This window comes from Canis lupus, chromosome 1 (genome assembly GCF_003254725.2).
Source record: "Canis lupus dingo isolate Sandy chromosome 1, ASM325472v2, whole genome shotgun sequence".
In the NCBI taxonomy this organism is placed as follows: Eukaryota; Metazoa; Chordata; class Mammalia; order Carnivora; family Canidae; genus Canis; species Canis lupus.
The window spans coordinates 107,795,375-107,851,317 of NC_064243.1; the positions used below are offsets into that span (position 1 = coordinate 107,795,375).

At 55.0% G+C, this 55,943-nt stretch overlaps 2 protein-coding genes across 3 annotated transcripts; one reads left to right on the forward strand and one right to left on the reverse strand.

Moving 5' to 3' along the window:
* Nucleotides 1–21,566: 21,566 nt before the first annotated feature.
* On the forward strand, nt 21,567–42,377 carry LMTK3 (lemur tyrosine kinase 3). Its single transcript, XM_025421845.3, has 16 exons — nt 21,567–21,665; nt 23,602–23,714; nt 24,624–24,757; nt 25,012–25,162; nt 25,684–25,760; nt 26,234–26,352; nt 30,224–30,311; nt 30,610–30,758; nt 31,226–31,310; nt 31,390–31,511; nt 31,672–31,821; nt 32,417–34,941; nt 37,584–37,999; nt 39,128–39,263; nt 39,657–39,794; nt 42,213–42,377. Exons 2-16 carry the CDS (start codon nt 23,639–23,641, stop codon nt 42,227–42,229), a joined length of 4,383 nt encoding a protein of 1,460 aa, XP_025277630.3. The 5' UTR covers nt 21,567–21,665; nt 23,602–23,638; the 3' UTR covers nt 42,230–42,377.
* A 4,004-nt stretch (nt 42,378–46,381) lies between these two features.
* CYTH2 (cytohesin 2) lies at nt 46,382–54,604 on the reverse strand. Of its 2 annotated transcripts, XM_025424430.3 has the most exons (13): nt 54,391–54,582; nt 53,855–53,948; nt 53,409–53,556; nt 53,253–53,319; nt 52,131–52,249; nt 50,900–50,980; nt 50,293–50,405; nt 50,058–50,206; nt 49,542–49,654; nt 47,279–47,357; nt 46,993–47,064; nt 46,740–46,894; nt 46,382–46,648 (listed from the first exon to the last, which is right to left on the reverse strand). In XM_025424430.3, exons 1-13 carry the CDS (start codon nt 54,391–54,393, stop codon nt 46,561–46,563), a joined length of 1,281 nt encoding a protein of 426 aa, XP_025280215.2. In that variant the 5' UTR covers nt 54,394–54,582; the 3' UTR covers nt 46,382–46,560. The 2 variants fall into 2 exon arrangements, with proteins under 2 accessions (XP_025280215.2, XP_025280214.2); XM_025424429.3 differs by lacking the exon at nt 53,855–53,948 and having other exon boundaries at nt 47,279–47,355; nt 49,543–49,654; nt 54,391–54,604.
* Between the last annotated feature and the right edge of the window lie 1,339 nt (nt 54,605–55,943).

Genomic DNA, 55,943 nt, shown 5'->3' on the forward strand with positions numbered 1-55,943 from the left:
GGTTTGAGGGGGGAGCTGGTGGTCTATACAGTGCCTCTGTGTCAGTTAGAAAAAGAACCTTCTTCCTTGAGTGAATTTGTTAAAGTATTTGTGTATCATCACATTGCCTTCATCGTGGCATGTGGCTGCCCTGCAGGGAGTCTTCCAGATAAACACGTAAAGATTGTGCCACGGAGGAAAGTAGGCAGGGTGAAGTATGAGGAGACGGGGACTCGGCCTTGAGTTAAATTGCAATTTTTTTAAAAAAGTAACCTCCACACCCAACGTGGGGTTCAAATTCATGACCCCGAGATCAAGCGTGGCGTGCTCCACTGACTGAGCCAGCCAGGCGCCCCTGAATTGCAATTTTAACCTGAGGTGGTGACAATCTGAGCAAGCTGTTGAAGAGGGTGAGGGAAGGAAGGGCAGAAGGGTTGGCAGGAGCAAAAAAGCTAAAGGTAGGAGGTGAGACCCTGCCTGCCAATGGGCAGAATGGAAGGACGGCAAGAGCTGGATGCGATCCCAGTTTTCCTCTGGGACCCAGGACTGCTCCTCAGGCTCCCTCCCAGCCCAGGGAAACTGACACGCCTTGCACAATGCACAAACACAACCCTAGGGATACTCTAGTCATACCAAGAGATCTAGTCATAGTTTTATTGTATTTGTCAAACACTTACGTAGCACTCACTCAGTGCCCCACACGCTGCCCAGAGAGCTGCACAGCTGCTCACTTAATCCTCATGATGACCTTAGATGGCCTGCACCATTATCATCATCCCCATTTTTGACAGATGAAGGAACTGAGGCATGGAAAGCTAATGTGACTTGTCCAGCATGGATTTGAACCCAGCGTCAGCTTGGCTAGAAGAAGAAAAGATTGCATGGGTGTGTGTGTGTGTGTGTGTGTGTGTGTGTGTTTAATTTTAATTTTTTAAAGATTTATTTATTTATTCATGGGAGACACAGAGAGAGAGGCAGAGACATAGGCAGAAAGAGAAGCAGGCTCCCTGTGGGGAGCCCAATGCGGGACTCGATCCCAGGACCCTGGGATCACAACCTGAGCCAAAGGCAGAGGCTCAACCACTGAGCCACCTTTTGTTTAATTTTTAAAACATGTACATTACTTTTTAAAGTCATCCGTATCCCCAACGTGGGGCTCGAACTCACAACCCGGGAGATTAAGCATCACATGCTCCGCCGGCTGAATCAGCCAGGCGCCCCTCAAAGAAAAAAAGGTTTGCACATTGCCTGGCCCACAATAAATGCTTAATTAACAGTGGCTTGGGGTCACCAATTGTCATCCTAGCTGCCCATCAGAATCCCTTTGGGGGGCTTTTTAAAGCCAATCCCTAGGTCAAGGAAGTCGGAACCTCCGGGGGTGGGGGGATGTCCAGGTGTAACAGCCTGTCTCTGTTGCTTGATGGTCCCTGGAGGAGGGATTGTGTCCACTTGCTTCACTACCAGGGACTCCTACTGAGGGGTTGGAGATTCTACTGGGAATAGCGGGTGGAAGCCAAGATGGGGCTCAACATCCCACAGCACACAACGGGGCTCACAACAGAGCCATCCAGTCACAAATGTCAGCAGGGCCCAGGTGAGAAGACCTCCTGAAGACATATCTTCCAATTTTTGGGAAACACGGAGGCAGGTGGGTAGTCCAAGCTAAGGGAATCCACAGAGAAAGGGATGAATCCAGAAGATGGGGCATTCCACTCAGGACACTGCACCAGGCTCTTCAGCTCCTCAGATGGGGAGCAGCTAAAGGGAAGGGCCGCATGAGTTATGCATTTCTCAAGACTGTCTGAATTAAGACTTTTGCATTTCACACCATGTAAACTTCACCCCATTTAAAAAGCTACAACTGTGAACAAACACTGAGCGGAGTGAATGATATACTTGCTGAAGGGTTGGGGTGAAATGCGCTGCTTTCTGCAACTCACTTAAATGAATCAAAAGATTAGATGCATACTGTGATGTTGTAGTTTCTAATAAGAAATATGCGTGAGGCGCCTGGCTGGCCTGGTGGGAAGAGCGTGTGACTCTTGATCTCCCAGTCGTGAGTTTGAGTCCTGCGTTAGGTGTGGAAATCGCTTAAAAATAAAATCTTAGGGGGATCCCTGAGTGGCGCAGCGGTTTAGCGCCTGCCTTTGGCCCAGGGCGCGATCCTGGAGACCCGGATCGAGTCCCACGTTGGGCTCCCGGTGCATGGAGCCTGCTTCTCCCTCCGCCTGTGTCTCTGCCTCTCTCTCTCTCACTGTGTGTGCCTATCATAAATAAATAAAAATTAAAAAAAAAATCTTAGGGACGCCTGGGTGGCTCAGCCTTGTTCCCGGGGTCCTGGGATCAAGTCCAGTACCAAATTCCCAGCAGGGAGCCTCCTCCCTCTGCCTATGTCTCTGTGTCTCTCTATGTATCTCTCATGAATAAATAAATAAAATATTTTTTAAAAAAATTTAAAAGGGACGCCTGGGTGGTTTAGCGGTTTATTTATTTTTTTATTTTTATTTTTTTAAAGGGTTGGGAATTCTTTTTCTCTCTTTTTTAAATTTTTATTTATTTATGATAGTCATACACAGAGAGAGAGAGAGAGAGGCAGAGACATAGGCAGAGGGAGAAGCAGGCTCCATGCACCAGGAGCCCGACATGGGATTCGATCCCGGGTCTCCAGGATCGCGCCCTGGGCTAAAGGCAGGTGCTAAACCGCTGCGCCACCCAAGGCTCCCAGTTTTGTGGTTTAGCACCTACCTTCGGCCCTGAGCTTGATCCTGGAGACCCGGAATCAAGTCCCACATCTGACTCCCTGCGTGGAGCCTGCTTCTCCCTCTGCCTGTGTCTCTGCCTCTCTCTTTGTGTCTCTCATGAATAAACAAATAAAACCTTTTTAAAAATTTAAAAATAAGAAATGAATAAAGCAAACAAAAGACTAAAGATATGGAGCAATCATGGCTTCACAGGGGTACACATAGGTCAAAACTTACCAAATTGTGCACTTTCAAACATGTATAGTTTATCATTTATTGTCTCAGTAAAGCTGTAAATCAATAAATAAAAACCATTCAATGACCTGTGTACTTTAAAAATTGAGCCAGGTACTTTTTTCTTTTTAAGCATCACACTGCTACAAACTTCAAAGTTGCTAAGAGACTAGATCTTTATTGTACCTACCATGAAAAAGAAATGATAATAATGTGACATGATAGAGGTGTTAGATAAAGATGAAGCAAATCAATGCACAGGTACACCTTCAACTTACACAATGTTAGATGTCAATTGTATCTCAATTTAACAAATGGATGGACAGATGGACCATAAAGCAAACAGAGTGAAACATTCTACACTGAATCTAAGGGTTGAGTGGTGTGGGGCACTCAGTGTCTAATCCTTTTGATTTTTCTGCACATTTGAAATATTTTATATTAAAATATGGGTGAGGAGCGCCTGGGCGGTTCAGTCTTATGCATCTGCCTTTGGCTCAGGTCATGATCTCAGGGTCCTGGGATAGAGCCCCCATCAGGCTCCCTGCTCAGCAGAGTCTGCTTCTCTCTCTTCCTCCGGCTCTTTCCCAGCTACTCTCTGTCTCACTCTCTCTCCCTCTCTGTCAAATAAATAAATAAAAATCTTTTAAAAATAATAATAAAATAAAATGTGGGTGAAGGGCACCTGGCTAGATCAGTTGGTAGAGCAGGTGACTCTTGATCTTGGGGTTGTGGGTTCGAGCCTCACATTGGGTGTAAAGATTATTTAAAAACCCCAAATCTTTAAAAATCAATATATAAAAAATAAGATGTGGGATAAAGAAGATAAAGGAAAACTTTCTCTACTTACAGCACGCTGACACACCAGAGGTGTGGGCTATCCTCTCCTCCCCTTGTACCCACCAATTCCCCGTCTCTCTGGAGGGACACCAGCTGGGTGTCCAACACTTCAATTCTGACACTAACCACCTGGAGTCCCCACAGACACCACAGATCAAGGGCTCAGTCCCTCCCCTCGAGACTGGCCCCCCACTTCAGATGCCACTCCCAGGTCCCCAGGTCTGTCACCTGTAGCCCAACCAGCTACAAACCGAAGCTTCCCTCCCCTGTCTCCTTAGGTTCGATAACTTGCTATGGCCTCTCACAGACCTCAGGGAAACCCTTTTCTTGTATGTATCCGTTCATCGCAAAGGATTTTATAAAGGATCCAGATGAACAGCCAGATGAAGAGGAACATGGGGCGAGGTCCAGAGGGTCCAGGTGCAGCGGGAAGCCTAAGCCAAAGCCTTTACTGGGATTTATTCAGGGAAGGCAAGACAGGGCAGGCTGAACAGTTTAGGATTGGCTAAATTCTTCCAATTCTGGTGGGCTTTGGGATACAGGAGCGGTCTCTAGTCACCTGGTGCCTGGTTCTGGCTGATCTTAGGCAGGGGAAATAGTGGATCAGTGTGACGGTTGGCTAAAGAGGGTGTTTTGGGGGCTATGGGCTCAGGGTTGGTGGGTTTGCATCTGGAAGATATGCTAGTAGACAGGTTGTTGTCTTTAAGGGTCAGCAAGCCTGGGTGGGGGGATCTGTAAGGCACCCCAAAATGTCAACACAAGATACAAAAACATATTTAAGTGATTAATATGCTTATAAATGTGTTATCTTGCATGGCAAAAGGGACTTTGCAGGTGTGGTTAAACTAAGGATCTCGAGATAGAGATTATCCTGGATTATCCGGGGGGGGTCAATATAATCACAAGGGTCCTTGTAAGAGGGAGGCACAGGCAGACTTGACACACACAGAAGAGGAGGGGGTGGTGTGGTGAAGACAGAAACAGAGATTGTCCTAGAAGCTGCAAGAGTCAAGGAAATGGATTCTTCCCCAGAGCCTGCAGTGGGAACCCGCCCACCTCCACTTAACACCCTAAGACTCATTTCAGACGTCCAGCCTCCAGAACTCTAAGAGAATAAATGTGTGTTGTTTTAAGTCACTTAGTTTGTGGCAATTTGTTGCAGCAGCTGTAGGAAACTAATACAGTTGGTCTATTTCAGGGTTGAATGAGAAGGAGGAAACCAGCGATAGGGACATGCCTGGGATGGGACAAGCCACAGTTAATTGTGACGCTCCAAGCCTCTGGCATCAGGAACCCTGTCCCCTCACCTATTTTTTGCTCCTCTTCAGTAAAATCAAGGGACTATGGTTCTGGAACCTAGAGACACAGTTCCAGTCTTGTCTCAGATTCCCAAAACTCCACTCAGTGTCTCTCACTGCATAGAGTCCCTGGCAGGATGGAGGAACAGGGCATCAGTGACCTATATCCCCATCCTCAGACCTGCAGGTGGGAATCCCAAGACAAGACCAGGTCACCCTTAACACACCAGGGGCTCGCCAGAGGGGGGACAGAGGCATTTAGTCTATCAGACCAGGGCTGTCCCAACTTGATTTCCAGAAAAATGGGGTGCAGGTTGCATCCTTAGAGTTCACACCTTAGGGACACATGGGTGGCTCAACGGTTGAGCATCTGCCTTTGGCTCAAGGTGTGATCCCGGGGTCCTGGGATCGAGTCCCACATCAGGCTCCCTGCAGGGAGCCTGCTTCTCCCTCTGCCTCTGTCTCTGTCTCTCTGTGTCTCTCATGACTAAATACATAAAATTAAAAAAAAAAAAAAGAAATCACACCTTATTTTCGTGTTCATGCAAACACAGCCTCAAAATGGAACACCTGACAATTGTGGAGGAGGAAGAGAGCTCAGTGGTCATGGAGGGCCATGTGGCAGGGTCTGTTAACATTTAAATATGTGCTCTCTTCCTTCAGAATGGCAACTTTTCTGGATCTCTCCCAGAGAAGCATGGGCACAGAACCCCAGGCAGGACTTTCAGGGATGCTCATCACTGTGTTCTTATCATGGCAGAAGATTGGAAATGATCCAGACGCTATCAGTAAGAAAATAATTAAATAAGCCAGGACTTTGTGAGTGTGGCATGGCATGTGATTCAAATCGCAAAGCAGGTGCTGGTGATAGAATCAGCCCTGGGAGGCGTGTGAACAAAAGCAAGTGAGGGTACAATTCATACAGCACAATGTCCGATGATGTGGGAAACACAGGCAGAAGGGAATTTATGAAATTTCCTTACTACCCATAGCCCATTGGCAAGTCCTTGAAACAGGCAGAGTGATCTTCCTCTAGGAACTCGATGTTCATACTTTGCTAAGGGCAAAAGTCTATCTTAGCCCAACTGCCAGGATCCTGTAAGTCTACTTTAACATATAAAAATTCCTTTATAGGGCATCCTGGGTGGCTCAGTGGTTTAGCATCTGCCTTCGGCCCAGGGCGTGATCCTGGAGTCCTGGGGTCGAGTCCCATGTCGGGCTCCCTGCATGGAGCCTGCTTCTTCCTCTGCCTGTGTCTCTGCCTCTCTCTCTCTGTGTCTGTCATGAATAAATAAATAAAATTTTAAAAATTAAAATAAAATAAAAATTCCTTTATAAATCTCCTTTATCGGGGCACCTGGGTGGCTCAGTGGTTGAGCATCTACCTTTGGCTCAGGTGGTGATCCTGGGGCCCTGGGATCAAGTCCCACTGCCTATGCCTTTGTGTCTCTCTTGGTGTCTCTCATGAATAAATAATTAAAATCTTCAAAAAAAAGTTTCCTTTATCTCTAAACACCCTAAGATACCTGTTGACGATCATCCCCCAAGCATATGACCCACTGATCTACATCTGAAGGGTTTCATGACTCAGGTTTTATTAGACAGTTATAAATGACCCTTTCCCAACGATAGCTAGTCCCCTTAAGGTCCTGGAAACCTTGCTTCCAAAATGCCTGGGAGGCTGTGCTGTCCCTAACCCGCTCCCAGCTTGATAGTATATAATGGGCCACTGCTCATGACCCCAGGGTAGCTCCTTCTACCCACTGGTCCTGTCCCCCTGCTTTAATAAAACCACCTTTTTGTATCAGAGATGTCTCAAGAATTCTTTCTTGGCCTTTGGCTTCAAAACCTAACATCTTTTTCTACATCATGCAATGCTTACATGAAAAAAATCTGCAGAAGTCTATGTTTGTGAAGGTTCAAATGTACGGGAAATATATAGGGATGAAACCTGCAAGGGGACACATCCAATAGAAAAGAGTGGGTCCCCAGGAAAGAGGTTGAGTGGCCAAGGGCACTTCTTCTACGAAATTGAAGGGGCAGGATTAACCTCTAGGGGTCTGGTCCTCCATCAAGAAATAACCAGGAGTAACACACTGAGACACATTTATTTTTTATTTTTTAAAGATTTTATTTATTTATTTGAGATAGAGATAGAAAGAGCGTGAGTAGGAGGAAGAGGAGAGGGAGAAGCAGATTCTCTGCTGAGCAGGGAGCCAGATGTGGGGCTCGATCCCAGGACCCCAGGCCCATGACTGAGCTGAAGGCAGACGCTCAACTGGCTGAGCCACCCAGGCAGCCCACTGAGACGCATTCATTTCCAGGTTTTATCTTTGTAAAACTGTGTCATTAGCATTCTCTTCTTGTCTCCAATTTCATATATATATATATAAATGTATATATTATATATACATATATAATCCACAGTATATATAATCCTCTTTATGTTATCTGTGTATATATATAATATATACTATATATAGTACTTTAATATACACACATATATATAATATGGACTAGACACACACACACTGCTAGTCCTCTCTAGCAGGATAATACTGCATATGTCGTTTCATATCTCACTGTTTTACACATTATTTTAAGCATAACAAGCATTTGCTGTGGTGCTTCAAGTTCTTCATAAACACAACTTTTAATGCCTGCTTAAGAGTCTATGGGTAGATTATAATTTACTCCCCGATATCCTGTTGTTGGCCATTTGGTTCATTCCCAAATTTTCACCGGGATAATTTTGTTTGTGCTTAGCATTCTTTCTGAAATTTGCTTTTTTAAATTTATTTTTTAATTTTTAAAAAAGATTATTTATTTACTTATAGAGACACACAGAGAGAGAGACAGAGAGACAGAGAGAGGCAGAGACAGAAGCAGGTTCCATGCAGGGAGCCCGACGTGGGACTCGATATGGGGTCTTCAGGATCACACCCTGGGCTGAAGGCGGCGCTAAACCGCTGCGCCACCCAGGGATCCCCTCTTTCTGGAATTTGGATTAGTTTCCACCCACCTCCAGACTGAATCTGACTGCCCAGAGGAAGTAAACACTCGTTCTGAAGATAATTCTCTTTGCCCTCACAAAAGAAAGAAAGAAAGAAAGAAAGAAAGAAAGAAAGAAAGAAAGAAAGAAAGAAAGAAGGAAAGAAAGGAAAAGAAAGAGAAAGAAAGAAGAAAGAAAATTGCATCCTTGTGTGCGTAAAGAGATGGGAAATGCAGATAAGCAAAACACAAAACAACCAGAAACCCCTGGTAATTCTGCTGCCATTTTTTTCTATAGACTTTTCCAATAGTTTAAAAATTATGAATGGGGGGATCCCTGGGTGGCTCAGCGGTTTAGCGCCTGCCTTCGGCCCAGGGCATGATTCTGGAGTCCCGAGATCGAGTCCCATGTCGGGCTCCCTGCATGGATCCTGCTTCTCTCTCTGCCTGTGTCTGCCTCTCTCTCTCTCTATGTCTATCATGAATAAATAAATAAAATCTTTAAAAAAAAATAAAAATTATGAATGGTTTTCCATTCAAACAGAATGGAAACAGAAGTTTCTTGCTGAGAGCATATTATACAGCACTTCTGCATCCTGCTTATTTTTACTTAATATAACATAAAAACATTTTCCCATTTCATTTAAAATGAGTGCATGATATTCCATAACACTACTGTTCCATAATTTACACAGCCTATGAAGTTTATTCTTATAAATGTGTTATATCCAATTCTGTGGAAATTGTGTTATATCAAAAAACAAAAGGGCTGTTACAAATAATGCAAGAGGAAAAAATTTTGTGCTTAAACTTTTGGGTAGATCTTCTGTTATTTCCCTAGAAGAGAGTCCCAGGAATGGAATACTGGGTAAGAGTGCCAGGTCAGCTTCTAGAAAGATTGAAATAATCTCCATGCGTTCATAATAAGCGCGGTATGGTAGGATCTTTGTCCCCAAATTTTGCTATCATTGAATGCTATAATTCTATTAGAGCTTTGCTCATGCATAAGTGAATGGTTGAATCTTGTTTTCATATATTTATATATATATATAATCTATACATAATATACATATAATATATATTATATACCCACTCAATGAGCTAAAAAATAGTTATTGAGCACCTGCTGCATGGCTAGCTCTGCTCTAGATGCAGGGAAACAAAATAGACTCGTGTTCTAGGGGGTGTGGAAAGGGGTGATGGGCAGCCAACAAATTAATAAATAGGGATCCCTGGGTGGCGCAGCAGTTTGGCGCCTGCCTTTGGCCCGGGGCACGATCCTGGAGACCCGGGATCGAATCCCACGTCGGGCTCCCAGTGCATGGAGCCTGCTTCTCCCTCTGCCTGTGTCTCTGCCTCTCTCTCTCTCTCTGTGACTATCATAAATAAATAAAAGTTAAAAAAAAAATTAAAAAAAAAAACAAATTAATAAATAACTGGACTAAGGCGCTTCAGAGAGTGATACGTACCATTAAGAGAGCTCACAAGGAAAATGAACGTGTTATCACAAATTTGTAATCCACCATAGTCCTGCTTTTTGACGTACCTGTTTCCATCCTTGGCCCATTTTTATCAGCATAGCAGTGCTTCATATCCTATTCCCTTTTTTCCCTCCCTTCCCCCATGCTCAGCATTTTCTATTTCTTCACACCTCATCACACCTGGGCAAAAACAGTGGTGGTATCCTGTATTGAACATCTGCTCCGTGACAGCGATTCTACTAAATGTCTTACCCTCTTTATCTTAGGCAATTTTGCCGGGTTGGTGTCCCCTTCACTTCATAGATACAAGTCGAGGTGCAGAGAGGTTAAGCAACTCTCCCAAAGCCACATAGCTTTGGTGGCACAGCTGGGATTCAAACACAGGCAGCCCAGGCTCCTCCTCACCGGGTAATTTTGTTCCTAAAAAGCCTGAGATACAAGTTATCTTATTTGATAATTTGCTTCCCTGGCAACAGTAACTTTTTTTAAGGTTTTTTTTTTTTTTAAGATTTTATTTATTTATTCATGAGAGACACACAGAGAGAGGCAGAGACACAGGCAGAGGGAGAAGCAGGTTCCACGCAGGGAGCCCGATGTGGGACTTGATCACACCCTGAGCTGAAGGCAGACGCTCAACCACTAAGCCACCCAGGCATCCCTTTTTTTAAGTTTTTAATTAGGCTACAATGTACATAGAAAAGAGAACATGGTTCAGTAGTGGACAGCATGGTGAATTAATTCTAAGTGGACACACCAATTATTCAGCACCCTGATCAAGAAACAAAAAGAATCCTGGCTCTTATGCCCTGCGGTGTCCTTGCCAAGCTAATCATGCCCATGACTCCTCATATCTGGTAATCATATTTTAATTGCCAGCTCTGGATTACTAAAAGGCATACTTACAAGATGCTTTGTCAAGTCAGTGGAGGATCATCAGCACTGATACTCCTCTTTTTCCTTTATGCTAAATTGTACAATAAAACCCACACCTTTTTATTCTTACATTCAGACCGTAGCCTCTTGGTCTCATTTAAATTAAAAGCAGATGTACAAACACACAAGCATGAAGCCAGAAGGTGACCTGGACGCCTGGACAGATGTATAAATGGCAGCAAGATCACCAGCAGCAGAGCAGCATAGTCCCCTTGAGGCTGTCATCAGCCAGTGGGGAACATTTCCACCACAACTTTGGAAGCTACGTCGAGTGTCACAGACAAACGGGGCTGGGTGATAATCAGTTATTTTAACCGCATTTGATATGGATCCCAGATCGCAACAGGCAACCTCGGAGACACCCCCAATAACCTCCACCGCCTAGCGTTCATGTCTGTGTCCTCTCCTACACAATTGCATTAAATTTAAATAACTAAGTGACTGATGGCAGTTCTAGGGCACTAACAAGCCCACCTAAGGGTCACCTGACAATCTAGGTACGGGCAGATGAAGTTTTTTACAGTAAAGGGCCAGATGGATATTTGAGGCTTTGCGGTCACATGGTCTCTGTCACAACTACTCACCTCTGCTGTTGTAGTGCAAAGGGAGCCATAGACAATGCATAAATGAATAGGCATGGCTGTGTTCCAATAAATCTTTATTTATAATAGCAAGCAATGGGCTGAATTTGGCCAGTGGGCCATAATTTGCTAAACTACTCTACAAGAATACACCTTTTCTTGACTATTTATTCTTTTTAAAAAAGATTTTATTTATTTTTTTCATGAGAGACACACAGAGAGAAGCAGAGACATAGGCAGAGGGAGATGCAGGCTCCCTGCAGGGAAGCTGATGTAGGACTGGATCCCAGGACCCCAGGATCACGACCTGAGCCAAAGGCAGAGTCTCAACCCCTGAGCCACCCAGGTACCCTGGTACTGTGGCTTGTTTCCTACATTTGCAATTGTATGAGTTATCCGCTGCTGCGTAACAAGCCACTGCAAAACTCAGAGCTCAAAACAATAGCGATCAAAACAACAAGAACAAATAGTGATCATTTATTTCGCTCTTGAATCTGCCCCTTAGATGGTGCTCAATGGAGACAGCTCATCATCGAACCATGTGACAACTCTTCCAGAAACTGGGGGGGCCCATTTTCAAGATGGCTCTCTCACGTGGCTGGCAAGTTGGCACAGGCTGTTGGCTAGCAGCTCAGATGGGGGTGGGGGTTAGGGGTCCTTAGGTCCTCTTCATGTGAGCTTCCCCAGGGACCCTTGGGCTTCCTCACAGTACAGAGGCTGAATTCTAAGAGATTGCCCCAAGAGAGCAAGGCAGAGTGCCCGGCACCTTTATCATCTAGCTTCAGAAATTGCATGGCATCCCTTCCTTTGAGCTCTGATGACTGAGGTAGTCACCCAGGTTCAAGGGTAGGATACAGAGTTTGTCTCCCAATAGGGAAGGGGCAGCAGAAAGGTCTGGAAGAGCTTGTGAAATGGGAGGTACCATTGAGGTCATCTTTGGGAAATACAATCTTTCACAAAAATGCTAGATTTCAGCAGGAGCTTCCTAAAGAGAAGGATGTAATTCTTTTTTCTTGTCCAAGTTCATGGACTCCATAAATTTGATCTACAAACCTTCAGTGGGTCTCTGGACCCCACACTAAGAACCCTTGAGCCCAAGGTTGGTGAGTTCAGGCATGAAAACTTCAAGGAGGGTAGATGAGGTGTTATAAACAACAGTTCTAGGATATGTCATTCATTTGTTCAACAAATATTTATTGAGCTAGTTTCTGGGGAGACGATTACAGTCAAAACCAACACAGCCCCTGCTTGCCTGGTGTGTACAGTGGATGGAGGTGGGAGGCCACATACATAAGACGGTGGAGCAGAAAGTTATAGGAAGTTGGTCCTGATGGCTCTGCGGACTCCCCACAACATCCCCAGACTGTTGCCTTCCAGACTTCTTTAATGTGAGTGTGAAATAAGCATCCATCTTATTTAAGCCACTGCTACTTCTGGGCTACCAGTAGCTACCCAATTTCTAATGGGTAGCTGTGGCTCTGTCTCATTCCCCCCTCACTCCACACACATACCTGTGTCTTGTACTCTGGATGCTCCAAACTGCTCCCTGACCTCTCACACCTCCTTGCCTTCATATCTGTTGAGCTCTCATTCTGGAAAGCCCTCCCATCTGTCTTCAGATCCACCTGAGAAATACCTGGCCCCCTCAAAGCCCAAGTGTCATCTTCTCTGTTTCCCTTAATGATGCACAACTCCTGCTCTGGTAGAAACATTTGCTCCCACCTCTGTCCACAACACTGGCATAAACTTTTATTTGCATCCTTAGCATTATCTAAGTTTTTATTTTTTATTTATTTATTTTTTGCATTATCTAAGTTTTTAAATTGACAATAAAAATATAGAGAAATAGGAGCACCTGGGTGGCTTATTAGTTAAGCATCTGTTTTTGGCTCAGGTCGTGATCTTGGGATCCTGGGATGGAGGCCACATCGGAGGTCTCTGCTCAGCAGGGAGTCCGCTTCTTCCCTCTTCCTCTGTGATATCTCTTGCTCTCACTCTCTCTCAAATAAATAAGACTAAAATCTATCTATCTATCTATAAACACAGTGTGTATGAACACTTCCCTCTTTAAAATGTTCCAGATATCTATTGTACAACATAGTACCTCTAGTTGACAATATGGTATTGTGTATTTAAAATTTTGATAAAAGTGTAGATCTTTTGTTAAGTATCCTCACCACAAAAACAGAAATAGAAATAAAAATAAAAATAAAAACAAAGAGGGGATCCCTGGGTGGCCAAGCAGTTGAGCACCTCCCTTTAGCCCAGGGTGTGATCCTGGAGTCCCAGGATTGAGTCCCGCATCAGGTTCCCTGCATGGAGCCTGCTTCTCCCTCTGCCTGTGTTTCTGCCTCTCTCTCTCTCTCTCTCTCTCTCTGTGTGTGTGTGTCCCTCATGAATAAATAAGTAAAATATTTAAAAAATAAAAACAAAGACAAACCACATACATAAAGGGACATGAGGAAAGCCTTGGAGGTGATGATATTATCACCTTGATTGTAGTGATGGTAACATGAGTCTATATGTATGTTCAAACTCACCAAATTGTACACATTATGTGAAGTTTTTGTATACCAGTTATATGTCAAGAAAGATGGGGAAACTTGAGTGGGTTACATATACCAGAACAGAAGGCAAAATTCAAATGATACAGGCCTCACATTTCATGCCCATCCCCAAATTTCTTTGTTTGTTTATATCCTTGAATACTTTTTTCTCAGCATGTCTATGTATGTGCCTCAAAAAGTAGCTTTGGATTGTTGTTGCTTTCTCCTTTTTTTTCTTTTATAAATAGCATCACACTGCACTAAATGTTCTGTAACTTGGGTTTTTCAGTTGACAATACATCTTAGAACTCTTTCTGTCAGTTCACAGCTCCTTCTCATTTTTAAAAAAGATTTTATTTATTTATTCATGAGAGATACAGAGAGAGAGAGACAGAGAGAGAGAGAGGCAGAGACACAGGCAGAGGGAGAAGCAGGCTCCATGCCGGGAGCCCCACTCCCTACCAATGATCATTGAGGTAGCTTCCAATTTTTCTGGCTTTTATATCAATGATAGTCAAAGACAAATGACAGAGAGAGGACCTGGGAAGTGGAGGTGTGGCTTCAGATTCTATAGACAAACCCACACAAATCTCTCGCTCTCTCTCGCTAGATAAAATCCAGCAGGCATGTCTGGATTTGGTGGCATAGCCCATGGGTGCACTGCCCTTAGGCCTAGGGTCAAGCCCCAGCCCTGTCTCTTCCTGTGTTTGTGGCTGTGGGCCAGGTTCATGAGCTCTCTGAGCCTCTGTTTTCTCTTGTGTAAAATGGGCTGATAACAATACCTGCCTTTGAGGGCTTTTAGGACAACAACTAAGGCCTGGTGAGTGGTCAGCTTGGTATAAACACTCAAGCTGGGTGCCTGGGTAGTTTAGTCAGTTGAGTGTCTGCCTTCAGCTCAGGTCATGATCCCCGGGTCCTGGGACTGAGCCGAGCATTGGGCTCCCTATTCAGTGGAGAGCCTGCTTCTCCCTCTGCCTCTGCCCCTCCCCCTTTGCTCTCGCTATCTCTCTCTCACATAATTAAACAAAATATTTTTTTTTTAATGAAGTAAAATAGTGGCAGCAATACTGCTTTCCTTGCTGCTTCTTAGCTGTGTCCCCACCAACTGGCTTGCTGGGAAGGAGGCCTGTAGTCGCAGAATGAGTAAATGAATGAGGGAAGGAGGGGGTAAATTTGGTTTGAGGCAGCATAGTGGCTCATGGAATATCCCTCCCTGAGTCCCTCACAGCCCTGTGGCCCTCCGATTCCAAAAAGGAGGAGGCAGCTGTATGCCCGATCCTGGTCACCCTGGACAAGGGCCCCTCCCCACCCCATGGATGCTCAGCCACTTGGCTCAGCAGACAAGACCTCCTGGCAACCTCACTCCTGCTGCCTGTTTGGGCCCTTCCCCCTGTCACCCCAGGATCACCCTCCAATCACCACACACAATTCCTGAGCACCTCCTGCACACAGACATCAGGGAGAGAGCTGGAAACAAGATAAGTGAAGACCCTGCCCTAATGGGCTCCATAAACAAATGTGCAGCCTGAAACCAGGCAGAGCTATGCATGGTGGAAAAAAACAAAAAACAAAAAACGCTAAGGTTTGGAGAAGGCCAGAATTGGGGCTGCAGCTTTGGTGGCTGGGTAGGGATGCCCTCCAGGAAGGTCACACGTGGGCAGAGCCCTGGTTGAAGCAAGGAGCTCAGCCAAGTGGAGATCTAGGGAAAGGACATTCCCTAGAGAAAAAGAGCCAGTGCAAAAGCCCTGGGGCAGTTTCCTACTTATACTCTGTGATTCAAGGAACAGGAACGAGGCCTGTGTGGCTGGAGGAGGGGAGGGAGGGGAACCAGGCCAAAGATGAGAGCAGAGAACTATTGAGGGGCAGACCATTTAGGGCCTTGGGTTAGGGGCCGTGGGGTTAGGAGCCAAAGGGCTTTTACTCCGAGTGGGATGCGAGCTCTAGGAGAGTTGGGAGCAGAGGGGGACGTGACCTCACTTAGGCATTAGCAGGCTTTCCTGGCTGCTGTAGGAAGAAGACACTGTGTACGTGCATGGGGCCAGAGGAAGGAGGCCCCTAGGCAGGCTACTGCACCAGTCCTAGCAAACTGTGATGGTGGGAGCAGAGGTGGTGAGAGGTGGTCAGGCTCTGGGAATATTTTGAAAGCAGAGTCAGCTGACGGATCGGGTGTGGGGGTGTGAGAAAAAAGCAGGATTTGACAATGACTGTGAGGTTTGGGTGCGAGCCACTGACCTGGGGGAGGCAGTGGGTGGGGCGGGTGGAAGTCTCCTAAATGTTTCAAGCTGTCTCACACCTCCAGACCTTTGTGCACTCCATCCCCTTGGCCTGGAATGCCCTCCCTTCTCTATTTCCCACCCCATTCTCAGCCTCGCCCCTGCTCCTGTTACACCTGAGCCCAAATACCACCCTCTCCTGAAGCTTCTCTTTCAGAAACCCTGGCGCAGCACCGAGTGGGTGACTCTCCAGTGGCTGGGCAGGGGCCGTGGCTTTAATCCAGCAGGAAATGCGTCAACAGGAAATGACCTCGAATTCTTTTCTTTCTTCGGCAGTTATTTATTGTACCAGAAACTCTAGCAGGCAATAGGAAAAGAGCAGGGAACAGGAAAGATGGGTCCCCTGCCCCCATGGGGCTCTACTGGGAGAGATGACAGTAACCAAAGCAAAGAATCAAAGATCTAGTGGGTCACATGGTGAAGGAGAAAGAAAGAGGGATTCCACAGATAAGATGAAGAGGATGCAGTTATTAATAAGGTGGTCAGGGAGGGCTTCCTGAGGAGGTGACATTTGAGCACAAACTGAAAAGAGGTGAAGGAGGAGACCAGCGGATAGCAGGGAAGAGGGAACAGCAAGTGCAAAGGCCCTGGGGTAGGACTGACGTAGAATATGGGAGGCCCCTGGAAGTTCATCTGGCCAGAGTACATGAGATGTGCAGAGAGAGTAGGACCTGAGGTTCAGAGGGAATGGAGGGAGTTGAGGACCAGTGTGAAGACTCTGCTTTTACTCTGAGTGAGTGGGAGCCATGGAAGGGTCCTGGGCAGAGGAGGGACGGGATCTGATTCAAGTTTCAACAGGATCTCCATGATTGCAGCAATAATAATTGACTTTTGGTGAGCACTTCCTACTAACCAAGAGATGTGTGAAGTGCTTTGTACCAATGATGTCGGCAAAAGCTCCATCCGTCTATCCAGTTGTCTGAGCCATCTAGACACTTCCTTCTCCCTCAGGCCCCGTGCCGGAACCATTACCAAGATGGTACAGTCTTCTGCCCAAACAGTTTTTCAACAGCTGGATTGAGATAGAATTCACAGACCACACGACTGGCAGATAGAATTCACACACCACACGATCGGCCCCCTTAAACAGTAAATTCAGGGGATCCCTGGGTGGCTCACGGGGATTTCTGGGTGGCTCAGCGGTTAAGCATCTGCCTTCGGCCCAGGACGTGATCCTGGAGTCCCAGGATCGAGTCCCATGTCAGGCTACCTGTGTGGAGCCTGCTTCTCCCTCTGCCTGTGTCTCTGCGTCTCTCTCTCTCTCTCTCTCTCCCCGTGTCTCTCATGAATGAATAAATAAAATCTTAAAAAAAAAAAAACACAGTAAATTCAGTGGGTTTTAGTAGATTCAGCAGGTTGTGCAACCATCACCACCATCAATTTTAGCTTGCGCTCACCATCCCCAGTGAGAAATCCTTTAGTTCCTCTCATCCCAAGGCAACCCCTAACTTACTTTCTATCAGATTTGGCTATTCTGGACATTTTCCTCTAAATGGAATCCTAAGGGTGCCTGGGTGGCTCAGTTAGAGACCATGTAACTCTTTTTTTTTTTTTTTTTAACCATGTAACTCTTGATCTCAGGGTCATGAGTTCGAGTCCCACGTTGGTGTAGAGATTACTTAGATAAATAAACGAAAAAAAAAAAAAGACATTCATCCAATAAGTATGTATTAGGATCTTCTTGCACCCAGCACTGGGCTAGGCACTGAGGGTATAGCAGTGAACAAATCAAAGTCCTTGGGACGCCTGGGTGGCTCGTGATTGAGCATCTACCTTCTGCTCAGGGTGTGTGGTCCGGGGGTCCTGGGATCAAGTCCCACATTGCCCTCCCCATGGAGAGCCTGCTTCTCCCTCTGCCTGTGTCTCTGCCTCTCTCTGTGTCTCTCACGAATAAATACATAAAATCTTTTTAAAAAATAAAAATAAATGGAATCCTACAGGATGTGGCCATTGGTGTCTGGCCTCTTTCACTGGGCACAGAGGTTTCCACGTTCCTTCCTGTAGTGGCGCCCATCACAAATTCACCCCCTTGTGTGGCTGGAAGATGCTCCATCGTCTGGATCTACCGAGCTTCCTCCGCCCGCCTCTCAGCTGATGGACATTTGGGTTCAGGCTGCTCCGAATCGTGCTGCTGGGAACACGCAGGCACAGGTGCTTGTGTGGACGTGTGTTGTCACCGCCCGCGGGTGGATACCCAGCAGGGCCCTTGCTGGACCGCGGAGGAATTCTGATTCACTGTTGAGGCGCCACCAGACCACCCTCTAAAGCGACTGCATGGTTTCCACCAGCTGTGTGAGGGCTCCGACCTCCCCACGTCCTCACAGACGCCTGTGATTGTCCTGCAGCCACTTGTTCCCCTCTGCGCCACTGCCAGTTAGCGGGCTGGGGCTGCCACTGTCTCTCGCCTGCACCTGAAGTCCCTGGGCTTCCAGTTCCCACCTCGTCCTTCCTCGTCTTTCCTCTTTCCTCCTACCGTTGATCAGAGGGAACCTGTTAGCTCTGAGGTCGGATCCTGTCCCTCCTCAGCTCAGGACTCTTCCAAATCTCCCCATTGGCTGAGAATAAACCCCAAATCCTCACCCTCTGGCCCAGTGACTGGTTCCTGTTCACCTCTCTGACGTTACTCCTGTCCCTACTTCCCTCCCCATTCAGTCCCAGCCACGCCAGCCTCCTATGCACTTCTTGAGGCCCCAAGGGCTGTCCAGCCTCACAGCCACCCCCACCTCCTCATCCCCGTGCTATTACCTCTGCCCCAGTACTCTTCGCTCTGCTCCCTCCCCAACTCTTTCCTTCCCCCTCTCAGATCTGGGCTTTACCATCACCTTCCTAGAAAAGCCTCCCCTGACTCTTCCCCAGCCTAAATCACACACCTTCATCCTCTCCCCTGATGCATTTAACAGTTTTTTTTGTTTTTAGATTTTATTTATTCATTCATGAGAGACACACAGAGAGAGGCAGAGACACAGGCAGAGGGAGAAGCAGGCTCCCTGCCGGGAGCCTGATGAGGGACTGGATCCTGGGACCCCAGGATCACGCCCTGAGCAGAAGGCAGATGCTCAACCACTGAGCCAGCAGATTCCCTGCATTTAGCACAGTTTAGAGTTGAGTGACCATTTGCCCAGTGGCCACCTCACCCTAGGCAGGTTTCTGTGCAGATGGGTGAGCATCAGTGCCTGGCCCATGAGGACAGCAAACTAACTACTCATTCTCACTTCAACCCCATCAACAACCACCTCCTACCTTCCTCTCTGCATGCACAGTTCCCTCTGTCCAAACACACTGTTCCCTCTCCTTTCCTCTGGCTGACTCCCACGGGGCTTCAGTTTCATGTTACTTTCTCCTGACAGTGACAGTATTTCAGTTTTTACTGTGACACGGTGAATGAATGAATGAATGAATGATTTTCTTGTGCCTGGGACATACATATAGACAAAAAGCAGCAGCTCTTAAGCCTTCACGTTCTTAAAATTATGAAGGACCCCACAGGGCTATTATTTCTGGGGGTTATGTCTATTGATATTTACCATGTTAGAAATTAAAACTGATAAATGTTTGCAATATTTATTATCGCATTTTAAAATGACAATAATAGGGGGGGATCCCTGGGTAGCTCAGCGGTTTGGCACCTGCCTTTGGCCCAGGCCGTGACCCTGAGGTCCCGGGATCGAGTCCTGCATCGGGCTCCCGGCATGGAGCCTGCTTCTCCCTCTGCCTGTGTCTCTGCCTCTCTCTCTCTCTCTCATGAATAAATAAATAAATCTTAAAAAAAATAAAATGACAATAATAAACCCATTGTGTTAAGATATAAACCTACGTTAATAAAAATAATAAGTTTTCCAGACAAACAAACAAGCAAACAAAATGAATGAGGCACCTGGCTGGCTCAGAAGAGCAAGAGACTCTGGATTCCAGGGTTGTGAGTTCGAGCCCCACATTAGCTGTAGTGATTACTTAAATAAATAAAACTTAAAAAAATTTTTTAATAATGAAGTTAGTGAGAAGAGTGGCATTGTTTTTTGTTTGTTTGTTTTTTACCATTTTGCAAGTATATCTGTAATGCTTGGCTCAACAGAAGATTTGTGCCTTGTACCTACTTGTGATCTTGTGATACGTATTCTACCACGATACTGCACGCTGTGTGGCTTCTGGAAAAATCCAGCGTACACTCATCGGAGAGTGAGTGAGAAAGGCAGGTAATGTGTCAGTGTTAGAATGAAAGTAATTTTCATACTAGGGGGCGCCTGGCTGGCTCAGTAGGTACATGCTACTCTTGATCGTGGGGTCATGAGTTTGAGCCCCATGTAGGGTGTAGAGATTACTAAAAAAATAAATTGTAAAAAAAAAAAAGAAAAAGAAAAAGAAAGAAAAAGAAAACAATTTTGAGCTCTTGGATTCCCTGACAGGCTCTTGGGGACCCCCAGGGAACTCTGAACCACACTTTGGGAAGTGTAGTTCCCAAAGTGGGAAGTGTCCTGCCATCCATGGTTTTGAAATCAGTAAAGCTCCCACACCAGAAAGTTTGATCATTAGTTTGGAGACAGAATTCAACCTAAACAGATACACGATCTTAAATTACTTCTCCGTCAGTGGGGCTGTCCACAGATTTCATCACGGAAATATTAAAGTGATGGCAGCCCTACCCCAGACCGCACTGAGGCTGTTCAGAACATACGGTGTATATTTCTACGGCCTTATCAAAATCTCAAAATTCCCAAATCCAGAACACACCTGACCCCGGGGTTTCGGATAAGAGACCTGTCAGAAATTAAAATCCCATGCATGGATATTTCCCCCACGCAATCAAGGCACTCTGCTTATGTTCTAGCTTATTCTATTTCATTTCCCAGCAAAACTCTGGGCATGAGCCACAAGCTTGATGTCACATCGCAGGATGGCTCACAGTCTGAAAAACTCTGGGGGACCTTCTGAAAGCCCCTGTGACGACCCTCTCTCTGAAGGGCAGAGGACAGATTTGACTCATTCCTTCCCACAAGCCCAAACTCTGGCCAAGGGCCGGGCTCAGTGCATAGTAGGCATTGAATAAACGTTTGTGGCGTGAATACACGAAGAGTGAGCCGGAGACAGAGTTGGGACTGTAACCCCGTCGCTGCCGTTCTCTAGGACTCAAAAATTCTGTCCACCTTGTCCCCAAAGATCCAGGCGGCCGGCCGCCGGCTCCTGCTCCTGCTTCCCCTCCGGGAGGCGATGAACCCCAGCCGCCCTTCTGGCGGAGACAGAACTACATTTCCCACAGGTCTCAGGGCTGGGACTACACTTCCCATGAGCCCCTGCTCTCGCCAGGTTCGGTGCCCTTCAGCCGCCGGGGCAGTTAATTGCATCTTCAGAGCGCCCTCCCCAGCCCCCAGTTTCCTTCTCTCTACCCGCACCTGGTCAGTCCACCTTGCAGGGGTGGTCCCGGCGCCCTCTAACCCCCACGCCTCCTCGCGCGATGAACCTGCCTCAGTTTCCCCAGCGAGACCCCGAGAGGCAGCCCCTCCCCCACCCCATGGGGAGGGCTGTGCGCCGCGGGGTGCGTGAGCCGCGCGTCCCTGCCGCGCCCCTGGGTGGGGGGAGCCTTGGAACCCCCGCTGGGGGGCGGGGGCGGGGCTGGCGCGCAGGGGAGGGGGGCCCGGGTCGCCGCCGCGGGTGCGCTGGGAGGCTGCGTCTGGGCTGCGCAGCTCCGGCCTGGCCTCGCGCGGGAGGGACGCATCGCAGGTGCTCACGGACCGCGGGGACGTCCGCGCGCAGGGTGGGAGTCGGTGCTTCCGGTGTGTCTGCAGCTCGGGGTGCTGTGGGGTGGGGTGCGAACCCCCCGACGGCGGCGGCCTGGCACGTGACGTGTGCGTCCTTGTCTGTTTTGTCTGTGTCCCTGTCGGACCGAGTTCCAGTCCCCAGCTCTGCCACTTCCCTGCTGTGTGCCTTGGGGCAGGTGACCGCACCTCGCCTGACTCAGTTTCCTCATCTGTACGATGGGGATGATAAAAGCACCTGCCTCAGAGGGCTGTTGTGTAAAGCGCCGAGAACGCTGCCGGCGCAGAGTAAATGCTCAGAAGAATAAATAAATAAAGTAAACTATGATTATGTATCTTTTGTATGAAGCAAGCGTCTCTGGCTATGTCATGGCTGCGTAACCTCGTAGGAAATGTGGGTATTTGTGATGCGTGCGTGTTTGTAGGTGTAGTGCATGTCTGCATCTCAGTAGGTGTTGTGTGTCCCTGGGTGTATTTATGTATGTGATGTGTGGAAATGACGGGCAAGGTGTCTTCGTGACCTTGTATGAAATGTGTGCATCTTTGCAATGGGTCTGTCCATGTGTTTAAGTATGTGATGTGTGGATCTGTGTTGTGTGTCTGTGTTTATGTATAATGCAGATGACTGAGTATACTTAGAAACGATATGTGTCTGTGTGTGTCCGTGTATGATGTTACTTATGGGTATTTTTGCCTGTGATCTGTGTAGCTTCGTATGCATGTGTAATTCTTTGAATGTGTTGTGTCTATGTATCCAGTTCTGATGGTTGATGTGAATCTGGGTATGTGACATGTGTCCATGCGTTCAGGTAAGTCAAGCGTGGGTGGGTGTGAGAGCCGTGTGTATCCTTTAAGTACCTGTGAATATGTGTGTGTTGTGTGTGTTTTCGTGTTGGTGACATACATGTCTCTCCATGCACCCACTGTGTGTCTGTGGATATTCGTGCGTGTGATAGGTGTATCTATGTTAGTGCATGTCATGTGTGTGTCTGTCTCTGTGAAAGTGATGTCTGTGTGTATGTGTGTGGTGTGAGAGTCTGTGTATCCGTGTATGTCATGCTGGTGTCTGCGAGTGTCCTTTGTTGCCCATGTGCGAGATGTCTGTGTGTTGTGACTGTGTGCCTCGGCATGTCCCTGTGGTGTCCGCGTGAATCTTTGTCTGTGGGGTGGGTGTCTGTGTATTCGGGGCTTTACTTTGTGGCAGGTGTGGGTCTTTGTGATGCTTTGCTGTTCCTGTGTGACAGGGTGCATCTGTGCCGGGGGCCGGCCTGCCTGTACGTACCCAGTGCAGCCCGTCGTCCCTGCGTCTTTGTGTGTGACGTGTACGTGTCCCCGTCTGCCGATGGCTGTCCACCTTTGTATGTGATGTGCTTGTCTATGAGGGTCTCTGCGACGTGTGTCAGGCATGTGTGGGCTGCGTGTGCCTGACATCTGCATCTTGGCGTGGAGCACACGTGTCCGTGCTGGTGGCGTGTCACAGTAGTGCCCGGGCCAGGCACTGTGGGCCCTGTGCCCCCCCCACAAGGGTCTGCTGGTCCCTGTCTGTCCCTCCTCCTCCCCTCCCTCCTGGCAGCCAATGCTACTGGGGAGCCAGTTGCCATGACGACGCTCCATCCTCCCTCCATCCTCCCTCCTCCCACCCTTCCTCTGACAGGCTCTCTGCTCCCCCAATCCTGGCTGCCCTCGGGGGCGGGGCCCTCATTCTCCCCCCCCATCCTACCCTCTCCCCCCCACCCCAGCAACCCCGGCTCCCCAGCTCCTCTCCTCTGTCCGCCTCTCCATCCCTTCATCTGTCTGTCCCTTCAAAGAGGGGGAGGGGGGTACCTGAGCCAGTAAGCAGCCCCTCCCTCCCCCTGTCCTGCGTCTCCTGCCCCTCTCCTGGGCCGGGGGGAGGCCAGGGTCGCGCGGGTCCCCATGGCTGGGGGCTGAGGGCCCGCCCCCCCCTCCTCCCCAGCCGCCACCACCTCCACCTCCCTTCCATCCTCGACAAGATGCCTGCCCCCGGCGCCCTCATCCTCCTCGCGGCCGTCTCCGCCTCCGGCTGCCTGGCGTCCCCGGCCCACCCCGGTGAGTCTGTCTGGCCATCCGGCTGTCCCGCGGCCCCCCACCCCCACCCCGGCCTGCCCGGGGGTCGGTCCGCGGCGCTCCGGCTCCACCATCACCTGCGTGCGCGTCTCCCCGCAGCGGAGCCAGGGCCCGGGCAGCCGCGGCGACGGTGCCTCTGTCAGCAGGGCCTGTGGGAGGAAGGCTGGGGGCTGGGTGGGGAGGGGGTCCGTTTGGGCAACATGTGTGTGTGCACACGCATGTGTGCGTGCAGGTGTGTGCAGGGAGCCTGGGAAGGATGGGGCCTCTGGGAGAATTGGGGGCAGAGGGGAGGAATACTATTTCTAAGGGGGACACAGCATAGGAGGCTGCCTCCAGCTTTGGGGGAGACCCAGGGCTTGCGGAGTTCCCTTCTCAGGGGCTTGGGCTGGGGACGGAGGACGTGTGTGTACTCCACCAGTCCCTAAAAGAGACAGGCCTCAACCCCCGTAACTAGAGGGCTCCAGCGTGGGGCAGGAATCTTCTCCCCGCCTGCAGTTGGGGGGCTCATCCTCTTGCCCAAATAGGGGGTAATGAGACTCCCCGTTGGAGCGTATTTTAAATTCTGAGAGCACCAGTCTCCACTATTACACTTCCTTCCCTCAGTCCTCACTGGAATTCATCCAAGCCTGCGGTGAGGTGATGGGGGGGGGGGGGTCCTAGCTTGGGGTGAGAGGAGGGACCCCACCCCCAACCCAACCACCTGAGAAGGCCTCAAACTACAACTCCCACAATGCCCTGGGCCATCCGGCTCCTCTGCCAAGGAGACCCTGGTTGCAGGGCATTGTGGGAGTTGTAGTCAATCCTGGCCAGGATGGGAGGGGTGGGGGCCAGGATGGAGTCTGGGAGCTTGGGGCTAGAAGCCGGGACCCCAGCCCAGTCCTGTGCCCACAGATGGATTCGCCCTGGGCCGGGCCCCTCTGGCTCCTCCCTACGCCGTGGTCCTCATTTCCTGCTCCGGCCTGCTGGCCTTCATCTTTCTCCTCCTCACCTGTCTGTGTTGCAAACGGGGTGATGTCGGCTTCAAGGTGAGGTGCATGGGGATTCAGGTGGGGAGGAAGACTCCAACAAGTCTCCTTTGCCCCTCAACCCAGGTAGCTGGTGGGGGAGAGGGGCAGTAAGTCTGGCAGCACCTTCCGGCCTGAAGTTCTGGCAAGATCTGGAGTCTTGGGATGCAGATCGGGGAACAGTTATAAGAAAGACGGGGAGACACATGGATGAAAAGGATGATGGCGTGTCTCAGCACTGTGTTCTCCCACCCCTCACCTCTCCCGGCCCCCAGGAGTTTGAGAACCCTGAAGGGGAGGATTGCTCCGGGGAGTACACTCCCCCGGCGGAGGAGACCTCCTCCTCACAGTCGCTGCCCGATGTCTACATTCTTCCGCTGGCTGAGGTCTCCCTGCCGATGCCTGCCCCGCAGCCTTCACACTCAGGTACTCTCCACGCCTAGACTAGGATCCCACGCCCCCACGGGAGAGTCTTCCCTCGGGGGGCCAGGGAGCTGAGGTCCCCCGCAGCCAAGGGGAAAGGCAGAGGTGGGAGCCACAGAATCCTGGAGGCGGCCAAAAGGGAGTCAGAGATCATCTCCAGGAAAGCCACTGCTTAATCCACAGCCAGACTGGGGGATTCCTATGGGGTAGTGAGTGGTGAGGTCAGCCTAGATCTCAGTCTCAGAGGCAGCCAATGGCAGGCTGAAGTCAGGTCACAGGATCTTGAAACGCCAAAGGGAAGGATGGGTTGGATGCTGGGAACTTGAGGGCAGCCAATGAGGAGGCTGAGATCCATCAGGGAATTTGGGGGCAGCCAATGAAAAGAGACTGGTATCTGCTTTGACCCCCCCCCCCAGGTGCCACTGAATTGGCAGGGGGGGGCGGTTTGGGGGTGTCAGTGGCACTTGGGAGGGGAAGAGAGGCTAAGGGACCTCCCCTTTTTGCCCTCCTCCACCTCCTCCTAGATATGACCACCCCCCTGGGCCTTAGCCGCCAGCATCTCAGCTACTTACAAGAGATTGGGAGTGGCTGGTTTGGGAAGGTGAGTGGGGCTGGGGCTGGGAGGGAGGGGGATCCATACAATCCAGGGCTGTGCTCCTGTTCTGTGTCCATCCCCTCCCTGCTCCCACCACTTCTCATCTGTCCCCTGCCCTTCAGCCCCCCAGCGCCCTCACCTCTGTCCGCCCCTCACCTACTCCCACCTACCCCAACCCCCCTACATCTGTCAGTCAGCGCCTCCCTCCTCACTCCATTGACCACTCTGCCTCGCCACCTGGCTCTCCACGCGTCCGTCTGTCCATCCTTCCATCCGTCCCTGCATCCATCGGACTCGGGGCCCGTGAGTCTCTCACTCTGCGTCTGATGGGGGAGGGGGGGTGACAAGGGTGGTGGGATCTGGAGGGAGAGGCTGGCAAGAAGTGGGGGGAGTTGAAGCCACGCAGTGGGGTGGAGGTGGTCCTGGGGCCTGGGCTGGGGAAACTGCAGGCTCTGACTTTCCGGTTCCCCCTTGACCAGGTGATCCTGGGAGAGATATTCTCCGACTACACCCCAGCCCAGGTGGTGGTGAAGGAGCTCCGAGCCAGCGCGGGGCCCCTGGAGCAGCGCAAGTTCATCTCAGAAGCTCAGCCCTACAGGTATGGGGGGCTTCTCAGCAGATGAGGGCCGTGGAGGCCCAAAGATGGGAGGTTTGCACCTCAGGGAGGTGACATTTGGGAGTGGGGGGAGTGGGAGGAGTAGAGCGTGGAGTTAAACCTGGTTTGAATCCTGGATCTACTTCTTCCTGGCTGTGTGACTTGGCGGACAGAATTTGCCTCTCTGAGCCTCAAGCCTTGGGTTCCTCCTCAGTACCGTGAGCCAGGGACATGAAATGAGGGGCACAGTGTGACAAGGGTGATGGGAAGGGCACAGAAGCTGAGCTAGAGGCCTGCCCCTCTTCACCCTGAACCTCAGAATCTTCATCTAGGAAGTGAGTCCGGGAAGCCCAAACATCCTACTGGGCTGTTAGGTCTGGGAAGGCAGGACCCTGTCCCTCCCCTGCTTGGTCTCCCCTCTGCTCTAAGGACTTCTAGGCAAGAACTAGGTAAACACTTGCTACATAAACGCCTCCTGAGGTAGTAGTTGCCCTGTCGTGGAAAGGATCTGTATACGGAGAACCTTTTTCAAATGATTTTAAAAGTGGGTATACCCTGAGAGATACAGACACTGGACTTGATTACCCTCATGCTCTAAAGCCTCCCATGGCTCCCTGTTGCCAGCAGGACAAAGTTCCACTCCTCTGTATAGCCCACACTCCCTGCAAGGCCTGGCTCTGTTCCTTTCCTGCCACTGGGCTCCTTGGCCTAGCCATCCTGGCCTCTTCGCTGATTTCCCATAACAGTCTCTTTCCTGCCTCAGGACCTTTGTCCTTACTGTTCCTTCTACCTAGAATATTCCTGGCTCATCCACCCCTGGCTCCAGACAGTGGGCTCCCTTCCCCTCCTCAGGTCTCTGGTCAGAAAGGCCTTCCCTTACCAACACACACACACACACACACACACACACACTCCACGTAAGGAGGGCCCTGGGAGGCTCCATCACACCAATTCGTGCATTTTCTTCATAACACATATTTCATCTGTTTACTTGCTTATTTGCCTGCCTCTCCCTAGACCCATCCTGGCAACCACTAGCCACATATGGCTATTTAAATTTATGTTAAGTAAAGTGAAATCAAATGAAAAATTCATTGCCTCAGCTACATGCACCACATTTCAATTGCTTAGTAGCCACAGATGGCCAGTGGCTCCCATGTTAGACAGCTCAGATCTAGAACATTCCCACAGAAATTCTCACAGAAAGTTCTCTCGGAGAGCGCAGGACCACACTGGCAGCTTGGGGGTCTGCCCTTTGCAGACGTTTGCTGAGCGAGCCAGAAACCTGGGCTCAAGTCCCCACTCTGCCACGGTTACCAGCTGTGTGACCCTAGGTGAATTGCTTTATGTCTCTGAGCCTCTGTTTCCTCTGGATTAAATGGGGGAACATCATCCTGCCCAGCAAGGTTCTGGGAGGGTTTGATAGCAGAAGCGGCCAACCTTGGCTCAGATTGGTAGGTATGGGGTGCATCCAAGCAATCTTTGGTATCCCCCATCCTAAAGCCCACACTCAGAGCTCCAGCTGTTTTGCAAGGCCCCAGTACAGCCCAGTGGTTTATGACCACATTGTCTTGTGATTCCTCGACCAGGCAGGAGTTGGAGGCACTGTTGTCCCAAGGGGAGAAGGTTGGACACAGGCAGTGAGCCTGGGCGCTGGCCCTACAGCACACGAGTAGCCCCTGCCTCCTGCCAGACCCCAGTGGGAAAATAACTCACTGCACACTTACCTCTGAGCCAGGCCCTGGGTACAAGCCTGGAATTTTTTTTTAAGATTTTATTTATTCATTCATGAGAGACAGAGAGAAAGAGAGAGGCAGAGACATAGACAGAGGGAGAAGCAGGCTCTCTGCAGGAGCCCGATGTGGGACTTGGTCCCAAACCCTGGCGTCAGGCCCTGAGTCAAAGGCAGATGCTCTACCGCTGAGCCACCCAGGTGTCCCAGTCTGGAATGTTTTAATTCTCCTACAGACCCCAGGCCTCGTATCGGGGTAAAGTCTTTCATGGCGCATATTTTCATTGAGCACCTGTCTAGGCACCGGGGACATGGCACCTGAACAGAAAGCCCCAAATTCTTGTCCTAGTGGGGCTCCCCCCCTAGTGGAGGAGACAGGCAATAAACCAGGAAAGAAATTTAAGGAAGAAAATGTCAGAGACTGGCAGGTGCCATGAGGAAGTGAGGCAGCACGTGACAGAGAGGGGAGCTATGGATCATCATGGGGGGAGGTGAGGTGGACTGGGAGGGATCTGGCACGCAAGCATTGTGGGAAGCATGTTCCAGGCAGAGGGAAGAGCAGCTGCAAAGATGGGAAGGCAGGAGAATGTGGGGCGATATGAAAATCAAACAATATGTTAACATGTTCACATAAAAGCTGTAATAATAGTGAGGATCTTCCACTATGTGCTGGCTCTTCTCTGGTCTCATTAAATTCCTCTCTGCAACTGGCTGTGGGGTGACTGTGGCTGTCCCCAGTTTACAGCTGAGGAAAATTGAGGCAGGAAGAGGTGAAATGATTTCTCTGGGGTTTCACACCTGGCAAAGGTACGGCTCAGGGGGCATCCAGCTGGCTCAGTCAGTGAAGCATGTGACTCTTTTTTTTTTTTTAGATAGATTTATTTATTTATTTATTTATTTATTTATTTATTTATTTATTTATTATTGACACAGAGAGAGAAGCAGAGATATAGGAGAGGGAGAAGCGGGCCCCCTATTGGGAGCCTAATGTGGGACTCAGGGAGCCTGATGTGGGACTCAATCCCAGGCCTCCGGGATCACAACCTGAGCCAAAGGCAGATGCTCATCTCCTGAACCATCCAGGCGCCTCTAAGATTTATTTATTATATATAGAGAGGGGGCATATGAGCGGGGAGGGGTGGAGGGAGACAGAGAGAACCCCAAGCACCCTCCATGCCCAGCATGGAGCTCTGACCTGGGCCTCCATCCTGTGCCCCTAAGATTGCCACTTGATCGCTGAAATCAAGAGTCAAGTGCTTAACCCACTGAGCCACTCAGGTGCCCCAGAGTGTGTGACTCTTGATTTTGGGGTTGTGAGTTCTAACCTCACACTGGAGGTAGAGATGACTTTAAGAAAAAAAAAAAGTGCTCGCTTCGGCAGCACATATACTAAGAAAAAAAAAAAAAGGTGGACTCAGGATTCAACCTTCCTGCTGGCCCTCCAGCCTGACTATTACCCACAGTGTGAGGCTAAAGGAGGGGGCTTGGGGCAGTGATGTTTCTTTGGGAAATGATGTTGAAGCTGAGGCCCGAGGGATGAGGAAAACTCTGCTGAGCGGAGGGCTCCTAACAGAGTGAAGTGTAAGTGCAAAGGCCTGGAGCCTAAGTGGGTGCCTGTGTGTCTGGGGAGATGTGCAGGGCAGGCGGCGAGAAGCCATGGTGGGGAAAGGCAGGAAAGACTCAGCAGCGAGCCTTGCTCTGTCCCCCGGTGCGGTGCGGGGGAGCCACAAAGGGCTGTGAGCGGGCGAGTGGCATGTCAGAGACAGACTACAAGGGAGAGGTCAGAGGCAGGGAGGCGGGGAGGAGGCTGAGAAGAGAGTCCAGGAGGTGAGGAGGAGGCTCCAGTCAGGCTGTGGGGAGGGAAGGGGCTGAGCAGAGGTGAGGTGGAGAGGAAGGAGGGCAAGGACCCCCAGGTACTGGAGGATAGTGGGGCTGACCCCCTTCCAGATGGGGGGGAGGGAGGGAGGGTGTGTGTTGAGGGGGCCTGAGTGTGGGGGTGCGGCCAGTAGACTGGAGGCGGAAGAGACCGAGACCAAAGAGGTGGGAGCAACATATTGGAGGCTGGGGTGCGTGGGACAAAGGTCTGTGGTGGGCTGAAAGCGGCTGCTTCCTGACCCTGCCGCCTCCCCACTCTGGTCCCAGGAGCCTGCAGCACCCCAACGTCCTCCAGTGCCTGGGCGTCTGTGTGGAGACACTGCCCTTTCTGCTGATTATGGAGTTCTGTCAACTGGTGAGGGTCTGCGGAGGGAGGGCAGGGTGGAGGCTGGACGGGCTGCGGGGCTGCCAGCAAGCCTAGGGTCCCCGGAATCTTTGGCAATAACACGCGGGACGTGCGCTGACCTTTCCTGAGCGCTTGCCGTAGATGGGCCCTCACTCATGCGAGGGGCGTTCTGTGGTTAGGCCCCTCTAAGCAGCAGGGGAAACTGAGGCTCAGGGGAGCTGCCCACTGAGTGCAGAGGCCGCCCCCCATCCCCGCCTCAGACAGGCTGGATGTGTGGGTTCCTGACCCCACCCCTCCTTCCTTCCAGGGGGACCTGAAACGTTACCTCCGGGCCCAGCGACCCCCTGAGGGCCTATCCCCTGAGCTGCCCCCTCGAGACCTGCGGACACTGCAGAGGATGGGCCTGGAGATCGCCCGCGGGCTGGCACATCTCCACTCCCACAACTACGTGCACAGGTGGCTCTCGCGAGCCACGGGGAAGAGGGTGGTGGAGGCACTACTTAGGGAGGGGTCGAGGCTATGGGGGTGGGAGGTGGGGCCACAGGGAAGGGGCGCAACCCTGGGGAGAAAGCACGAGCAGCCGGCGGAGTCGGGAGGGGAGGAGCCCCGGAGGAGAGGGGTCGGAAGAGGAGAGGGAGGAGTCAGGAGAGGGAGTGGGATCGGGAGGGGAGGAGTCACAGGGGAGAGAGGGAGGAGCCTTGGCGGGGAAGGGTCAGAAGGGGAGAGGGAGGGGTCACAGAGGAGTGGGAGGAGTCAGGAGAGGAGGAGGTTTGGGGAGGCGGAGGAATCAGGGCAGGGGAAGAGGAGTAATGGCAAGAAGGGAGAGGGGCGGGGCGGGGGCGGTGGGCGGGGCTGGCAGCTATTCCCCCCCCTCCCCCCGCCCCGCTGCCCCCTCCTACCTCACGTCCTTGCCGCGCCCCCAGCGACCTGGCCCTGCGCAACTGCCTGCTGACCTCCGACCTCACCGTGCGCATCGGAGACTACGGGCTGGCCCACAGCAACTACAAGGTGGGGGCCGCCCTCCATCAGGGCGGGGGGCGGGGGGAGGGCCCCCACCCGCCTGACCCCGCTCCGGCGCGCCCCCCAGGAGGACTACTACCTGACCCCCGAGCGCCTGTGGATCCCGCTGCGCTGGGCGGCGCCCGAGCTCCTCGGGGAGCTGCACGGGACCTTCATGGTGGTGGACCAGAGCCGCGAGAGCAACATCTGGTGAGGGGGCCCCCACTGCGGGCTGCGCGGGGCCGGGGCGGCGAGGAAGGTGGAAGAGGGGTCACGGTTCCGGCTGCGGAAACAGAGGCTGGAAGAGAGGCCCCCAGGCGGGGCAGGGCAGGGTTCTCAGGTACCTCTCTTCTCCCTCTGCTCCCCGCAGGTCCCTGGGGGTGACCCTGTGGGAGCTCTTTGAGTTTGGGGCTCAGCCCTACCGCCACCTGTCAGACGAGGAGGTCCTCGCCTTCGTGGTCCGCCAGCAGCATGTCAAGCTGGCCCGGCCGAGGCTCAAGCTGCCCTATGCCGACTACTGGTGAGGGCAGAGCCTGACCCCTGACCCCTGACCCCTGACCTTCCCATCCCATCCCATCCCATCCCATCCCATCCCATCCCATCCCAGGATGTCCCAAAGTCCCTCACCTCTTGGCACACCACCCACAATCTCACTCAGCACTCGCCACAATCCCTAGAGTGGAGCGCGCATGTCCCCACTCCTTTTGCTGCTTGGAAGGGGTGAAACAGTTGGGGAGCTTCAGCGCTGGTTCGAGAACCCTAGTCTCTCCACTCCAGCAAAACCCCTGCTGCTTGCTTATCTCTGATTCCAGAGCAAACAGCCCAGAGAGGAAGACCACCTAACCATCATCCCCTTACATCTGCCCTGCTGTCCCCCGTTTTTCACCACCCCCCCTCCCGCTGCCGCATCTCTGTCACACACAAACCTGGGGCTCTGTCCTCATCTCTCTGGGTCTTGATCTTCCTCTCTGTCTGCCTCCCTTGAGATATCAGTCCTCTTCCCTCTCTGGGTCTCCCCTGACCCCAGTGACCCCTCCACACACGTGTGCATACACATACCCACACACACACAGGGACTCTTCTGTTCTCACCTGTGCCTCCTCCCTGTCCCCCAGGTACGATATCCTGCAGTCCTGCTGGCGGCCACCCGCCCAGCGCCCTTCGGCTTCCGATCTCCAACTGCAGCTCACCTACCTGCTCTCTGAGCGACCCCCACGGCCCCCGCCCCCACCCCCCCCACCCCGAGACGGTCCCTTCCCCTGGCCCTGGCCCCCGCAGCACAGCGCGCCCCGCCCAGGCACCCTCTCCTCACCATTCCCCCTCCTGGATGGCTTTCCCGGGGCTGACCCTGATGATGTGCTCACGGTTACTGAGAGCAGCCGCGGCCTCAACCTCGAATGCCTGTGGGAGAAGGCACGCCGGGGAGCTGGCCGCGGTGGGGGAGCGCCCCCCTGGCAGCCGGCGTCTGCGCCCCCGGCCCCCCATGCCAACCCATCCAACCCTTTCTACGAGGCGCTGTCCACGCCCAGCGTGCTGCCCGTCATCAGCGCCCGCAGCCCCTCCGTGAGCAGCGAGTACTACATCCGCCTTGAGGAGCACGGCTCCCCGCCTGAGCCCCTCTTCCCCAATGACTGGGACCCCCTGGACCCAGGAGTGCCTGCCCCCCAGGCCTCCCAGGCCCCTTCCGAGGTGCCCCAGCTGGTGTCCGAGACCTGGGCCTCCCCCCTCTTCCCTGCGGCCCGGCCCTTCCCCGCCCAGTCCTCGGCATCAGGCAGCTTCCTCCTGAGCGGCTGGGACCCCGAGGGCCGAGGTGCCGGGGAGACCCTGGCGGGAGACCCCGCCGAGGTGCTGGGGGAGCGGGGTACTGCCCCGTGGGCAGAGGAGGAGGAGGAGGAGGAGGAGGGCAGCTCCCCGGGGGAGGACAGCAGCAGCCTCGGGGGTGGCCCCAGCCGCCGGGGCCCGCTGCCCTGTCCCCTGTGCAGCCGGGAGGGGGCCTGCTCCTGTCTGCCCCTGGAGCGGGGGGACGCCGTGGCTGGCTGGGGGGGCCACCCCGCTCTTGGCTGCCCGCATCCCCCCGAGGACGACTCGTCCCTGCGGGCAGAGCGGGGCTCCCTAGCCGACCTGCCCCTGGCCCCCCCCGCCTCGGCCCCCCCCGAATTTCTGGACCCCCTCATGGGGGCGGCGGCGCCCCAGTACCCCGGGCGGGGGCCACCTCCCGCTCCCCCCCCCCCGCCGCCACCTCCCCGGGCCCCTGCGGACCCAGCCGTGTCCCCCGACCCTCCCTCGGCCGTGGCCAGTCCCGGCTCCGGCCTGTCATCTCCGGGCCCCAAGCCGGGGGACAGCGGCTACGAGACCGAGACCCCTTTTTCCCCCGAGGGAGCCTTCCCCGGCGGGGGGGCAGCCGAGGAGGAAGGGGTCCCTCGACCGCGGGCTCCCCCCGAGCCCCCCGACCCGGGAGCGCCCCGGCCACCCCCAGACCCGGGTCCCCACCCACTGCCGGGGACCCGGGAGAAGCCGACCTTTGTAGTTCAAGTGAGCACCGAGCAGCTCCTGATGTCCCTGCGGGAGGACGTGACAAGGAACCTCCTGGGGGAGAAGGGGGCAAACCCCCGAGAGACGGGACCCAGGAAGGTGGGGAGAGGCCCCGGGAACAGAGAGAAAGTCCAGGGCCCGAGCAGGGACCCCACAGTCCTGGGCAGCGGGAAGAAAGCCCCAAGCCCGAACGAGGAGCCGAGCCTCCCCATGAACGGGGTGACGGTGCAGAACGGGGGCCAGAGAGCCCCGGACATCATCGAGGAGAAGGTGGCGGAGAATGGGGCCCCCGGGACTCCCGAGAGAGAAGAGAAAGTGCCGGAGAAAGTGCTGGAGAATGGGGAGGTGACACCCCCAAGGAGGGAGGAGAAAGTGTTGGAGAATGGGGAGCTGAGGTCCCCCGAGAGAGAAGAGAAAGTGCTGGTGAATGGGGGACTGACAGCCTCAAAGATCGAGAAGAAGGTGTCAGAGGATGGGGGCCTGAGACCCCCCAGGAACACGGAGAGGCTGCCGGAGACTGGGCCTCGGAGAGCCCCAGGGCCCTGGGAGAAGGCACCCGAGAGTGGGGTGCCAGCCCCAGAGACCTTGCTGGAGAGAGCCCCCGAGCCCGGCGCAGTGGCCTTGTCCCGGAACGGCGGGGAGACAGTCCCTGGCCCCACTGGCCCAGCCCCCAAGAGCGGGGTGCTGGAGCCCGGGACCGAGAGGAGAGCCCCCGAGACTGGGGGGGCACCGAGAGCCCCCGGGGTTGGGAGGCCGGACCTCGGGAGTGGGGGCCGAGCCCCAGTGGGCACGGGGATGGCCCCCGGCGGCGGCCTCGGAAGCGGCGTGGACGCAAAGGCCGGATGGGCAGACAACACGAGGCCACAGCCGCCACCGCCACCGCCGCCACCACCGGAGGCACAGCCGAGGAGGCCGGAGCCAGCGCCCCAGAGAGCCAGGCCGGAGGTGGCATCCGAGGGAGAGCCCGGGGCCCCAGACAGCAGGGCCGGCGGAGACACAGCACCCAGCACAGACGGGGACCCCCCCCAACCCGAGAGGAAGGGCCCCGAGATGCCACGACTGTTCTTGGACTTGGGACCTCCTCAGGGGAACAGCGAGCAGATCAAAGGTGAGGAGGCTGTTGGGAGCAAGGGGAGCGAGGTTGGGGGCCAAGGCCTGGCTCCTTCCGAGACGTACAGTTGAGCTGAGAGTCTCAGGCTTCCGGGGAGCAGACGGGTCAGGCTGGCAATAGTGAGCACAGACCCTGGAGCCCCACCGCCTGGGCTCAGATCCTGGCTCTGCCCCCTCTCTAGCCCTGTGGCCCTGGACAAGTGACCTTGCCTATCTGTGCCTCGGTTTCCCGCCAAAAATGGATGATGAGGATAGCACCTGCCTAATAGGGCAGAGAGGCTTGAGAAGGTTAGGACTTCTGAAGCCTCTAGCGCAGCCTGGCACACCCGAGCGCCTGCTTTGATCCCAATTCCATTAGACCCCGGGTCTCAAACTCAGAGGACCACGGGGGCCAGATAGTATTGGGAAATGAATGACGTCGTCTGGGAGTGGCTGGGTGGGAGTTGGGGAAGGAAATGCAGCCCCAGTCAGGACTGCCCACCTGGCGTTGCCAGATGTGCTGCTTTTCCCTTTTAAACCAGAGTTCTGCGTGTTTTAATGGCTGAAGCCGATTCACACGGACCTTCTCTGTGGGCTGGGCGGCCAGCGTGTGATCTCTGGTTTAAACTTGCCAACAAGTGGAGGCATCCATGCAGTGTGCCAGGCCTCCTGTGTGCCAGGCCCTGGGCTGCCCCAAACTGGGATCTGGGGAGCTTCAGACACCCCACCCCCACCCCCGCCAACGATGGTAGCAGTGACCTGAAAACTGTAGAAATGTCTTCTGAAACTGAGTTTTGGTAGGAACACAGAAAGTGTGTTGTCACAGAGGGGGGGTAGACTTAAGAGAAAAGCTAAATGGCCCCTGTTCAGATGGGGACACAGGCACTGTGGCTCCACCAGAATCACCCAGAGGCCTTAAGTAGTGGTATGAAAGTTATAAAGGACTGGGCCCTGGTTTTTATTGGCAATCTCACAGCCCCCATTGAGGAAAAGGTTATCATCTCTGTTTGCCAGAGAAGCCTGCAGCTCAGGAGGGAGATGTCAGGAATGGGGCTGGGCACAGAATTTTCCATCCTTACAGTCCATGGTATTAGGACACTATCACTTCCTTGAGATTGATGTGGGGAATTTGCAACCAGCTGTGTCAGGGAAGGCCCCAGACAGCGTGAAAATGTCAGGGGATGAGCAGCTAAGATGCCTCGGAGGATTGTGGGGGGAGGCGGGGAGGATGTGGTTGGGTGGGAAGATGCTGGGAATAGCCTGCTTTAAAAAAAAAAAAATGCATGAACTCCTATTCATCCTTCAAGACCCCACTCAAATTTCCCCTTCCCTGGGAAGCCTTCCTGATTTCCAAAGGCTATCACCCTGTCCTTCCTGAGAGCTCCTTGAGAGCTCCCTCACAGCCCCCAACCCCTTCGCCCTGAGATGGATGGTCAAGGAAGGCCTCAAGGAGGTGACTTTTGAGCAGATGTGAAGGAAGTAAGCTGGGTGGATATCTGGGGGAAGGGTGTTTCGGGTGGAGGGCGCTGAGATGGGCACTATCTTGGCATGCTCGGGGAACAGCAGAAGGCCAGTGAAGCTGGAATGGAGTGAATGAAGGGAGGAGAGTGACCCGATCCACATCCAGTCTTTCTCCCCGCTCTGCCCTGACCCTCCTGTCATCCCCACCGTTGTTCCCCACAGGGCCCTGTCACAACCATTTTCTTATACATTAATGGAGGGATGAGTGGCCCCTCTTAATCTACTAGTGAGGAGACAGAGACACAAAGAGGTGGATTTACTTGCCCCTGGGCACACAGCAAGCCAGCAGGGTAGGCTTGGGATTTGAAGCCAGGTTTACTCCTCCAGGGACCTGGAGTCCTTACCTTCCGGCAAGCTGAGATCAGAGAGGCTTTGGGGCGTCTAACCCTGGAGATGGTTTGACGCCCCAATTTTATCTGGCAGTTGAGGGCCAGAGAGGGAGAGGACCTTGGTCAACATCACATAGCAGGGAACATTCATTCATTAATCCCACGATTATTGCCTGAGTACTTCTACGTGCTGGGGATGCAGCCAGCAGGAGCCCAAGTCAAGTCTGCTCTGTGGCAACGCAAACACGAATCACGTTGCCACAGAAGGACAGTTACACACTGAGATCAGCTGCTTGGAAGGAGCGGTGCTTGGTGCTGTGGGGTGCAGAGCGGGTGACCTTCTGGGAGGCCCCTGAAGGCTGGAAAGCCCAGACAGAGGAAGGGGGTGAATAGGACTTGAATTAGGAAAGGAAGTTCCAGGCAGAAGGAACAGCCTAAGCAAAGGCTCAGAGGTGGGAGGCACAGGGAGGTGGCCCAAGTGACTGGCTGGAGGTCAAGTCAGAATGAGTTGGGGAACAGAGCCTGGAGAGGTCAGCAGGGTCAGGGCACTCGGGCCTGGTGGGTGGCAGAGAAAAGTTGGGGCTTTGTGATGTGTACTCTGGGGAGTCGTGGAGAGGGTTAACCCCTGGTGTAGGGGGAAGATCTCTCCTACTCTGCGTGGAGAAAGGCCCCGGAGCAGCCCTTGGGTTCACAAGAGGGGAAACTGAGGCCCATACTGTGGCCTGAGATGACCTGAGGACACACAGCGGGGCAGGAGGGCATGCCTCAGTTTCCCCGGGAGCAGGGGCTCACCGGGTCTCTCCCCTCGCAGCCAAGCTCTCGCGGCTCTCTCTGGCGCTGCCGCCGCTCACGCTCACGCCGTTCCCGGGGCCGGGCCCGCGGCGACCCCCGTGGGAGGGCGCGGACGCCGGGGCGGCTGGCGGGGAGGCCGGCGGGGCGGGGGCGCCGGGGCCAGCGGAGGAGGACGGGGAGGACGAGGACGAGGACGAGGAGGAGGACGAGGAGGCATCAGCGTCGGGCGCGGCGGCGGGGCCGCGGGGCCCCGGGAGGGCGCGGGCAGCCCCGGTGCCCGTCGTGGTGAGCAGCGCCGACGCGGACGCGGCCCGCCCGTTGCGGGGGCTGCTCAAGTCTCCGCGCGGGGCCGACGAGCCCGAGGACAGCGAGCTGGAGAGGAAGCGCAAGATGGTCTCCTTCCACGGGGACGTGACCGTCTACCTCTTCGACCAGGTGCGCGGCCGCGGGGCGGGGCCGGTCGGGGCGGGGCCTGGGGAGGAGGAGCCATCCTGGTGAGGCCGGGGCCGGGGCGGGGGGCGGTGGGGGAGCGTGGGGGAGTGTGGCGGGGGGACTGGACCGGACTTGGGGCCTGGAGTGAGGGGGAGGGTGCGGCCTGTGGGGAGGGTGCTGGAAGGTTAGGGGTGGGAGGGAGATACCTGCTAGTGAGGGCGGAGCCCGGAGAGGCTGGGGAGAAGGTGCTGAGAGAATTGGGGCGTGGTTTGGGGCGGGGTCCGCCCACCCGCGCTCCAGCGCTCGGGAGGCAGCGGATTTGACCCGCTAGGGCGGGCCTTGGCGAGGCTGCAGGTAGGGCTGAAGAGACGCGGCTTGGGGTTGCGATACTAAGTTCAGAAGCGGGTTCAGAGAGAGACAGAGCTCATGAACTGCGGCGGGACCCAGAGCGTGGGTTGGGGATCGTGCGAGGAGTAACGAGGGCTGAGAGGATGGTGTTGAAAAGGGAGAGGAAAGGGCGGGATGATGCTTGCGGACGGGGGCTAGACGGGTGTGGATGGGCCCGGGTGGACCTGGAGGGGGCGCGCCGGGCTGAGGTCCTGAGATGAGGCTGGCCCGGGCCACTAAGCAAACGGACGGGGGCGGGGGGTGGAGGGCTGGAGCGGGGCGACTTCAGAGGGCAGGGCTCAGGGGCTGGGTCGCGGGGGGGTCGAAGGCGCAGGATGGGGTGGGGGGTGTGGAGGACTGTCGGGGCCGTAGTTCCGCGCCCTGAACTCGGACGCCTGCGGCCGAGATATCGGTAGTTAGGGGTCATGGAGACAAGGCGGGGCTTATGGAGATGCTGTTGGGTTGGGGGCTCCCGTGGAAGCGTCGCCTAAAGAAGCAAGGAGAGAATTCCTGCGGCGGGGGACTTAGCTGTGGGCGGGAGTCCGCGGTCGAGGGAGGAGCCTCGGGTGGATTTAAGGGATGACCTGAGGTTTCCAAGGCAGATCAGGGGCTCCAACCGCCTTCTCAGAGACTGCGATTGTAAATTGGGGTACCCGAAGCCCCTGAAACGTTAGCAGGCTGTGTTGCCCGTTGGGAATACGGTGGATGGGATGTGACGGTGCGCCCCCTAATCCACTTCCATAGGAGACGCCAACCAACGAGCTGAGCGTCCAGGGCCCCCCCGAGGGGGACACGGACCCGTCAACGCCTCCAGCGCCCCCGACGCCTCCCCACCCCGCCACCCCCGGAGATGGGTTTCCCAGCAACGACAGCGGCTTTGGTAAGGGGCTGAGCGGGGCCTGGAGGGGGCCGAGGTGAAGCGAGGTGTCTGGACGGGAAGAGAGAGGCAGGGTCTGGAGGTGGGGAGGAGATGGGGCGGGCCCCGACGGGGCGGGGCCTGCCGGGGAAGAGAGGAGGGGCGGGGCCCGATGGGGGCGGGGTCTGGGCGGGGCCTGGAGGGGAAGAGAGAGGCAGGGTCTGGAGGAGGACAGTGGTGAGGCCAGGCCTGGGGGCGGGGCTGAATGGACGGGGCGGGGTGTTGAGGCGCCGCCCACGGTGTAGACCGCGAGATTTAGGTGCCTGAGGAGGGTCTAGAGCTAAAAGCGGCTCCAGAAGTGCCGGAGGGTCTGACCGCGTCCTCCCCTCTTCTTTCCTCACCACCCCCCACCCCTAGGAGGCAGTTTCGAATGGGCGGAGGATTTCCCCCTCCTCCCCCCACCCGGCCCCCCCCTGTGCTTCTCCCGCTTCTCCGTCTCGCCTGCGCTGGAGACCCCGGGGCCTCCCGCCCGGGCCCCCGACGCCCGGCCCGCAGGTACGGTGCTTCAGACCCTCGGGCCTGCCCCGCCTCTGCCTTTCTCCGTCCCCATCCCCGAATTTCCTTGCCTTTCTCTCCCCATCCAGCTCGGGAACCAGCTCAACCCAGGCAGTGCCCCACAGATAGACCGGGGCAGTCACGCCCCTTCCCTGAGCCTGTTTGCCCTTCCGGGAGGATGCCCTCAGGATCTTGCCCATCTTGGCCCCGTCCCTTGCCTGGCACTTGTCAGATCCTGATCGCACATCCTTTTGGGGGCACAGGCTGATCAGAGTCAGGGAGAGGAAACCCAGTGTGCTCAGAGCTGGCTAGTTGAACCGGAACATGGTCAGGGAGTTCCTAGCAATAACCACAACAACAGTACTACTAGTACTACTAGTAGTAGTAACAAGTCCTTATATGCGCCCTACATTGTGCTTGCCCATCTGAACCGATAGAATCCTCGCTCCGGGCTCTCTGCTGCCTCCTGCTGCCGCTCCGGAGAATACCTCCGGATGCACAGCTTGCGCGGGGCTGGCGAGCACAGGTGTTCCCAGAGCATAGCACTGAGAAGGTGGAAGGTGCAACCTGCCCCTTTCAGGGAGGGTCGCATTCCTGCTCCCCCAAATCATGGTGGAGTCCAGTCGTTGGCCCTGCCACTCCTTGGCCGTGTGACCCAGGGCAAGTCCCTTTGCCTCTCTGTGCCTCGGTGTCCTCATCTGTGGAGTGGTGATGATCACAAGATCTAACTCCTAAGATTCTTGAGGGGATTAAATGGTTTAATCCTATACACACACAAATACACACAGCCCAGCCCAGCCTGGACATGCATGCAGCAGTGGTCTCTAACTGGTAGCTCTTACTGTACTTAGGGAAGTAGATGGCCACTGAGTGTTGGTTAAGCCCAGGTGCTGTGCTGGGCGCAGGATTCCGAGTGGGGCAAGATCCACGAGCCTTCCTCTACCCTACCCCACCCGCAGACACTGACCCCACAGTCTGGCAGTAAATGAGTAAGTGCAAACTCAGGGTTGCTGGAGAAGCAAATGGCAAGGGGAGCGGGCTTTGTCTGTCTGTTTGGCAGTGCCACTTCATCAGGTACTCGAAGGATTGACTGTCATTAACTAGGTGAAGGGGAAGGGGACAGTGTGCTAGCAGATGGAACAGCTTGCACGAGGGCCTGAGGCAGGAGAGACCTTGGCCAGTTCAGGGAACAGAAGGGAGGCGTGTGTGTCTGGGGGTTACTTAGGGAGTGGGGCAGGGGGAGGGGGTAGGGAGGACCATGCAGGGCTTGTGGGTGGGCTGAAGAGAGGGACTTTGTCCTGGGGGCACTAGGGAGCCATGTCAGCTGTGACCAGGGAAAGGACAGCACCAGCTGCTGGTATAGGAAGATCCCCTCCGGGGCCATGTGGGGGCCAACTGGAGGCTGGGAGGCTGGAGAGGAGGCCGGTGCCAGGGTCCAGGAGGGAGAGGAGAGTACAGGCAGGGTTCAGGGCAGGAAGGACAGGGCCAAGGGCAGACTCTTCATTTGGCTACATCTTCAGGTTCCACCTCAAATGTCTCTTCCTCCCAGAGGTCTTCTCTGAGGCCTCCATGAGGACAGCGTGGGGTGGGTTCCAGGACATGGGGACACTGCCAAGTGGTGAGTCAGGGCTGAGGCCAGCAGGGCGAGCGTGCCAAGATGACTTCACTAGGAGAGGAGAGGGAGGGCCCAGTCCTGTGAAACCCCAAATCCCTTCCCTCCGCCCGCAGATACCCGTGCTGCGGCTGGGCGGGTGTGGCCCGCAGTGAGATCCTCCATCCCACAGACCTTGGTTTTCTGGATCTGTGGAATGGGTGGGGGCTTTCGTTCCACTGGGATAGGAGGGGTCATGGGGCAGTTTGGTGGGAGGGCGCTTTCAGGCCCTGTGCTGGACGCTGGCGATGCTGCAGTGACCAAGCACAGGGCCATCCTCCCTGAACTTACTCTAGAGAGGCAGGCAGACAGGCAGCTAGCAGACAATGACTAGGGTTGTCTCAGGGGAGAAGCATGAAGGAGAATAACCAGAGTGACTGGGGGGTGGAGGTGGGGGTGTAAAATGTTGACTTCTTGACTGAGAAGGGCCAGGGAAGACCTCTGAGGAAGGAGCCTGCCTTACAGGGAAGGGATGAGGAAAGGGCATTCCAGGTGGTTGGAACTGCCATGCAAAGGCCCTGGGGTAGGACTGTGCTTGGAGCCGAGGAGGAACAACAAGGACAGCGTGGCCTGAGAGGAGTGAGTGAGGGGGGATGGTGTAGGTGTGGACAGAAGTGGGACAGAACAGATTATCTGGGGCCCTGTGGGCCTGGGTGAGGGCTCCACTTTCACTCTGAGAGAGAGAGAGAGAGAGAGAGAGAGAGAGAGAAACAGAGCCATGAGCCTGTCTGCCCAGTAACTTTCTCTCTCCACTCCCTCCTTCTCAGGCCCCGTGGAGAACTGACTCCCCGAAGACCCCACCCTCCTGCACCCCCAGAAGAGGGGTTGAGAGTAGAATCCTCTGTGGACGACGGAGCCACTGCCACCACCACAGACACCGCCTCTGGGGAGGCTCCTGAGGCTGGGCCCTCCCCCTCCCCCACCATGTGCCAAACGGGAGGCCCTGGCCCCCCACCCCCCAGCCCTCCGGACGGCTCCCCCGAGCCCCCCGACCCCCTCGGTGCCAAATGAGGCAGGAAGCCCCTCATCCCTCCCTGGAGAGCCGCCTTTCTTGGAACTGAACTGAACTCTTTCGGGCCTGGAGCCCCTCGGCACAGCGGAGGCCCCTCCTACCCACTCCTGGCCCCAGCGAGGGGCTGCAGGCTTCGGGGACCTGGACCCCCCATCTCGCGTCTCCCCTCCCCGCCCCAGCCCGGCCCCTGGAGGGGCCTCTGGTTCAAACCTTCGCGTGGCATTTTCACATTATTTAAAAAAGACAAAAACAACTTTTTGGAGGAATGCGGGGGCCTGTGCGTGTTTCGGGGCAAAGATCGGGGGAGGGTCCCGGAGAAGTCGCCGGCGGCCGCCCGCTTCGCAGATGGGCAGCTCGAGGCTCAGGAAGGCGGACGCGCGGCGCAGCGGCCCGGCTGCGGCTTCGCACTCTGGCTCCCCGCTCCGCCCGCTGGGGGCAGCACCGAGTCCGGCTAAGAGGCGGCCGGAGCCCGCGAGGCTGGTCGGACGAGCCGTGTGGCCGCCGCGCAGCTGCGGCGCTGGCCAGAGGCCGTCCCAGCGCCGCCCGGGGTGCTCAGGGATGACCCGCCAGCACCCACGTGGCTCCTGGCCACACGCCACACACCTCAGAACAGTGCTGCCCTGTGTCCCCACCGCCCGCGGTGGCTGTGCCTCAGTTTACCTGTGTCTGCATGTGAGCGCCCACCTCCCGTGGGATTCCATCTCCCCACCTGGCCCGAGTTCTGGGGTCCTCCTCCTTATTCTGTTTCTTTGAGTCTCTCCATCTGTACATGTTTCTCCTTCTCCGTGCCTCCCTGTCGCCTGCCTGCTTCGTTATGTCTTTCTGCAGTGTCTGTTTGTCTCGATTTCTTTTTCTCCGTTTCTCCGGGGCTCCGGACTGATTCTACCTCCCTCTCTTTCTCCTCTGACGAGTCTGTCGTGTATCTGATCTCCTGGCTGCAACCTGCACCCCCCCTCCCCTTGGTACCAGTTTGGATGAGAGTGGAGGAAGGGGCCGGGAGTGTGGACCCAGCTGGGATGCTGTGGACTCCTGGCTTAGGAATTAAGGTGATGAAGGCATTAGGGTCACTTGTTAAGTCTGGGGGATGGAGAAAGGGAGAGTGAGGATTAGGTTCTGCCTCAGAGCCACTGTGGGGTGCTTGAGCTGATCTTAGGACACACCTGCCCAGGGTGGGTGCTGATGGAACCAAGGCTCCTGGGTCTGAGGGAGGAGAGGGGGCTGGGGGCCAGGACCCCTGGTTTTGAGGGCAGGACTCCTGGGTCTGAAGGAGAAGGGCTATATTAGTTCACTAAGGCTGCTATTGACAAAGTGTCACAAATCTGGTGGCTTAAGCCACGGACACCATCTCCATTCTGGAGGTGAAAATGCAAGATCAAGGCATCCGCAGGATGGGTTCCTTCTGAGGCTGTGAGGGAGAATCTGCTCCATGACTCGCCTAGCTGCCGGTGCTCCTTAGTGTGTAGAAGCATCACCCCAATCTCTGCCTTCACCTTCACGTGCTTTCTCCCTGTGTGTGTGTCTGTGGGTTCAAAGTTTCTCTGTATAAGGACACTAGACACACTGGATCCGTGCCCACATTAATGACCGCATCCTGATTGCATCTACAATGATCCGATTCCTAAATGAGACCACAGTCTGAGATACGGGGGCGGTCAGGACTTCAACATACTGATTTCAGGCTGATATGATTGAACCTGTAACAACGAGGTTGGGAATTTGGGGTCCTGGGAGAGGTGGGAGCTGGCAGCTAGAACTCTGAGTCTTTGGGGGAGATGGATTTGGGGCTAAAACTCAAGGACAATTTTCAGGGGATGAGTCTGGTTGGAACGTTGCACAGGCAATTCCAGCTTAAGCTGGCCAAAGCAGAACCACCAACGCCCCACTCCCCACCTCCAAAACTCCCTCTCCGACCGGCTCGATAAATGACCTTGCCATTCACCAGTGGCTCAAGCCTAGAATCCTGGAGTTGGTCCCGCACTCAGTAAATCCTGCTGGCTCCTCTGTTGCCCCCAGAGTAAAACTGCTCAGTGTCCTAACTGAGGTGCTCAGCACCTCCCTGCTGCTGCCCTGACTCAGCTCCAAATTATTCTCTGGCAGCAGCCTGAGGCCCCTCCTACAGCAGCCTCAATCCAAATATGTCGCATGCCTGTTCCACACCCTTGAATGGCTTCCATCAACTAAAAATACATCCAAAGTCCCTATCCTGGTGGATTGCGCTCCCGACGATCAGGTCTGCCTCCCACCTCTTATCAACTTCCCTCCCCAGTCCCACCATGCAAGGACACAAGCCCCTCGGTTGGTTACTCCACTGCAGCATGACTCTTCTTGCCTCCGCTCATGCTGTTCCCTGGGCCCGCAATGCCTTTCCAGGCCACTCTGCCAACCCAACTAGTGAGTACTCAGTACCTATGGGTCCACGCCCCAGAGGGCAGGATAGAGTGAGGCAGTGATGGGACCCTCTATTTACCCAGAGATCTCATTTCCTTGGGCTGATGACTCCCTTTTCATTTGGGAACTCCATCTCCCATCAGTGCCTGGCGATTGAAGTGGCCAAGGGCTTCTCTCCCCAACGTGCACACAAGGGTAGGAGACCGGGCTACAGTAAGCCCCACGTTGAAGCCTTGGGAAACTACAACTCCCAGAAGACCTTGAGACTGGTTCTCCCACTGGCAGGGTGGCCAGCACCGCACAGCTTGCTGGGAATTGTAGTCCAAGGGTTTTTGCAGGACCGAGAAGAGGGCCACCTTCAAGAGTGGCAGCATCGTTATGGTACTTGGGGCGGGCAGTGCTTGGAGCAGGTGAGGCCAAGGGCCCAAGATTTGGGGTGCTTGCCACACCACCAGGAGCACTCAGCTAGGGGTTGGACCCTTTGAAGACACAGCATGTGGGAGGGAGGAACTATGGGGCAGTCTTCCCGTTCAACTTGACCTGGTCCCGGGGCCTGCCCAACTTTGTGGGTTCTCGCACTCAAATCTCAACTACAGATCTGGCCATAGGAGAGTGACACAGGGTCTCCCACCCTGCCAACCCACCCCCCTCAGGATCTCTGTGCCTTTGTTCTTTGGGGAAGCCAAGCATATCCCAAGCTGGAAGGGGCTCAGGGGCCCCCCAACTCCTCAAGCCTTCGCCCTCAAGGAAAGCAGATCTTGCACTTCAGAGGCTGATTCCCCAGACAGGAGATATAATAACGCAGGTTCCCAGAGCTATCCTTGCTTGGTGTAAAGTCCCCAGAGGACCAGAGTCTGGTGGCTGAGAAACTGGCTCAACCAGACCACAGTCTTAGCCTCTTGGCCCCAAGTCCTCCACCCCCATCCCACACTCCCACCCAGCCCACTTCAAATACCAGCAACCCCTTGCCGAGCCCCAGGGACAGCTAGTCGGCAAGGCCTGCCTCCTCTTTTCCGGGCTCATCCATCCCCTGTGGTCCCACAGTAGGTCGCCCTACAGCTCGTACAGCTCTCTACTCCCCTTCCAAGCACTGGCCTCACTCATAACCCCTCAGATACTACCTGCCGCCCTCCAAGACGCAAGCCAGGTGAGAGCAGTGGGGAGCACCAGCACCTGTGCAGCTCCTGGTTGTCAAGTAAAATCCAGAACTTACAAATGCTGGGCCTCATCCCAGAACCTGTGCCCACCTGCATGCTCAATGCCACGCCATCCTAACTCCACACCCACTGATGCCACATTATACTCCTCCCTCCCTTACCCTGGCCTGCAAGCTCAGGGTAAAACCAGAAGGGACAGATATGGGAGCTGACCCGCTCCCCGCCCCCGTGGCTGCACCCTCTGACAGCATGTTCCTCACGTACCATAAGAGCTCCCAGCAAAGACTGGAGCTCCTGGCCCCTGGCATGCATGGGCCACCTGGCTGGCTAGCCCAAGCCCCTCAGCCCTGCCGACCCCAAGAAAGGAGGGGTCCAAGGCTGCGAGTGGTTAAATAATTAATAAGATTACCAACAGTGTGTTAATTACAAATAACGAGAGAGGAGCTAGAGGTGGTGAATTTTCCAAACAGAGAACCAGGATCCGCAGCCCCAGGGCCCAGGGGTCCGGCCACCCGGGTGGGGCAGCTCCGTAATAAATAATGGGGTTGGGGGCGGGGGTCAGGGCTGCTCCTGCTTCTTCTTGACAGAAATCCGTTTCTTCCTTGCCGCCAGCATCTCATAGAAGGGGTCCACACTCACAGCTGCCCTGCAGAAGGGGAGGGTCCAGGGTGAGGGCCAAGGAGCCCAGCTCCCCACGCCCTCTGCTCCCACCCAAGGACCCCGGAGCCCAGGCTCACTGGATCGACTTGATCCACTCCTCCTTCTCCTCCTGTGTCGGGGCCGAGATCCGGTACACCATGTGGTTCCCTTCAACCACCCGGCCGTCGGCCTCTGTTTTACAGGCTTTGATGAGCTGCCCCTTGTTGTTGGGGATATAAAGCTCAAAGCAATTCTGGGGAGACATGAGAACAGAGCGATGGCAGGTCAGAGCTGGCCCTGGGCCCAGAGGAGGTGCCACCATGGCAGGAAGGGGCACAGAGAGGGTCTTACCGGTTTTCGGGGGTCATCCACTTCTCGGATGCTCAGATTCTCCAGGGGGATAATTCCTCGGGGTTCCTTGTCCTGAAGGAACAAGGTGGACAAGACTCAGACTTTCCAGTCCTTGCTCAGCTCCTCCTCCCCAACCCCAGCAGTGCCTGTGGTTCAAGTCACTGGTTGTGGTACTTTGTCACAGCAGCGCTAGTGGACTGGTATAGCCCTCCTCCCTCAGACCCCAGAGCCTGACCCCCAGCCCCTCCTCCCAGCACCCCAGAGAGAAGCCCAGCTCTGCCCTCACCGTAGTGTACTCGAAATAGTAGAGGCAGTTGTCAGTGAGGATAAACCAGCGCCGCTTCCACGTCTTCACCCGGCCCCCTGAAAGGGAAGGGGTGGGAGGGGGCCTGGGCTCAACAGGGGGGACAGGGCCTCCGGGAGGCAGGGAGGGGACTGAGAGGCAGAGTGAGCGCAGGGAAGGCGGGGCTGGCAGGGCCTGGGATGAAGAAATGCGGGGGAAGAGAGACAAGCAGGGACAGGCCTTCAGGCCCCCCCCCCCCAGGATCCCGCCCACCCCCAACGTGGGGCTCCGCACTTTCTAAGCCTGCCTGTCTGCCCAGAGCCTGGGAGTCCGAGTCCCGAGTGCCCAGCCCCCTCCTATGGCCCAGGGCCATGGCAGCCCCTGGCAGCCCCTCCCGTGTCAGGTCGGTGTCAGGTCAGGTCGGCAGCGTACCTACCTCCTGGGGCAGACAGCGAGAAAGCAGGCAGGACCAGGCGAGGAGAGGGGAAGGCAGAGAATGGGGTGCCCCCCAAAGCCGCAGGCAACAGAAAGAGGGCGGGCCAGGGAAAGAAAGCACAGGGGGGTGGGAAAGAGAGAGGGCAGAGAGGAAGACGCAGGGAAGGAGAGAGGGAAGGGGAGGGGGGAAGAGAAGGAAGAAAACGAGTTACATCGACATGACCCTCTCCCTCCTGGGGAGGCTGAAGATCCTGAGCCCCCCCAACACCTCCTGGTGTCGCTGCTTGGTGCCTCCCCACCCCCGGGACAGGTCCTCAGCCGGCTGGGAAGGCCCTCCACTGCCAGAGGGAAGAGATCTCACCCCCAGAAGGTCATCCCAAAGGGAAGAGGACAAAACCCCCGGTGCTTGGCCTGAGGTGGCTGTGGGGACCCATGTGAGCTCCAGGACAAACTGGCTGTGTGACCTCAGGGCCACCTCTTGCCCTCTCTGGGCTCCAGTCTCCAGACCCACTTGCACCCATACCTTCCCACCTCAAGACGACCTGCCTCTAGGTTCCTTGTGGTCCCCAAGGGACTAGACAGTAACAGTTAAGAACGGCTTTCATTAAGCATCTTGGTGAACACAGCCCCCCCCCTCCTTTGATCCAGTTCAACATGTGCTACACTCTGGTCAGAGATCTGGGCCCCAAGCCACCCCTGCCCTGTAGCTGCTGGACAGTGACCAAGCCTTAAAGTCCTCATCTGGGAAATGGGAAGCATTCCTGTGGGTGGGAAAGGTCTACAGGGGAATTAGCTCCTGGGAAGCTGCCCTGCCAGAGTTCCTCTTTCCCACCCTCTTGGCTAGGGGCACCTCCTGGCCTCCAGAGAAATCTGACTCTGGACTCATCTGGCCCCCACCCCTGGGGCTGATGCAGGAATCTGGCCACTCGCTGTGGGCTAGAAAGAGCAGTTTACACTTTTACCAGGACATCTATGCACCCAGTCAGGGCCCTGCTTGCTGCTGGGGAAGCCAGGTCTTGGCTCAAGAGCAAAATTCCACGGTGCAGGGAACACAGCCCTGCCTGCCCCGCCCCTCCAATCCCTGCACTGGGCCCTCCCGCTGCTCCAGCAGCCTCCACTGTCTGCTCCTGGCTGTTATTCCTCCTCAGCTTCCCTGTGTCTCCGGAGCAGCCATCCGCTACCTCTTCACTAAAGAGCCACAGCTAGCACTCCCCTGGTACCCACCATCCCCAGGCATGGCTCCCAGCCAGCTGCTCGCAACCTTGGCTCTGCCCTGGAAGGCAGCTAGAGGGCTTTCAACATGATTGGCACCCATCCTGCCCCAGAAATCCTGGCTTTGAGTCTGCGGCTTGGCCGCTGGGCTTTTAAGAGTTCCCAGGTGAATCTCCCATGAAGCCACAAGTGGGCACAACTCCAATCCTCAGGTAACCCCATGGAAAGGGGCACCTGCTTGACACCCCCCCTGCTAACAATGTATCCTGAATTGGCTGGCACCCCGTGTTTCCTGGGGGATGGGCCCCATCCCACGCATTCCAGCCCTGTTGGGAACTTTACATTCAATAAGCAGAGCCTGGCATTTATTCGGTGCTCTCCAATGCCTACCTTATAGCCACACATATTTATGGGGCCCCTCCTCTATGCCTGTGCTGGGGCCCAGCACACAGGCCTCATCTTGTTTTCAGGCCCATTTTGAGGATTTGGAAACAAAGCTCAGAGAGGTCAAATCATGGGCCTAAGATCACATAGCAAATGCGCATGAAAGCCAGGTCCTGAGCCTGGGCCCCCTAAAGTCCCCCTGCAGAGGCAGCCAGCAGGTTCAGGAGGGGACGTACCCAGCTTAAGGAGCCAGCCCTCCCGATCCGGGTTGAAGAAGGTGTGGGTCAGGTCATTGCCGTCATCCTCGGGAATCTTGAAGGGTTCATTTCGGATGCTGTCATAGAGGTTCTGAGGGGCGAAGGTGCAGTCAGCAACACCAGGCCCCAGGGACCCTCCCAGGGCTACCTGGCCATGGAGGAGGGGGGAGGCGGTGGGACCACTGGTGGAGTGGCCCGGGGAAGAGGAGGGGAGGAGGCAGATGGGTGGAAGGAGGCCTGGGGAGCAGAGAGAGAAGACAAAGAAAAGAGGCAGAGCTGCAGCAGTCTGCAAAGCTCAAGAGACAGAAAAGACAGAGAGATGGAGACTGAGGTTGGCCTGGGAGGGAGGAAGGGAAAAGGAAACGGACAGGTTGGCATGATCACCCCGGACAGCTCAGGCACCAGGAGGCCCAACATGGAGGAGGGCCCACCCAGGGTAGGAAGAGGGATGGCACTGGGGGGTGGCAGGGAAGGGGAAGGGGGTGGTGCCTGACCCTGAGCAGCTCCTCTGGCAGGTCCCCACCCTCGTTGATGCCCCGGTTCATGGCCACGAAGCGCTCCAGGCCCGGCTTGTCCCGGACGTTGGGATTGTGAAGGCTGGTGTTCAGCATGATCACGGCGAAGGACAGCACGTAGCACGTGTCTGCACCAGACAGTCAGGTGGTGACGACACAGGTCAGTGGGCCCCCCGGCCCGCCTGCCCAGACCCCAGAAGTCTGGGTCGCCCACCTGTGGACTGGAAGACCCCAGGGTTGCACAGGCAGTATCGCTGGGCAAAGGCTTCCATCATCCGGTCAATCTTCTGGGCCTCTCCGGGGAGGCGAAAGCTCCAGAGAAATTGCCTGGGTTAGAGGGGGAGCCGGGTGTGGGTGCCAGGACTGGCAGAAACCTCTCCCCGCTCTCGTTCCCCGTGTCAGGAAGCAGTAACAGCCTTGTGGCCTCAGCAGCTGTCTCAGGTATGGATCCAAGCTGCCCCATGAGTACTGGCTGTAAGCCTTTTGAGGGATTTATACAGGAAAAAAAGCCTTTCTTTCTGCTAAGGTTGCTAGAAAGGTCTGGTGGTCACCAAGGGCTTCTGTTGCCATGTGAGAAGAGGGTCTACAGAGAGCAATGCCAACACAGTGGCAAGGACAACCCAAAGATAGAGAAAAATCGACCTTCAGACACCATTTGAGCACCTGGATACAGGTGTGCCTGAAGGAGGCCCTACTGTGGACTTTTACCTTACATGAAAAGCTCGATTCCCTAATTTTTTTTTTTTCCTGAGTAGGGTTTCATCATCTGTAAAGAAAGCCCTGACAGGTACATTCCTGCCCTTTAACCCTATCCCTCTCACCTGAGGGCCTGCACCAGATTGAGGTCAGTAAACTCATGCAGATCCACAAAGGCATGGAGCACTGCCAAGTTCAGCTCTTCCCTGGGAGGACAGAGACAGAGTCATGCACAGGAAGGAGGCTGGAGTGGGAGTGGACAGGAAGCAAACACTGGGGAGTCTCGGCCACCGCTTCTGCATAGTGGCTGCCACTGGAGCAGGCGAGATGTTAGCCTGGCCCCAGCACAGGCCTGGCTCCAGGACAGGAATGCTCAGAACACGCTCTTGGGAAGACCATCTGCTGCAAGATCATCCCTGGTTTAGCTGAACCTTTGTAGTTAAGAGGAATACAGCAGATGTGTCCCACCTACTATCACCTCTCTGATGGTCCCCGGGTTCTGCAGATGTCCAGAAATGGTCCCCACACCTGCCAGGCTGTCCCCATGCATCCCAGATGCTCCTGAAACAATCCCCATATGCCCCAGATGTCCAGAGGGCCCCCAAACATCTCTGGATATCCATACAATCCCCATAATCCCAACCATCTGATAGTCCTTATACTTGCCAGGTGTCCAGAAAGTTCTATACATTCCCTGATGTCCACACAATTCCTAAGCAACCCAGACATCCAGACGGTCCTGTGTCCCTCAGATGTTCATATCAGCCCAGATGTCCACAAATCCCTAGGCACCCATATCCACAGACCTCGTACCCCAGGTGTCCACAGGTGCCCATGCTCTCTAGCTGTCCACGTAACTCCAATGCACATCAGTTGTCTACACAATTCTCATGCTCCCACAAGACTCACAGATGTTCTCCACTGTCCCCAGACATAAATGGATGGTCCTCAACTTTTCAGGCATCCGCCGGAGATTCCCATGCCCCCAAGATGAGCACAGACAGCCCCAGGCTTCCACTGACCCCTCCATCACTCCCCTGTCACAATCCAGCCAGAGGGCAGGTCTATTAGGGCCTCTCTCAGGAGAGAAAGCTGGTGGCCTAAGGGCAGGAGTTGGGCAGGGACGCCTGGCTGGCTCAGTGGGTGCTTCCTACCTTTGGCTCAGGGCGTGATCCCAGATTTCTGGGATCAAGTCCCACATCGGGCTCCTTGCATGGAACCTGCTTTTCCTCCCTCTACCTGTGTCTCAGCCTCTCTTTCTGTGGCTCTCGTGAATAAATAAAATCTTAAAAAAAAAAAAAAAAAAAAAAAAGGAGCTGGGCACAGGGGATGACAGGGAGCTGGGCAGGGTCTCACCTCTCCCCCAGGTAGTCCCCGATGGCGGTCTTGTTCAGGCCCTCACCCTTGTACAGAAAGCGGGCGATTTCTTCGGGTGTGTTCTGCAGAAGCTCATTCTCCACCAAGAACTGGATCCCCTGGTGGGTGGGGACCAGGTCTCAGCCTCAACAGCCAGAAAGCCACGCCCCACCGCCTCCCCAAGGACCTCAGCATCCACCCCCAGCCTGGACAGAACTGGGTCAAGTCTTGTTTTGGGGCTTCACAGCGGTCCCTAAATACCATCCCTTCCGCCTCAGAGCCTTCACACCTACTGTTCCCTCTGCCTTTGCCTGGTTAGTCCAGCAGCAAGGGCAGAGTCCCACAAGGAATAGGAGCCCAGTGAGTTTGCTGAATGTGTGACAAACTACAACTGCTTTGGGCTTCAAGAATACCGTGAGACACTGTTAGTAGGCAGCAGCATGTCACGGGCTGTGAGGGCCAAGCCTCAGGATGGATGGGGCCTTCTTGGCTCACCCTGGGCCAGGAGAGCTACACCTAACTCTGGAGTGTGGCAGCCATGTCTAAGGGCTCATCAAAGGCAAGGTAGGGCCAGCTCTTGTCCTGGGTCTCCAGCCCTGCCTAGTACACGGGCAAGCTCGAGGGAGGCCACAGAGAATGTGTGAAATGAATGACCTAGTAAACAAACATCTCTCTGCACCAGGTGGACACTGACTCGTCCTTCAAACCGGACCTGAACATCCTCTCCTCGAGAAAGCCCTAACTTTACGAAGCTCCCCCATGAAGGTCCACAGCCCTGGGATCTCTGTGAAGTGGCACTGGTCAACCCTCCTTTGGGCATGTCATGGTCCATGTTCCCTACCACACTCGAGCTACTCCTGAGACTCTAGGTGGCACCACAAGAGGGTCCAGAAATATGAACAGAAAGGGGAAGGGAGCCTCCCAGGCAGAGGACACAGGACACACAAAGGTCAGGAGGCGGGGACACCTCCGTTAGTGTTCAGAAAACAAATGGACTGCCAATATCTGAATCCCGGAATTAGAGCCACATGTGTCCACCTCAAGTAGATCTAGAACCTGAAAGTGCCAGAAGCCCCTGTCTGGATGTCTGCCTGGCCGATCCCAGCCCTGTGACCCAAGCACCTTCTTGGGATCCATGTTGAACTTCTTCCTGCCCATTGCCATCTTCCGGTTCCGTTGCAAGGTCTTACTGCAGGAGAGAGCAAGGGATGGAGGCTCAATGCCTGGACGTCCCTGGCCTGGCCCCATGATCCCCAAGTTCCCCACCCCAGCCCTCACCTGCCCTCATTGGCCTCCAGACCCTCCACCTCGCTCATGGCTTCACTGAGCTCCTCCCGAAGGCGCTGGATCTCCACCAGCAGCTCCTGTTTCCGCCGCCGGATGTTCTCCAGCTCCATCCGCTCCTCCGGAGTCAGGTCTGGGGGCTCTGTGGGTCAGGGTCAGGGGTTGGAGGTCAGTTCTGGGGGCTGGGAACCTGGATTCCTGCAATCTGGGGGAGGACCGAGCTGGGGTGGGCAGGACTAGGTTGCAAGGGAGGATGAGGATGAGGATTGGGCCTCCTCTGTCTCCTGGAAGAAGGGGCTGGGAGTCTAGATTTCTCAGCCCAGACAAGGAAGGGCTGCGGATCTAGACTCTTAAGTCCTGGGGCAGGAGGAGGCTAGGGGTCAGGACTCCTGAGTCTGAGGCAGAAGGGGGCTGGGAGGCCGAACTTCCGGGTCCATTACTTGGAAGGGGAGTGAGGCCTTGGTTCTCTGCCTCCATTCCTGGCGAGGCAACTGGGAGCTTGGGTGTCCGGACTCCTGGGTCCATGAAAAGTAACTACGGCAGGGAAAGCTGGTGACAGCTCCTGAGAGTTGGGGAAGGGGGGCGGGGCATCGAAGGCCCCCGCCCCGCCTTCGCGGGATCCCCGCAGCCCCCAAGATTTCTCCCCAGCCAAGCGCCCCAGAAGCCCCCCTCCCGGCTCCCAGCAGGCACTGGGCTCGCCCGGCCCTTCCAGCGGGAATGGTTCCGCCCCGGCCGCGCCTCCGCCGCTCCATCCCGCCCCTCCCGCCGCCACCGGAAACAGGCTCGGCCCACACAATGGCCTGGAACGCCCTGCTCTCGGGCCCCGCCGGAAGCCCGTTCCGCGCCCCACAAAAGCGAGGCTTCGACGGGGCCCCAAGGCGCCGCGCGGCGCGCGCCGGGAGGGACGTTCGCGGCCGAACGTTCCAGTCCAAACGCTCCATCCGCTCCCAGCCGGCCCCGCCCCTCCCTGACCTACCATAGACACCGTCCTCCATGGCGGCTAGGAAGGCCCGCGGGGAGTCCGGGGCGGTCCCGCCGGTCGGGCCTGGATCCGCGTTGGCCCGCGGGCTCGGGTGAGCCCGCTCAAACGCCCCGGGAGCCACCGCCGCCTCCTCAGCGCCAGTCCTCAGCGCTGAAAAGACTCTCCTTTCGCCTCCCAACCGCCCCGCCGATAGGGACCGCCCCTCGTTTTGACACCGCCCAATCCATGGAGAGCCCTCTCGTCTGCCCCGCCCCCGACCCCGAAGGATCGTCCTCCAGGACCAATAGGCGCACAGGGAACAGACGTAGCACCGTCCGGGCGGAGATAGACGGGCGGTAGGGCCAATCGGAGTGCGGCCAGGGAGCCAGGCCCCGCCCCCGAAACAAAAGAAGGTTTGTGGCTGGCGTGCCCGCCAATGAGAAGACTCGGAGAGGAATTGCATGGAGGCGGGACCGTGCGCGAGCCGAGAGGACGGCGCCTGCGCAAGGGCTCTGGAAGGACGCTAGGCCAGTCGACCCCGCCTCTGGTGATAGGTTGCCGGGGAGCGGTACTTTGTTAGTCTCGTTGCCAGGGGGCGGCGCCACAACTGTCGGCTGTTTCCGGGAGCCACACCTCCGCGGCCGGCGCAGCAGGCTTTTGACCGCAGCGGTTGCCAGGCAACTGGGAGCCGCTTTGGCCCGTCGTTTGGCCTCCTTCCTCCCCTTACTGGCCTCTCTGATCTCCAGATCCTTTCTTTAACCCCTCTCAGGACTTCCCCAGCCACTTCAGCCTCTTGCGAGCCGAGGGGTGGTGAAACAAAGACTTTCTTTCTACGCTATTGGGTATCTGTCATGCAGAGTGGGACATTTGGGGAAGGCTACGCCTTCCTGACGCCTTCTGCCTCTCGAGTTCCTCCCTCTCTCCCTCATACTCCTCCCCTCACTTTAGCATCCTTCCCCTAAAACGGCTCCTCTTCCTCAACATCCTCCCACCTCTCCGGTTCCTTCCTCGCTCACAAAGTCCTTTCCGTCCTCTCTGCCTCCCCTCCCTTCAGGTTCCCCCTCTTCTTAAACTCCTCCCTCCTCTCGGAGTCTCCCCACCTATGATACCCTTCTCTCCCCTCCCCCTCCGCCCCAGCCTCTCATTTCCATTCCTTGCAGAAAAACCAAGTGCAGGCAGCTGGCCCGAATGGAGCACCCGGGCATCACTGTCATGGGTGGGTCCCTAACTGGGTCTCAGGTAGTGACTGGGCCTTGTCCTCATTTGCCATCCCTGGGCTAGGCAGGTGGGGACAGATTCAGGGCCAGGACCTGGTTAAGCTGACAGATTAGACACGGAGCCTCTTAATCTCCTCCCTGACCTTTATGAGTGGCCTGGGTCTTGTCCTCCCCTCGTGGAAAGCTAGGGTGTGCCAGCCTGGCCCCACTCTTCTTCCTTCCAAGCAGAACCCCCCTCCTGTCCCTTCACCCCTAACTTAACATCCTTCCCCATGCCGGTGTTTCCATTACCCTCACCCCTGTCCCTACCTCAGACACCTGCACTGGGAGAACAGCTAGCTAATTAATCCC

Bases quoted from the DNA above. Each gene is read 5' to 3' on its own strand.
- LMTK3 (XM_025421845.3), top strand. From the start codon at position 23,639: ATGCCTGCCCCCGGCGCCCTCATCCTCCTCGCGGCCGTCTCCGCCTCC. The intron at 25,163-25,683 runs GTACTCTCCACG...ACCTCCTCCTAG, and splicing joins CCCGCAGCCTTCACACTCAG to ATATGACCACCCCCCTGGGC. The intron at 34,942-37,583 runs GTGAGGAGGCTG...CTCCCCTCGCAG, and splicing joins GAACAGCGAGCAGATCAAAG to CCAAGCTCTCGCGGCTCTCT.
- CYTH2 (XM_025424430.3), bottom strand. The intron at 52,250-53,252 runs GTGCTTGGGTCA...CCCACCCACCAG, and splicing joins TCAACATGGATCCCAAGAAG to GGGATCCAGTTCTTGGTGGA. The intron at 46,649-46,739 runs GTGAGCCTGGGC...CCCCTTCTGCAG, and splicing joins GAGTGGATCAAGTCGATCCA to GGCAGCTGTGAGTGTGGACC.